A 68,661-nucleotide genomic window follows, 5' to 3' on the forward strand; every position below is an offset into this window, starting at 1 on the left:
CCGGTGGAGATGTCCGTGGGCGATGGCATGGGAGGCAGAGCCAGCCCTGCTGGGCCACCCTGGATCCCAGGGGTGACCCAGAATCCAGAGCTGGCTGGAGAGGTTCTCCTGGTGTTCCATGGCGGGGGAGAGGGAACGCTGTCCTCCCATGGAGGGAGGTGCTGGCAGGAAGTGGAGCCACGGCGCTTCGGAGAAACGGGGCCTTGGGAGCCTCTTCCACAAACCTTCCACCAGGAGCGGGTTCTGCAGAGCGGGGAGCAGCAGAGGCTCCCTGATGGCAGCTCCAGAGGGGACTGACACCAAGACAAGCCCTCTGGAAAATCCCAGGACTCCAACAGGGGTGGGTTAAGACCTCGGTTTCAGGCTCGGTGCAGCCAGCCTGGTGCTTGCTCTTGTCCCGTTTGTCCCTTTGAATGGAAGAATTTTTGGGACAAAACCAATGGGACATTTCCTAGGGCCATCAGAATGTCGTTGTAGAAAACCAGCTTTCCCATCTCACAGAAATTCCCTAACTTTTCATGCAATAATAGATTATTAAAAAAAAAAAAAAACAACCATAAACAGTCTTCCTGAAAAAAATTAAATTATAGGGGGAAGAAAGATCCAGGTGGGTTGAAATACTTTTCATTCCAATTTCACTTCTTTAAGCTACTTTAGCTGTCCATAAAATGGAAATTTCAAAAGAGCTACTTTTGAATTAAAAAAAAAAAAAAAGGGAACAGAGTGGCTGCTCTTTGGTGCCATCAAGATGTAACTGGTTTTGGAAAACCTCTCCATGTGGGAATGGGATCATCCATCCCCAGCCTGTGCAGGTGCCTGAGGCAGGTGGGAATTCACCCCCCAAACTCCGAGGCAGTGGCAAGGCTGGGACGCTGGTCCCTCCTCTGCTCCAGCTGTGTCACCCTGACCCGTGTTCCCAGCGCTGGGAGAGGGTTTGGGAGCAGCACCTGGGTGCTGGATTGGGTCCAGCCCCCTCACGGAGGTTTGGGGCCTCTCTGCAGATGTTTGGGTGCAATATCTGGGTGCTGGTTTGGGTGCAGCACCCTGACACAGCTCTGCTCCACCAGGGGCTCTGGGGACCCTGTCCCTGCTGTGGGACGGGATGTGGGGGTGTCACAGGGGGTATCACAGAGTGGAGTTGGAGGTGTTGGGGTCACCAGCTCAGCCTTTCGCTGTTCCCATCTATAAACGGGGCTCAGCGCCCCTGTCCTGGCTCTGCCCCGTGCCTTGAACGCGGTGTTTGGAACGTTCTTTCCCCACCCGGCCGATCCTGTGATCCCACGGAGCGCCCGGAGCCGTGTCCCCAATTCCCCCCCCCCCGTGCCTCAGTTTCCCCGCCGCTCCCCCCTTCCCCAAGCCCACGGCTTCGCTGCGCGCCGGGGACCGAACGCGGCAGAAACCAATTAGCGCAGGCATTAATGAGCAAAACGCGGGGGGGGACCAAGAACGGCGGCGTGAGGCGGGGGGAGGAGGAGGAGGCTCCATCCAGCGGGGTACTCCAACCAGCGGGGGGACCCCCCCCCAAAAAAAAAAAAAACAACTCCCCCGAGCGAGCGGGGGGCGGCGCGGGGTGGGGGGGGGATGCTCGGGCGGGGAAAGCGGCTGCACCTGCTTTAGAGGAACTATGGTAGGGCGGCCGGCGCCCGCCCCGCGCCGCCGCCGCGCCCGCGCCGCCGCCGCGCCGAGCCGGACCTGAGCGCGGCCACGGCCCGGCCGGCCCCGGCTGCCCGCGCCCCCCGCGCCCAGCCCCGCACGGCCCCGCTCCGCAGCGCGGCCCCGCCGCCGCCGCACGGAGCCCCCCCCCCACGGCCATGCCGCGCCGCCTCTGAGCTCCGGCCCCGCCGCGCCCGCCCCGTCGAAGTTTGGGGAAGGTGCCGGTGCGGGGAGGGCTGTGCAGGGGTGGGGGGGGAAGGAGCGGCGCGGCTCATGCCCGCCCCGGAGCCCGGCGATCGGCGCGACCAGGTGGGTGCGAGCGGCGCGGGAGGGTCCGCGGGCGTCCCCGGGGGAGGGGGGCGCGGGGCGGGATCCCCCGGCAGGTGCGGGGGGCGCCGGCCGTGTCCCCCCCCGGTGTCCCCTCCCTGCCCCCGGCGGGCCGTGCCCCGCGCTCGGCCGCGCCGCGCTCGGAAGTTTTGTTACGGCGCCCGGACAAAGGGAGCGGGGCCGGCGCTGGGGGAGCCGGGGGTGCGGGCGGGCCGGGGCTCGGCGGGGCGCGGGGGGCACCGAGGGCTCGGGGACCGGGGCGCTCCGTGGTGCGGGGTTCGCCGGGGGGGGCGCGGGGGGTCCCCGCGCTCGGTGCGCCCCGAGCAGCGCGGGGGTCCCGGTGCGTGCGGGCTGCCCGGCTCCGGGCGGGCGCGGGGGTCGCCGCCGCCCCCGAGGCGTTTGGGCGGCCGGTAAGCCGGGAGGGGGGGGTCGCAGCCCCCTCGGCGAGGGTGGGGTGTCGGGCCCCGGGAAAGTTGCGCTGCCGCCGGCACAGCCGCGCTGCCGGTGCCGGATCCGGACCCGCCTCCGCTCCGGCGTTTCGGGGGTCCCGCACCCCCCGAGGGGGCAGCGCGCCGAGGTAGGGGGGGGGGCCCGGCCGCCCCTGCCCTGCAGCCGCCCCAGCGCTCCCTTTGTTGGTGCTTCCCATTTCCTCCCCATCTTTTCCTTTCTCTCCGGCAGTTTTGGTTTAATTCCGGCTGCTGGAGGGCTCGGGTGGGTTTCCCCCCCCTTTTTTTCCCCTCGTCCATCACATTTTAACTCAGCCTCGACCCGCCGCTGCTTGGGCCCGGGGGTGTGATTCCCTCCTTGGAGAGAAATCCGTAAGTCTGCCCCAAGTTTTGCAATTCCTGGGAGAAGCAGCAGCCGCCGCCGTCCCCGACAACCTGCAGCCAGCCCGGCCGTCGCTCCCGCAGCGCCCTGGGAAAATCCAGCGCCGTGTCCAAAACCCCTAACCCAGACTGCAAGGTGAGGGAGAGGAGGACGAGGCACGGCTTCGGATGGAGCTGGAGAATATTCCCGAGAAACCCCCGCAGGTTTGGATTCCGGAGGGGCTGATGGCAGCCGGCTGCCCCGCGGCTCACCCGTGCCTGGGTTTCGCCCGGTTGTAAAGTTTGCGGGGCTTCCGTGCGCCTTTGTTTGGATGGGGAGAGAGGTTGGGGGGGCTTTTCCAAGGATTTTGGGGGGGTCTCTCTAACCCGGACACGATGCCCGGTGCCGGTGCCCGGTGCAGCTCAGCGGGGACGCTGCCGGCAGTGGTTGCTGATGGTACCGGCAGTGATAACGTGCTCGGGAAGAGTTTTTATTACGGAGCATCGTCTTCTGGGAGTTCCGAAATTCCCGGGCAGACAGCGCGTGCTGGCTCACCCGGAGCCCTGGATCAGCCTCCAGCAACATCCCCTTCCCACCGCCGTGTCCGCCGTCGTTGCGATGCTCTCCCGGCGCTGGCAAAGTTCAGGGATTTCTATTCTTCCCGGCTCCCTCTCCCCGCTCCGTGGGATAAACAAACGCTCCTCTGTCTGCTCTCCCCTCTCCCCCTCTCCGGGAGGAAAGGGCACTTCGGGAAGTGCCGCGGATGGCTCTGGATATTTCTCTGGGTGTAGGAAATCTGGTTTGAGTTGGCAGGCGCGTTCGGAGGTGTGGATGGGAGAGAACAAGTGGAGCGTAATTGGGTTTTCTTTTTCCATGTGGGAGCGATGCTGGTTTCTCTTTCCCCGTTTAAAACGCAAACAAGCCAAGGGCCGTGCGTCTCCCCCTCTCTCCCTCCTGTGCACTTTTTAATACAAATGAAAAATGTGCGGAGGAGAAAGTGGGAATAATTCACCAACCCCACTTTGCCGGGAGTCATGGTTGGGAAGCGCCCGCTCGGAAAACTTGTGCTGAGATTATTATTTTTTTTTTTTTCCTGCTGCTCTTAATATAGTCCTGGAGGAATTTGTGTCCGAATTCCTGCCTGGGATCGCTCCTCAGCTTCAGGCAGCTCTTCCCTCCCCATCACTTGATACCCCAAGATTTTCCTTTCCCCACCCTCCACCCCAACTTCCATCGGATTAAGACCTCACTTCTCCGTGAGTGTCGTAAAGCTGTGGGGCAGACAATAAAATTGTTATTAGTTTCTGTATTAAAAGGTTGGGTTGTTTTTAACCCAAACCAGAAGGAGGATTTACTTTTACAAATTTCTGCTGGTGTGTTAAAAATTTACACGGGGAATATGTTCCGTGGAGAGCAGGGATTTGATGTTAAATCAACCCAGCATGTGTCTCACGCAGGCGGCGTGACCCGGTCCCGGGTGTCGGCAGGGATGTGTTCCCTTTCATGCCTCTCCATATCCTCGATTAAAACACAGCAAAGTCTCAGGTTTTTCCAAAATCTTAACTCTAAATTAAGGATTTAAATTTTTTTTTAAATTGCCAGCCCACCTTAAAGTCCATCAAAAATAAATCTAACGAGCTCCAGGAGCGGGTGGGTGGAGGAAATACTCAGTGTTGGAAAAATTACTCTGCTCTCCCCCTTTTTATTTAATTTTTTTCTCCTTCAGGTCGCTTAAATCGAACCAGGAAAGGGGAAAATGTGGAGGAGAAGGGGCAGAATTCCCTGTGCCAAACCAGGGAGCTTTGTCAGAGATGTGGAGACCTGGGAGGCTCCGGCTTCTCCTGCCCTTTGTGGTGTGGGACTGGGGGCTGTGGTGAGGATCCCTGAGCCCTCTGCTCCTGGGATCTCCCAGAAATAATGCTGGCAGCTGCTGCTTTGAGCTGCTCCCCGTTTATTTTGATGTGGAATTTTAATTTATTATTTGTTGGGGGTGGGTTTTTTTTGTGGATCTCCCCCATCCCAATGCCCCTTTTTTAACGGGATTCTCAGTGTGGGGACAGGGGTGCGTCCGATCCCGGCCGGATCGAGCATCGCTGGCAGGTAAAATATAAAAATCCAAGGTGGCACCGTGGCAAGCAGCACAAAGTTGGATTTGATGGCAGGGGGAAAAGTGCAGGAGAACGGGATCGGTGTGGAAAATCCCCCTCCCAACCCCTGCACCCCGGGATGCGTCGCCCAGCGGGGTCAGGGAAGGAGGAGGCGAGGGGTGGGGAGGGGGGAAAGGCTGAGCAAACGGAGCGAGGTGGAATAAAACGGATTAAACTTGCTGCTGGGGGAGGTGGGGAAGGGGCTGGAGAAACAGATAATATCCAAAATATCTGTAAAATCCGTGTCCAGCCCCGCTGTCCTGCCTGGAAACCAGGCAGCCGTAGGTCTTTCACATCCCCTTTGGAGAGGGGAAGAGCAGGGAGCATTCGGAAAACAACAACAACAACAAAAAAAATCAGTGCAATGTATAAAAACAAGTGACACTAAAATATCTCCTCGGGCCCTCGGCCTTTCTCTCCTAATAACCCGGCAGGAATGCGAGTGCACTCAGTTGTGAAGTTGCTGCCCGGAGAGCCCGGCAGCTTTTCTTTTCCGCCGCTGGCTCGGGGGATGCTTTGAGTCTGCTGATGTTTGTGTCTCGCTGTGGGGCTGGGGAGGGGCCGGGGGGCTCTGGCTTTCAGGGTTTTCTCTCCTTTGATTTTTTTTTTTTTTTTTCTCCACTCCCCCTTCACCCTTTTTTCTCTTTTCTTGTCGGTCCGGCGGGGAGCGGGGCCGGAGGGGGAGAGTTGTGGGGCTGGGATTGCCTTTGTGGCAGCAAGGTGGGGGGCAACGGGAACGGGCTCATTCTTCCCACCGGGGAAAGGCGGGAGGAGAAGCCCGGAGGTCCCCGGGTTTATAACTCATACACATTTATGGCTCCTTGCCTTTCCCCTCAGTGCTGGGGTTTGGGAGCCTGAAGGATTTGGGGAAATTCTCTTATTTTGGGAAGGGAGGGCTGTGATGGTTTTCTTCTCCCCTTCATCCCTGTGGCTTTGAAGCCCAGCAGAGCGCTGGGATGGGGCTGGCAGGTGGGTTTGGGGTCTCCAGAGGTTGTTCCCCATTTCTGGGTGCAGGGGGGGATCCCACCTCCTCCTCCAGGGCCACCCTGGGTTTTTCCTCTGCTCCCGAAATGACCCCGCTGCTGCCTCAGCGTCACCTGCCACTTCTGGAAGTGGGAACTTGAAAATTTCCTGTCCCTTCCTCTTTGGTTTGCAGCTCCTGCAGCATGGACAGGGGGATTCTGCAGGGTGGAGAGCTCAGTCCTGCTCCATGGGCATCTCCCCCCAGAGGGACGAGCTCAGGCAGCAGGAGAGGGAAGGAAAAAGAGAGAAAATAAAACCACTCAGAGCTTGGAATTTCCATGTGTTTGCCTCGGAAGGTGTAAAAATCCTCCGTGAGCCACTCCTGGATGCACCTGATTGAAACTCAGGGGGAGCAGCTGGCTTGGAAATAACCCCAGGGGCTGGGACATGGCCCTGCATGGAGCTGGTGACACTCGGGGTGGCCCCAGAGCCCCCTGAGTGGCCGTGGGGCTGTGACCAGCAGCACTGGCTCCTGGGCCAGCTCAGGGCAGGGACTTGCACCCATTTTATCTCTTACAAAACCTCCTTGTGCTGCACCTTTTCAAGTCAAACAGAACTTGTAGATCAAGATGGGGCCGGGCACAGCTTGAAAAACTTCCTAATTTTTTTTTTTTTTTTTCTTCTCCCCCCTCTCCAAGTGTTTGGGAGATTAAATCCAGCCAAGACGCTGCTTCAGGGTTTGTTTTTGTTTTTTACAAACTTTTCCTAATTTAAACGGCTCTTGGCATGGCTCAGGCGAGGCTCCAGCACGGAACGCGTTGCGGTGATCCGGCTGCCTGTGACAAAAACGTGTTTGGAAGTGGAATGGCATCAGGGAAAAGGGGCAGGGGAGAGGCAGGAGAAGCAGAGGAGGAGGCGAGGAGAGATCCAAAGCCACGATTTATTTCGTAGGGATCCTGCTGGAGCAGGGATGAGCTGGAGGGAAGTCATTAAGGGATTCCTGCGCCACGGGCACGGGGTTGGCACCGGGATGCGCAGGGAAAGGAGCCTGGCGTGTGTCTGCATCCTTTCTCCCGGGGTTTATTTTATTTTGAGGGAAAAGCCAGGCTGTGTCTGCAGCCTGTTGTGCCGAGGTCTCTCTGGGGTGGAGCGATCTGGTGCCGGCGTTGCCAGCCCCGGTGACACTTCCCGGCGGCTCCGTGCCCTGGCGAGTTGGCAGCAGCTGTTGGCAGCGTGTTCCGGTGGAAGCTGTCCCTCCTCCTGGGCCGTAGAGCCAGGTTGGCAGCAAAACCAGGGTTTTTTCCTGGGAGAAGAAGGAGCAGAGGGTGGATGTGGAGGAAATCTCACCTTGCTCTGCTCAGGGCTCCGCACTGGGTTTATCAGAGGCGGAAGTCGGGGTAATAAAATGGTTTGATGGAAGAGTCCTTTCAAAACTGTGGGAAAGTGCACAAAAAAAAATTAAGGTGATAGAAGTGGAAAAAAAAATCCCATGAGGGGCGATGATTTGGATGTGGTTTTTTCTGCCTCTTTGGGAAAACTCCCCCGGAGCTGGAATGGGCAGATGGGGCTGGGGAGCACCAGGACGGCCCCGGCTGGAGCAGGAGGAGGAGGAGGAAAAGGAAGAGGAGGAAGCCCCAGTGGGATGGGTTTGTGCCCTGGGTGCTGTGCAGGTTGTGGTTGGCAGCTCGGGGAGCTCCCACAGCCATGGATCCGAGGCCGGGAGGAGCTGCTCGCCTGGAGCAGGTGCTCAGGAACGACTTCTTGGAACAGCCCTTGGCCAGAGCTGGGCTTATCCATGGGGATTTCACTGCTCCAAGGCTGATAAAGGCACAAAATCGGTGCCATTCCAGGTCCCTGCCTGAGCATCCCACTGCCAGCTTCCCTCAGGATCTGTCAGCTCTGATCCCAAACCCTTCTCTCGCTTTCTCCAGGTCCTGCTTTATTCCACAACCTGTAGATTTTAGGTGAGTGATTTTCTTTTTGCTGCTTATTGCGAGTCTGGGAGCTGGATGTGGATGGGACCACCTTGGAGGAGCTGTCACGGATTGGGAAAAGAGGGGACAGTGGAGGAGGGCTCTAGGTTGGAGGCTTGATGCAGAAGACAAGGCCAGGATTGTGCTGTGGAGTGAGGGATGAGCCGGGTTCCCAGCAGTTCCTTCCATCTGGAGGCCCCTTGGATTCAGATTCCTGCCTCTCCCGGGTGTCTGCCATGCCTGGGAGTGGGGATGTGCCCTCAGTGCCCTTCTGCTGGTGCTCCACGGCCCAGGGACAGCTCCTGGAGCTGGCGCTGGGCTCACGGCTCCAGTGGTGCCTCCCATCCCGTGCTGGGATCACGGCACTTCCCTTGGGATGGGGGTTCCAGCACGGGCCATCCCGCTTTGTCCCCACAGTCCTGGAGCTGCTGGGAGGGTGCTCCTGGAGCAGGAGTGACCCCACAGCCTGCAGGGACCTGGGGCTTCCTCAGCTCCTGGATTCTTCACCTCCAGCTCCTGGGGGACGGGAATGCCTGGCAGGGATGGCAGGGAATGGCAGGGGACATCCCAGGATGGGGGGAAGGAGCCCCACTGCAGCCTCAGGAAAAGCTTTTGGGGCTCAGGGTGGGCACAGCGGGGTTGGAGGAGCCACCCAGGGTGAGGGGACAACTTGTGGCAGGAAATACCTGGCAGAGCAGAAGGTCTTTGTTGAGGATCCAGAGTTTTGGGCTGGATCTGGGCAAGAACATTGGGCAGAGACCTTGTGCTGGACAGGGAGAAGAGCTCTCCTGTGTCCCCTCTGGGTGCCACCTGCCAGGCTGTGTCCCTTGTCCCAGCAGGGAGGGAGGTGCTGAGGAGCTCTGTGCCCCCAGGAGGGTTTCTGGCAAACCCCAGCAGGTTGCTCCTTCCTCCGGGATGCTGCCAGACCTGGCAGTGGGAGGGAAATTCCCTGGAGCGTGGGGTAACTTGGATGGGGAAGAGAAACACGGCGTTGCCGGGCCTGTTAAAAACAGAAGAATAGCAAATAAAGGCATGGGGAGAAGTGTCCCGTAAGTTTTGAGGCAGGAAATGTTAATTTTGGAAATGTGCTGGGCCAGGCAGAGCTGCAAACCCCTGGATTTTTATCGAGGTGGATTCAGGTGGGATTATAAAGTCTCCAGCTTTGCCTTTCTCTGGGATTATTTCCTAAGAATTTACATTTTTCCTTTACACCCCAACCTGCATTCCCTGCAGCTTCCTGGATGGATTTTTATCCTGCATTTCTGCAGCAGGGTCCTGCTGGGATGGGGTTGGGTTTGTGGGCAGGGCAGGGTCTCCCCATCCCCATCCCCTGCTGCCCTGCCCTGTGCTCGGCCTCAGCTCTGCCCAAGCGGGGTTTGGGGAGCCAGGCTGCCACAGATGTTCCCCATTAATAAATCAAACCCTCAAAATCAACAGGAATTCCTCATTTGGAAAACAAAAGGGGCCCTTGTCATCTGCTGGGTGGTAAAGCTGGGGCTGGGGGGTGAGGAGGAGGAGGGTGATGCTCCTGCTCCTTCTCCTGCTCATCCCATTGCTCCCAGCTTGTCTCAGCCTCTTGGAAGTCACAGTCTGGGGTTCTCATCCTCAGTCCCGCCTCTCTGGCAGGACCATTCCTTGTCCCTCTGACCCCAAAGCACTCGGGGTTTGTAGGGGGTCTGCAGGGGGTTTGGGCAGCAGAGCCCTTGTTCCCCCCATGGAGGTGAAGGGGAGGAAGAATTGGGGCAGATCTCTGTAATTTTGGCTTTTTGTGCATACTGGGGAAGGGAGATTCCTTCAACGTGCTCTCGAGAGAAAGAGGTGAAGGGAAATGTCCAAAAATCCATCCTGTGAGAGGTGGGAGCGCGAGCGTGCCGGAGAAACCCCGGGAAGGGATTTCTGGCTGAGCTCCGCTCCCGTGGCACGGCACAACCTTCACTCCATCCCCTTTTTCCAAAGTGACAGGAGTGGGATTTGGGCTGGAGCTGGGATTTGACTTTCCCAAAGTCAGTCCCAAAGGTGCCGGGGGCTGCAGGGTCCAGCTCGGCTCTTTCCCACGGGATGGGTCTCGGGGCTGGGCTCTGCATCCTGAGGGATGCTCGGGACCCTCCAGATGCAGCCCACAGCCCTGTCTGGGTTATTCCCCCTTCTCCTTTTCACCCAGGTTTTATTCATAAAAGGATACATGGCAGGGCCTCTTCCCAAATCCCTTGAAGTCTTTCCCTTGATTCTGGTGGGCTCCCACTGAACAAATTCCATTTTCCCTGGGAAGTGGAGCTGTGGCTCCGAATCTGGGTCAGACTTTGGAGCTGTCAGAGCAGCCTTGTCTGTGGATCAAACCCCTCCTCATCCCTGCATCCACAGGTTTTCCACCAGCTCCGACGCCGGCACTGTGGGCTGTGCCTGGAAAGGAAGAATGCTGGGGTGATCCCCCTGGTCTGTGGGGTTGGGGGTTTAAAATCCTCCCTGAGGAAGAGTCTGCTCCGTTTGGGAAGGCAGTGGGAGGGAGCTTGGCGGGTGAGGGGGTGGTTCGGGGGCTGCTGCTGGCTCTGGGCAGGGTCGGTGCTGGCTGGTCCCTCATGTCCCCACCGTGCCGGAGCAGGGGATGGGTCGGGAGCGCCGCTGCTGCTGAATTTCCAGCTGTAAATTTGGGATGGAGCTGTGGGAGGAGACAGGGCCGTGCCCATCCCTCTGGGAAAAGGATGGAGGGACACAGCCCTGTCCCCTCAGAGGGGGACACACAGCTCCTTCCACTGCAGCCTGGGTCCTTCCCAAGCGCTCTGGGAATCGTTGTGGGAATGAGCTCGAATTGCTGGGTTTATCTGGAGGTTTAGAATAAAAATAGGGGGTTGAAAACTCCTGGCAGTGGGCAGGACTGTGCTGGGGCTGGAGAGGACATGGGGGACACGGGCCAGGGATGTGGCTCATGTCCCTGAGGGATTTGGTGTCCCCAGCTGTGTCCTCTTCACAGCTTGTCTGATTCTGTATCCCGATGTTGTTGCCTTCCCTCACCGCGACGTGATGATTTTTGGTCTGGGGACAACAGGGGACATCCCCTGGCTTGGTACCCTGCCTGTGACAGCCCCTGTGACACCATGTCCTGCACTGGGTGATCTCGGCGCTCTCTGCCCACCCAGGGACAGCGTGGGGACAGTTTTGTGTGCCTCTCTCTCACAGGAGATGCGGGAAGAGGATGTGACTGGATTATGGAGGAGCAGTGCCAGCGGGGACTCAGGGGCTGAGCTGTGGCTGCCGTGGGACAAAGGTGACACCCAGAGGGTGGGCACCCAGCCCAATGAGGGGACCCTCACCTGTGACCCCATGCCAGAGCCCTCAGCTGGGGGTTTTGGGGATCTCCCCTAAAAAAGCAGCTTCCAGTTGTCCAGTGGCGAGTCCTGCTCAGGCAGGGGACACGTTAGGAGCCAGGTGGGCACGGGGGACCTCGAGCCCCTCCTTGACCCAGCACCCCGAGGTGCTCGCAGGACCCGGGACTGCAGGAGGGTGACAGCAGTTGGTGAATCATTAATGTTTTTAAAGGATGAGGGTTATTTTTAGGAGGGGTGGAGGGAGCCCAATTCCTGGGAGTAATCCCTGGGATTTGCACGGCGCTGTGTCCCACGGCACTGGGAAGGTGCCGGGGGGTTCCTTGGCCACCGAGCTGGAGCAGCAGCAGCCACCTGGGGGCCAGGACACCCTGAAGCTGGGCTTCAGGATCTCACCATTCCCAGGAGGAAGCGCTGCCTGGGACGAGCAGGGGTGCAGGACATGGATTCACTGTCCCCTTCCCCAGCTCTGTCCCAGTCCAGCCCGGATGTGCTGGTTTTGGGAAGACGCCGTGTCCCGCTGTCGCTGAGCTGTGGGGATGCCCGGGAGCCTGGATGGATCAGCACACCCTGGGAATGCCAAGCGTGACCCTGGAGCGGTGCTGTGGGACCAGATCCCGTCCCTGTGTGCCAGGCTGGCATCCAGAGGGACGCTGGAGCCGTGGCAGAGGTTTGCTGCCATCCCTGCAGGATCCATCCGCGCTGGGCCGGGCGGCGCCTCCCAGATTCCCCGTGGAAGAGCCACAGAGAGGGATGTTCCTGGGAAGAGGACGCTCCTGGGAAGAGGACATGGTGGTTGGACGTGGCTCATCCAGGTGACACCAAGAAGGAGAACCTGGTGACCTTCTGACCTCAGCACAGGATCCTGGTGGGAAGCACTTCCCGCAGCCAAGGGATGCTCCTGCCTCTCGTGCTCTCTTCCCAACACCTCCAATATTAAATGCAGCATCCCACTCCCCTCCGTGGGCACCAAGCAGCATTCCCAGAGCAGGATCCCAGCACAGCCCTGCTGAACATGCTGCCTCCCAGATTTTAGTGGAGAAATCTCCGGGGTTATTCCCAGCCGAGCTGTCGGGAGCCGTGCTTGTCCGCGGGGCTGGGTTTGCTCCGTGGGGGTGGCAGGTGCCCAGAGAAACCAGGAGATGCTGAGGCTGGCCGTGGAGAAGCCAAGCTGTGCAGGAATAAAATCAGGGAAGCTGTTTGGAAGCATGGAGCTGGGCTCTGGCAGGGCTGCGAGACGGAGCCGGCCTCGGGTCACGCTGCCTCGATCGGGATGCAAAGAAAAATGGACTTCCGACCAGGAGTTTGAAAATGCCCAAGGATAGTTCTCGCCCCCACTGCCTTTTTTCTTCTCCCTCCTCATGAGCAGCATAATTTCTGGATGGAAACCAGGCCTCTTCCTGCATAGAAATGGGATTTGCCGTGGAAAGCATCGGGGAGCGCATTAGCCAGAGCCTTTTCCGGATGAATTTTTGCACAGACACGACGGAGTCTGGGAAAACTTGTGGCATCCGTGTTCCTCCCTCCTGCTCCATAGGTACCGTGCCTGTTTTTTCTTGTCCTCTGGATTATTTGAAGGCCAGGAGAGACTTTTAGCAACTTCCAGTCTTGACTTCCCGTGGACTCAGCTGGAAAATTTCACTCGGGGTGGGACATGGGAGGCCGAGTCCCAGCCCTGGCGTCGCTGAGTGTCCCTCACCTGCTCCAGGGCGTTTCTCCCTCCCTGGCTCCATCCTTGCCCTTTGCAGCCTCTCCTGAGAGGATGGGGAGGGGGGAACTCCTGGAGTTTGGGGTTTATTTTGATTTAAGAGCTTCCCCCGTTGCTCTCCTTTTCTGGGAGCTTTCGCTTTCCCAGGGATTGAGCCGGGACATTTTCCCGTGTCCCTGCTCTTCCTCGCTCCCACAGGGCAGTGTCCTTGAGCCTCCATCCAAGAGGAAGATGCCTCCTGTTCCTCAGGTGTCCCAGGCTCAGGAAGGCGGGTGTGGGACCATCCTGGCTGGGAACGGGGGGCACGGAGGAGATTTTGGCCGGAGCATTCCGTGTGCTCCAGGTGGGATGAGGGCTCTGGTGCCAGTGGGAGCCTGCAGCAGGAATTCCAGGTGGGATTTACACCAGGGGGATGTGTCCCCAGTGTGTGAGTGTCAAAAACGGAGTGAGCCAGGCACTGGGTGTGTGGGAGAGGCTGGAACTGAGCTGGGATTTACGGGGAGATGCTGGAAAAACCTTTGGGAAACTGCTGTGGGTGATGCCGTGTTGGTTGGAGCTCTATCCCACACCAGCGATGGGAGCTGCTGGCAATTATTTTAATGGGATTTTGGGGGGGATTGTGCTGATAACCTCACCCTAAATCCTAAAAACCTCATCCCGTGTGGAAGCACAGAGCAATGGATGGGAGTTGTATGTGGTGGGAATCTCACCTTATCCCATGGGTTTGTTTGGTTTTTTTTCCCTGGGAGTTTGGAGGGTTTTTTTTTTTTTTTTAATTTTGTTCCCTCTGAAATTTTTTCCCCACCGTCTTCATTATCATTTTTGTTAATTAGATTGTGCTGGGAAACAGTCTCTATTGAAAAGCAAAAAGCTGTGAGATGGGTTTTTCCAAGTGCGGCTGCGTTCCGGGGCTGGGAGAAGGACGGGGAGAGGGAGAGCGAAGACGCTTGAAAGAAATATAATTTTTTAAAAAATAATTTCTTCATAAAGCTCTTTAAAAAGAAAACCCCGGGCCCCCTTCCCCCACCACGGCCACCTCCCCTCTTCCCCCCCCTCCCCAATTAAACGATTTGAATTTCCACGTTAACCGCTTGGTGCTTCCTCGGCGCCTCAGATGATTAGAAAGGGATATTCATTTATGCCTTTTAAACGCCGCCCCGATTAAAATCAGAGAGATTTTTTCCTTCATCAAAATCTAACATCCTTGAAAAATTAATTTGATGCCTCTTGTTATCAATTAATTGAATCTCGTTGGGAGAGAGGCTCGTGCGGCGGGTGGTTGGAGCCGGCCCTTCTGTTCTTAGTTGCTTTCCCCCCTCTCCGCTCCCTTCCGCTGCTTCCAAACACTGGGACATTATAAAACTCGCCCTTTTCTTTTTTATTTTAAATATATTATTTTTACTCATCTCATAAAATAAAATAAATGAATAAAACTCGCTCTCTCTCTCTCTCTCCCCGCCCTCATCCTCCATTCCCCCTGAGTTCCTCTCGGATGAAAGACCCTTTTTTCCCTTCCTTTCTCTCATCCCTCTTTCCTATAACTTCCGAGAAAGGGGGAGAGAAAGAAAAGTTGGGGCTTTTAGCAATTTCTCGGCGGCCAAGGTCCGTCTTTCTTCCTTTCTTTAACGGGGGATATTGGATATTTCATTTGAATCTCCTTTTTTTCAATTAAAAGTGCCCCGTTCCTTCTCTTCCAGCTGCTCCATTCTCCTGCCCTGGCTCGGCAGCCGGAGAAGTGATTTTCCTTTCTTTAATATTTCAGCTCTTCCCCTGAGACGGGCTGCCTGCCTTATTTTTTTTTTTTTAATAGACTTTTTCTCCCTCTATTAAACTTTTCCAATCTTCGTCCCTTTATTTTTTTTCCCTTCCCACCTCTTTAAACAAAAAAAAAAAAAAAAAAAAAAAAAAAAAAGAAAAAAAAAATCCAGGAAAAGTTATAAAATGGGAAGAACTGGGTCATTCAGGAAGTTATTGAAATAACTTCAAAATTAGGCTTCACTCTCACTCTCCTTGGAGTGGTTCTGCCTTTGGATCCAGTCTCTTCCCTTGTGGCTCCATTATTGATGCCCGGTTGGGAATTGGGATTGGAGGTGTTGGGGGATAACCCAGATGAGAGCAGAGAGGTGGTTTTGGGTTTCTTTCAGGGAAGGATCTGGCATGGGATTTGGTGGGGGTGTCCCATCCGAAGGCTCCGCAGGGATGGGGAGGGGATGTGTGCCCTCAGGGGTGATTTGGTGTCAGGACCCCGGTGTCACCTCCCCCTGTGCCCTGCAGTGTCCCCTCACTTCTTGTTTCCACCTGGGTTTGGGATCTGACAGGTGAGAGGCTCTTCCAGCCCTACCTGTCCTCACTGAGGGGCCTCTCCTGCTCCTGAGTGAGGCCACCAAGGATTTTGGGGGCTGGGGAGAGGGTGACCCTGATCCATGTGCACAGAGGGAGTGTTTTGGGATCTCTGAATTCCCATTTGGATTGTGTTTGGGCAGAAGGAAAGCAAGTTTTTAGGGGGATGAGAAATTAGGGGATGCAGGGCTGGACCTGGCACTGCGGTGGATGATGTGGCTCCATGGGGGCTTCCTGGATTTTGGGGAGTGCCCCCAGCCTTGTTCCCAGTGGGAATCCTGCAGGATTTGGGCACTGGGCCTGCATCCCAAACTGATGGGACAGAGGTGCCAGACCTGCATCCTGACATGATGGGACACCAGGCACTGGTCCTGCATCCCAACCTCATGGGTCACAGGTATTGGACCTTCAACCACACCTGATGGGGCACAGGTACCAAACCTGCACCCTGACATGATGGGACACAGGTTCTGGATCTGCATCCTGGCCTGATGGGACACAGCATTGGACCTACATCCCAGCCTAATGGGGCTTTGGTGCCAAACCTTCATCCTGACCCACCAGGACATGGATACCAGTCCTTCACCCCAGTCTAATGGGACACAGGTGCAGGATCTGCATCCCAACCCACCAGGACATGGATACCAGACCTGCATCCCAGTCTAATGGGACACGGCTACCAAACCTTCATCCTGCCTCAGTGGGACACAAGTACCAGACCTGCATCCCAGTCTAATGGGACACGGCTACCAAACCTTCATCCTGCCTCAGTGGGACACAAGTACCAGACCTGCATCCCAGTCTAATGGGACACGGCTACCAAACCTTCATCCTGCCTCAGTGGGACACAAGTACCAGACCTGCATCCCAGTCTAATGGGACACGGCTACCAAACCTTCATCCTGCCTCAGTGGGACACAAGTACCAGACCTGCATCCCCACCTGATGGGACACAGGTGGTGGACCTGCATCCTGGCCCACAGGATGCTCCATCACCCCAGCAGTGACCCATGGTGGGTGCAGAGACCACCAGCACCCACCGAAGGGCTGCCCCCGGGTCCCCACGTGTGGTGGCTCCTGAGCAGCGAGGTGGGAGCCCCGTGCTCCACGTCACTATTTAATTAGACGTCCCTGATTAACAAAACTTGGCGTTAGGCTTCCTCCTGCCCTCGTCTTTCCTGGCTCCGAATCAATGGCTTTGATATGCTAATTAGGGAGTAATTTAATTTCAAAAGGCCGCAATTAACAAGGGTGTTGTGGACATGCTGTAGTTAAGCGGCGTAATCTAATTTGCATTAGTAACAAGCAGGGACTAATTAGAAGCTTAATTAGACACTTAGACGGCTCTTGTGTTTACTTTCTTAATGAGATGGAGTGGGGTTCCTTTTTTTTTTAATCTTTTCAAGAGCACAGCGAGGGAAGCCAGGATGGAGCAGGATGGGGCAGCAGCCCCGGTGCCCGGCACGTGCTCCGGGATGGAGCAGCAGCCCCGCGGTCCCAACACCGGCCTGGCCACCTCCAGCCAGTCCCACAGCCACTCCGGGAGGCGTTTTGTATTCCTCGAAGCTTGGAAGGGAACGGGAGAGGTGCCAGGCGGGCATTGGTGTCTCTGGGAATGCCTTGTGTGGGGTGGGCACGGGATCTCCTGTGGGGCTGGCTGCACTTGGGGCAGCTCCGGAGAGCAAGGGATGCTCGGGGGTGACAGGCTTTGGAGAGGCAGGTGGGGCTTGCCAGGAGCACAGGAACAATCCCAGGGCTTCCCATGTTGGAGTCCTCGCACTTCCAGGTGCTCTCCAGCTCTCGGAGTGAGCTGATCCAAGGATCCCTGATTTTTGGGGGGAGGAGAACCTCGCTGTGGCCATCCCTGCCTGGTTTCCATAGAGTAGCAAAGGCTCCTCTGTGCCTACCTGTCCCTGGTGCCCACGAGTGTAGCTGGGCTGGGCTGGCACCAAGGCAGGTGAGGAGAGCCAGGGGGTGAAGGTGAAGCACCAGAGGTTGGCTCTTCCCAAAGAAGTTGCTGGGAGTGAGATGAAAGTGGGAGATGAAAGTGCCCAGAGGTGAGATCCCATTAAAGCAGTGCCTGGGCTTAGCCGGTCCCTGGTTCCTTAAATATCTTCTAATTTACAGTAATGCTCCGGATTCGTCTCAGCTCCCCCAGACTTTTATTTTAATCCCCTTTCCACATTTCCATGTGTTTATGTGTTAATTAAAGGGTAAAAAGCCACTCTTGGAGCAATCATGGGCTGCTGCTTCTCTTCCAGCGAAGCCTTTTAGGATTAGCAGCCGCTTCCTAAAGCCTCGCGGTGCCGGAGCAGGACGGGCAGGTTGCTCAACTTTCCGTAGCTGGGAGCAGATCCAGTGCCTGGGATCCAGCTTTCCTGAGTCCTCTTCTCCTTCCAGCTGTGCAGAGGAGCATCCTGCAGATTTCTGAGGGCTTTGTGGGGGCTTTGCTGGGTCTGTGCTCCTTTGGGATCCACCAGTACCCAGGGGAGAGGCCGCCTGCTCCCCTCCGTGTCCTGGCCAGGCTGGAGCTGGGAGGACGGCTCTGGAATACTGCTTTGGGACTGGGATGACTCTGGAATATTGCTTTGGAACTGGGATGTGGTGGGAGGGGTGGAAACAGCCTCTGGAACCTCTCAGTGTCAGTTTGTGTCGTGTCACCTGTGCTGTCCCAGCTCGTGGAGATGTGACGGGAGAGTTCTCCCAGTGGTGTTTCCCACTGTTATTCCTCATCCCTCCCTCCTGGGCGATGGTTTAGGAGCTCTTGGAGTTTGTGGCTGGGGACACTCAGGGCAGGGTAACCCACAGTGGTTGGGGATGGGGACTCGAGGACAGGGACAGCAGGGTCAAGGTGACCTGAGTCCATGCATGGCCCACGAAGAGCAGCCCAAAATTACAGAGCTGCCGAGGGTTGTGGTGCCGAGGATAATGAAAAACAGGGAAAGCTGCTGAAATTGGTGTTGGGGCAGTGGTTTCTGAGGAGCTCGTGGTGTGGCTGTGGCTGTTCCAGCAGGTCCTCGGGGCTGGGAAGTGCCATTGGATTTTCTTGTCCTTGGAATCAGGTGGAGCAGTGGCGGCATTGCTTCGGACAAGTCTGGATGGCCCAAAATTCCTTGGGAGCTTTTTTGTGGGGGGAGATCACTGCTTCATCTGCTCTTGCTGCTCCTAAAATCCCACATCCATTGCTTTGAGCCCATGGTTTTGGTCACCTCCGTGTTCATCCTTCCCTTCTGGAAGGCTCCGTGGCAGTGCCAGGTTCCCTGGCACAGCACACACGTGGAGTTCCCACGGGAATCGTGGCACGCGCGGTGGGAGCCGCGTCCCCAGCCCCTGCTCCAGCCCCTCCCTCCCAGGGAAGCTCCGGGCATCCATCAGCCTGTTAATTGCGCTAATTAGAGAGTGCGGAGGTGTTAATTGGAAAACCCTGGGATCGTGCCTGTTTGCGGGAGGGATGGATGTCAATAAACCGGGATTGATGACTGGGATGGCGTGTGCTCCGCGCAGGTTAGCGGCGAGTCGGGGGATGTCAAGGAAATGTTACTGCTCAGATGAAGCAATTGTTAATTAAAAGCCACGGTAATTAATACACCCTCGTTGCCATATGGTCCTGCCGAAGGCAGGGGGATTCGTTGCTCCGTTTGTAATTCTCCGTTTCCTTCCCTTTGTCCTGCGGAAGGTGCGTGGTTGGATAAAAGGGGGGAACAAAAAACGCAGAGCAGTGGTTCAGCGAGTCTGAAATGGTAATTAATGGTAATTAACGATCCATTTGTGCAGCTTCTGTTGCTGTTGCCGTTGGAGGGGGCTCCTCCCTCCCCTTTTAACCAAACCCACCCTTTCCCTCTGGATGTGGGTGTTGTTGGATCTTCCCGCTGACTGTCTGGGCACCGTCCCTGCCTCTCTGCCTGGGGGAAGGTCTGATCCTGCTGAGCCCCTCTGGATGCCGTGCAGGAGAATCCCTGGAATACTGGTTGTGTTTGAACTGCGAGGGATGAGCAGCAGGAGCTGGGATGCTGCAGATCCCTCCCGGCTCTGTGCAGGGCTGCACGTGTGCTCTGGCATCATTCAGCCGAGTTCTCCTCTTCCCACTCATCCCAGATCTGTCCTGGCTGGAAAAGTGCTTGTTCCTAATTTAAATCCACTTTATAACCTCGCAGACACCGGCTTCGTTTTTTTTTTTTTTTTTCTTTTTCTTTAAGGTTTTGTAAAACTTTTTATAGGAATGGAAATATTTCCATTATTATGATGATGACTTTCTTTTATGACTTCCCTCGCAGCGCTGTTGGGATCCCAGACACTCCAGCATCCCAGAGGGGTTTGGGAACGGGAAGTGGAGTTTTACAGGACTTGGAGAGGGAACTCAGCTGGCCTGGTGTCTCCAGCTCCGGGAATCACCCGGGCTGCAGGAATCTGCTCCAGCATCCCGCCTCTGGCAGGGGCTGGAACCACCAGAGCGAGCCCACGGCTCCTCCACCAGCAGAGATTTCCTCCTAATTCCCAACAGTTAAACTCCAGTTTATGCCCGAAGCCAGGAAAGTTTTATATCCTTTCCAAAACTGTCTTTTTTTCCTTTTCTTTTTTTTTTCCTCCTTTTTTAATACTTCCTGTTGTAACTCTGGATATTCCTGTTCTCCATGTAAAAGTTAAATCCCTGCTGGAATACTGATGAGTTTCTGACTCTGGTGATGCCGTTCGAGTGTCGGACACGAAGTGTTCCCCGTGGGGCCTCGTGGATTTCGGAGGGAAAATGGGAATAGGAACAGCAATAATTTCATATTTCTGAACTTGAAATCCTTGAAATTCAAAGTGGGGTGGGAAAAAATGTAGTTTTAAGGAAAAAGGTGGGGGGTTTATTCTGGATTTTTGCTCCTAACGCGGCATCCTGTAAGCATCCCATCCTTGGGAAGCTGCTCCAACCAAACCCAAATCCCAGTAATCCCCTTAACCTTGAGCTGTCCCACAGCCACCGGTGTGTCACCCCCAGAGCCCTGGGACAGTGGGAGGGAGCCAGGAGCTCCCCTTGGGAATGGATGTCACTCATATCCCCTGCGGAAATGACTTTTGAAATGCAGATAATCTCCAACATGCAAATGAGCAGCTTGCTGCTCCCTGTTTAATATGAATGATCAGCCCCTGAATAGCGATTATTACACGCCACATTTCAGCAATTATGTTGTTCCTGGTTTGTCTCGCTGCCTTTTGGGGTGTGGAGGGGGGAAATAGGGAAAAAAAGAGGGTGGAAAGAGAAAGGGGGGTGGTGTTTTTTTCATCCCATCCCTCTGGTTTTGTTCCCATCTTGTTACAAACTCCGCGAGCGGCGGTGGGTGAGCGCTGAGCCCGTGCTGGTGGGATGGAGGGGTGTGGAAGTAAAACTGCTTCTCCATGGAGGAAAATGTGTGTTGGGAAGGAGGGAGAGACCCTCACTCCTGGGTGGATTCCGTGCTGCTGCTTTTTTGTGTCAGGGCTGGATGTGGCTCCAGCTGGATGTGGCAGAGACCAGTGCTGGGTGTGCTGGTCCTGTTTCCTCCAGTGCCAGCCCAAATCCAGGAGTTTCTCCCAGAAAAAGGCACCCTCCGCTTCAGAACCACCAACCTGCCACTCATCCAAGCCCACTGAGCAGAAACTGGGAGAAGGGAAGGATTTTCCAACCCGTGTGCTGCTGGGCTCTCCTTCCCACATCCCAGCTCTGCCATTCCTTTGGGTTTCCTGAGCCTGGCATCTTCTGCCAGGTGGTTTCTCCTGCTGGGAGGAGGTGGTTTGCTGGGAGATGAAGCACTTGGAGGGAGTGTTTCGACTTTGTTAGGATTTTCAGGGTGGAATCTGAGGTGCGGGTTCTCTGTGGTTGGTGTCCATCCTCGCTCTCACCATGAAATACTTTGGGATTTGGAGAAAACAAACGGATTCCTGGAGCTCTGTGCCTTGCACCAGGCTCAGGGAAAGCTGGAATTGTGGGTTTTCCTAAGGAGTGGGTTGCACTTGCTTTGCCTAGGGACGTGCAGCGTGTTTGTAGCAGCTCCACATTTATTTTTTGGGGTGAACTGAACACAGCTAAAACCCAGCAGGGTTTGACATCTCATCCCACCGGAATCGGGGACAGCCAGCGATCTCAGGCCCCGTTCTCAGGCTCTTCTCTCCCCTCTTTAGGTCCTGCTAGCGAGTCATGATGGTTGAATCTGCCTCTGAGACGATCCGTTCCACGCCCTCGGCGCAGAACGGGGTGAGCAGCCTGAGCAACCAGCCCGATGGCGGCGGCGGAGGCAGCGGGGGCGGCCCCGGGGGCGGCGGCCGCGACGGAGCCGCCGGAGCCGAGGCCAACGGAGAGATGAGCCCCGTGGAGCTCCTGCACTTCCAGCAGCAGCAGGTAGGACGGGCAACCTATTCCTTCAAACGTGGCTTGCACAGGCAGCGGCGTCCTTCAAGGATGTGGTTTGGGGACAGCAGCAGGTTTTGACCCGCTTTGTCCTCGGGGTTGGGTTCCAGCAGGTTTGGCCATTCCTGGTTGAGCTGCCCCAAAAAACAGGGGTTTGTCCTTGTCCCACATCTCTTGGGAAGCAGAGCCCATCCATCCCTGGGGATGGAGTTGGCTGGTTTTGGGGGAAGGTCCTGCCTGCTCTGCCCCCCATCAGTCTGAGGGGCTGGGACACCAAAAACCTTGGCTGTAACACCAGGAGCAGGTCCCCCGAGAGGATTTTGGTTGTCCAGGAGCTGCTTTCTCATTCCTGGGGGCTCCTGGAGTTTGAACCTCACCCACATGGCCCAGGACGCGTGTGACAGTCACATGTGCATGGATGTGCCCCTGGGGTAGCCCCTGCCACACGTGTCCCCCGCCACACGCGTCCCCTCTCAGCCCTGGGGACGTGCCTGCAGCTTACCTTTCCAAACAAACTTTGGCAAAAAAACATCAATTTCCCTGCTCGGCTACTAAATAAGGCAATGATCCCTCGCCTCGTACGGAGATCGCCTCCCTGAGCCATAAATTCCAGCGTGAAAGCTGTAAAAAATTGCTGTGTCTGATACTTTAGTAGGGAGTGCTGTAAATCCATTACCTGGATAACAGGCGTTCCGCACGCCGCTAAGCCCCTGTTCCCCGCATCCAAAGGGTAATCATGCGTGTAATGCCGCTGCCAGTGCCCCTCCGAGGAGCTGCCTGCTCTCCCTCCCGGAATTCCACCGGATAACGGGAGATCCGTGCTCCTTCCCAGCCAAAAAGATGCGAATCGTGGCTGTGAAACGGGGGATCTCCTCCGGAAAACTGGGTTTTCCATCCCTGTGGATGCTGATGTTTAATTTCACCCCCTTGGCATTCCTCCTGGTGGGAAGCTGGCTGGCATGTGGAATTATTAAAGCAGAAGGTTTGGTGAACTTCCAGAAAAACCTCCAGCGACAGCACCTGGGGAAGGGGGAGAACCTATCCCGAGGATTATCCATCTTCCTGCTTCAGGGAGCAGGCTGAGCACCAGCTGGGGTCAGGAATAAATGTCCCCACAGCGGGAGTTTTGGACAATTAGGTGCTTGATGGGGGCTTTGCTCCATCCCCGGGAGCATGCAGCGTTCTCCCCGGGTTCTCGGACGGCTGGGCTCACTCCCTCATCCTGGAATGTCAGCACTCAATCCTGATTCTCGTTGAACTTTATGAAATTCCCCCCAAGAAACCTTGGGAAGCCTGCAGTGGTGGGAGCCCACGTCTCACCCTGGTGGGCCCAAAGCTCTGTGTCTGTGGGGATTTCTGTGGGAGCTGCAGCACCCAGGAGCTCGTGCTCCCATTTGTGCTTGGATTTGACCTTTTCCAATGCCTGTGACCTCGCTGCTTTTGCAAGTGTGAGGCCAAACAGGTCTTTGCGGGGAGTTTTTGGGTTAAAGCTCCTCTCCAAGGGTGCTGCCTCGAGGTGGGTGGGATACTGAGATCACGGGGGTGTTGTGGGGTGCTCAGGGACTTTGTGTTGGGGTGTCCCCGGAGCAAGGGGGACGTGTGGCAGCTCCAGCCTGGAGCTCAACATTCCCTCACCATCCTCATGCCACTTCCGAGCATCCCGGAGAGTCTGGAAGGGCAGATCCTGCAAGGGGAGAGCAGGCGGCCGGTGGGGTGTGGAAAGGGCATCCCCCTCCCCTTCCTCCCTCCTTCCTCCCCTCCCTCCCTCTCCCGCAGCCCGGGGGGCTGGCGCTGGGGTTAAATCCCTGGATTTCAATGCTCGGAATGGGGCTGAAAAGCCTCAATAGCCCGCGCCCGCTTTGTGCCGGGGCTGGCGGAGGGGAGAGGTCACCGGGGGGCAGCCCCCGGCCCGGGACCCCCCCTCTGTCCCCACCGTTGCTGTGGGAACGTGGAGGGACCTCCGGCACTGCCGGGCTCCAAAGGGATCCGCCAGGCTGGATCCCCCCGGAATTCCCGGTGGAGGAAGGAAAAGGGGGCATGGGGTGATGGGGGTGGCACATCCCTGTGCTGGGGCATCCTCTGGATTTTTAGGAGTGGGGATAAAGCGCTGCTCGGCCATGATTTGGGATTTTCCACGGTTGTTTTGTTTTGTTTTGTTTTGTTTTTTCTGAATTGCAGCAAAATATCCCAACTTTTAGCCAGCAGCTGCTGTTTAAATGCAAGGGGTGCAGAGAGATGGGGTCACTGCAGGTTTGGGGCGCAGGGAGAGGAGGAAAAGGATGGAAAAAGATCCTTGCAGACACGGCAGGAGCTGCACATGGAGAACCCAAATCGGTGCAAACCTCGCGGAGCAGGGATGCCCTGGGAGAAGCCAGGGGACAATCCCTGAGTCTGGCACCCCACGGGAGCTCCTTCCAGCTCTAAATCCATGGAAAAGGAGCCATCCGGAAAATCCAGCTGCTCTGGCGTTGTTTGGGGTCGTTTTATGGTGCAAAAAAATACCAAAAAAAAAAAAAAAAAATTGCAGCGTGCTGCAGACGGACGTCAGAGAAACGGGGGAGGAATAAACAAAAATAAGACTTGTTTTGGAGAAGGAGCAAACGGGACTTTTTTGGGAGTTGGGGAAGGGTGTGGAGGGGGAGGAGAGGCATTTTGCTGCCCTGAGAGAGATACCATTCCATAAAACATGTGATCACATCTCAAATATATTGTGTAATCCTCTATTATTAGGGTATTTAAGATAAAAACGAGGCTGGAGCACTTAAGTGAAACTCATCTCTCTCTTCACTTCCCTGATTCATATTTGATATTTCACTGAGGACAAATGCAGGAGCAGTTTTTCCTTTCTTTCCCTCTTTTTCCTCCCTTTTCCCCTTTTTTTTCCCCTTTTTTTTCCCCTTTTTTTTCCCCTTTTTTTTCCCCCTTTTTTTCCCCTTTTTTTTCCCCTTTTTTTTTCCCCCTTTTTTTCCCCCTTTTTTTCCCCCTTTTTCCCCCCTTTTTCCCCCTTTTTCCCCCCTTTTTTCCCCCTTTTTTCCCCCTTTTTCCCCCCTTTTTCCCCCTTTTTTCCCCCTTTTTTCCCTTTTTTTCCCATTTTTTCCCATTTTCCCCCCTTTTTTCCCCCCTTTTCCCCCCCCTTTTTCCCCCCTTCCCCCCCCCTTTTTCCCCCCCCTTTCCCCCCCTTTTTCTCCCCTTTTTCTCCCCTTTCCCCCCTTTTCCTCTCCTTTTCCTCCCTTTTTTCCCCTTTTCCCCCCCTTTTTTCCATTTTTTCCCCTTTTTCCCCTCTCCCCCCCTTTTTGCCCCTCTTCCCCCCCTTTTCCCTTATATTTCCCTCTTTTTTCCCCTTTTTTTCAGTGGGTTGGGACTGTCAGGAGCATGTTCCTTGTGCTCTTAATTAGTGGGGCTGGGTTTAACCCCTTCCCTGTGAGGACTGAGGAGTCAGGAGCAGAGGAATAAAATCCAGGAGCTCTGGAGCAGGGCAGAACAGTTGGGGCTGGGCCACAGACACAGAGCTGGGTGTAAAAAGGGCTTTTTTTTTTTTTTTTTCCTCATTTTCCTGTGAGGAATTGTGTCATTTTTTTTGTTCATTTGGATCTCTTGGAGCCATTTGGTTCTGGTTAAGCGAGGCCAGGGCTGGGCTGGTGGAAGTGCTCCTCAATATGGCATCATTTACTGTTAATATCCAGCTAAAAATATCCCTGTGTGTTGTTTTAATGGCTCTAATTCTGGAATGTGACGATGTCATTTTTATGAGGTTAGTGTAAAAAATCTTCCTTTTTTTTTATTTTTTTAACTTTTTTTTTTTTCCAGCCCTTCCCAACCCCTTTCCACCCTCCTAAAGGATCGGAGGGAAAAGGGAAGATAAAAATTCCCTTCCTCCCTCTTCCCATGCAAAGTTCTTGCTTTAATGGAATTTTTCAGGTGTTTTTTCTCTTTTTGGAAGGTAAAGTACCATATAGAGCTCTGATCCAGGTGGAAAATCCCTCAGCTGATTTTGGGCAGCTCTTCCCAGCTGGAGCATCCAGGCTGGAATTAAAAACTCCATCCTCATAAAGTGAGATATCTGGTAAATAAGGCACTTTCAATTACCCCAAGCAAGATTTTCCTTTGTCCTGGGATTATTTTGGGTTGATTTTTTTGGGGGGGAGGCTGTGGCTTCTCCCTTTCAGATGACCCATGGATGTCTCCATGCTCTCCAAACTTTTTTTTTTTGAGCTCTTGACCCATTTTTTCCCCAATCAGGAGGCCTTGGAGAGGCTCTGCTGGGGCAGGTTTTGAGGAGGAAAAGGCAGGGATGAGGATTAATCCCACATTAATCCAAGGTGTGGTGTGAGGCAGTTCTCCCTGGGCTCTTCCAGGGCTGCAGCCAGGTTTGGTTTTTTTATTCCTGGTGTTTCCCCGTGGCAGAAAGGGGAATTTTTGGTGTTTACCATGGAAAAGGCAGCCAAATTCTGCCCTTCCTGGGGTCTGGAGAAGTATCCAGCACATCCAGGGGGAAAAATCAGGATAATCCTCAGGTAGGCTGGGTGGAAGTTGGAAAGAAGAGGCTGCTCCCCTGCTGGAGGAGGATGAGATGTCTGGAGTTGGGGATGGATCAGAGAAGTGCGGGAATTTGGGGTCTGAGGGGAGGGATGAGCATCCCTGGGGGGATCCTGGGAGCGGGGAAACCTCCAGTGCTGTGGGAGCAGGTCCTGGCAGGGTGGGATTGATCCCAGCATGGCTGGGCTGTTCATTGACCCCTTCCCCATCCCAGCACACACCTTCCAGCATCTCCCACCTCTCCCTGCAATCCCAGGTGTGTTCCTCATCCCCAGGCAGTTCTGGGCTTCCCCCAGCAATGTCCAGGTCCCCATCCTCTTCCTCATCCTGGAGTGTGCTGCTCCCGGGGAGGGCAGAGCCGAACCACACCAGCCCTGGCCTTGTCTCAGACAAACTTTTCCTGGGATCATTTGCAAACTTTTCCTGGGATCATTTGCAAACTTTTCCTGGGATCATTTGCAAACTTTTCCCGGGATCATTTGGTGATCAGAGGGAGTTTGACACAAGGAATTAATTCCCAGTTCTGGGTGGTGTGCTGATGACTCCTGGATAACACCAGGCAGTGGGTTATGGGTTGATTTTTATTTTTAAGTAATTTTCCCTCTGGTTCACAGAGGTAAAACCCCATCTACTCCCACAGGGAAAACTCTTCCTTCTGCTTCCCACCTCCTCAGCCCCATGGAGAGGCTCTGAGTGACGCTTCCCTATGGAAAAGCCTATGGAAAAGCTTCATCCCCCCCACCACCACTGGGCTGCTCCTCCTGCCTTGTTCGGGCAACGAATGCATCTGACAGGTGGCTTTGCATCCCGAAATTCCATCCTGGGTGCTCCACATGCTCTGTCCAGCCTTGCAGCAGGCTTCCATCCCTGCCTGCAGGCTGAGCCCAGCTACGGACGGACGGAGAGGGCACAGAGGCAGGGAGGGAGGGGGCAGCTCCGGGCGCTGCCGGAGAGGCCCCTGTGTGCAATTGTGAGGCCACGTCGGGTTTTTTTCCCCCCTGTAAATCTTTGCAATTTCGTGCTTCAGAGCACACCAAAGTGAGGGAGCCAGCGGGGAGTGAATTAAATTCCCCCCTGAGAGGCGGCGGCGGTGGGGCCGAGCCGGGCGGGCGCTGGGGGCTCGCTGGCACCCCGGGCCGGCCAGGCCTTGGGTTTGGGAAGAGAAATTCCAGGAGAAGTCTTGCGCAGCACTTTTTATGTGCTGGAATTCTGTCTTCCTGGGGCTTTCGCCCTCCACCGTGTTTTCCATCCCTGCTGCGCTGATTTTGCCAGGCCGGGGCAGGGCCGTGCCCTCGCTGGGTCTCCTGTGTGAGGTGGTGCTTGCAAACATGGCAGGAATCGCACGTGGAGGAGCCAAATCCATGGGAAGCTCTGCTAAAAGACACTTGGGAAAGCAGCTAAAGCTCAGGGATTTGCTGTGGGGTGTGGGATGCAGCCCAGTGCTCCAGCACCCATCCTGGTGGGAGCCTGGGGCCTAGCACGGAGCTGCCGCCGAGTGGATTCCTCCACCTTGGCTTTTAACTGGAATTACTGTTTTCATGTCCAAAAGTAATTAAAATATCAGACCTTGAGCTGTCATAACTGTCACAGGGTTTTTGTGCTCGCATTACCGATGCACATCTATCCCTGGTAATAACAGGGAAAATAAAATGCCCGTGGAGAAACGTCGGGTAGCTTTGGGATCAGGATCGTGGGATTTTTTTCCATCAGTGATACCCAGCGGTGAATTGCGGTGTTTGTCCTCGAGGATCTGAGTTTTGAGTTGTTTGGATAAAGGAAGTTTGGGAGTTATTGGCTGGGGGTGCTCAGTGGCCATGGGGCAGCTCTGGGTGCACAATCCTGGGATGCAGCTCTGGTAATTCACCACAGGAATAGGAAATTAGGGTCCATTTCCTTATAAAATTCCTCAGGTTTTGATTTTCTTAGGGCTCTCTGGTTCATGTGACGGTGACAAACACAGCCAAGGCTGCCCAATGCTGTGCCTGGGGTGTTTGGTTTGGGCCTCCTGCTATGAAATTACAATTTTTTTATAAAGTAAGGCTGGATGTGTTAAACCCTTTGCTCTCAGCCTCCAAATGGAAATTCCCTCTCATTTTCCACATGTCCTTGTAGTGCCTGTCCAGCTGCACAGAGCAGGTCAGGTGGATTTTTCACCCAAACAAAGATGTAGCACAGCTACAATTTGCTCTTTATGTGCTCTTCCCAAGAGTTCCCTGTGCAGAGGAGCACAGGGAGGACATGAAATGGGATTTAAAATGCAGGGAATGACTTTTCATGGATGCTCCATTTGAGGAGGGGCTCTGGGTTAGGGTTTTGTGGGTGCTCCTTGTTTTGGATCGACAGGTGTGTGCTGAGCTGTGAGTGGATTTGGAGGGGCAGGGGGAAGGAGGTTGGAGATTTTTCAGAAATGTACCCAAAAAACCCCAGAAGGAAGGAAAAGAATCCTTGTAAAGCAGAAATAAGGAGCAAACAGGTCTGGGAGCACTGGGTTGTTTTCCTCAGAGCTTTACTCCTTTTCCTGGCTCCCAAGCTCTTTTTCTCAGCTCACACTCGCTCCTCTCTCCTCGTCTCTTCACAGGATTTTCCTTAATTTCCCATTTTCTCCAGCTGCCTGCAGTGCTGGGCATGGCTCTCTTGTACCTGTGCTTTTCACACGTGCATTCTATCAATTTCTATTGTTTTTTCCCTGTTTTTGTGGGATTCCCAATGAAACACCTTCATCCCTGTAAAAAACTTGAAGAAACTCATCACTTTTTCTAGGCAAACTCCCCTAAAACCAATCAGGTTTCATGGTGGTCACTTGTGTGGGTTGCTGAGCACCTCCTGGACCACCACCAAATCCACTCAGACACATTCCTGGATAGATTCAGGCTGGAATCCTGCACTTGGCTTCACCCAAACCTGGCTGGTGACTGGAACTTTCTGCTGCTCCAGTGCCACAATCCAATTAATAAAATTCAATACCCACAGTGGCTTTGGGCACAAGGGACAGCTGCAGGAAGGTGGTGGTGGGGGCTCTGGAATAAATCAACCCGGGGACAGATCTCTGAGCGGCTGTGCCAGGGCTGGGGTTTGGGAATGACCCTTGTGAGATGGGAATGCTGGACCTGGTGGGGATTTTTGGAAGAGGACAGGATTGTCCCCATGGGGGCTGGGATAGTGGTGGTCTCTAATGGGATGTACTGGTGTGGCAGGAGGGAGCATCGGGGAGCGCTGCCCTCTTTGTGCATCAAACCCATCCCATGAGGGAAATCCGTGGAGAAGCAGCCGGAGCTGGAGGAGGAGGAGGAGGAGGAGGAGGGAGCCTTCCTCATGCCCACCCCTGTGTCTCTCTTGCAGGCTCTGCAGGTGGCTCGGCAGTTCCTGCTGCAGCAGGCCACGGGGCTCAGCTCCCCCAGCAGCAACGAGGGCAAGCAGCCGGCGGTGCAGGTGAGCCCCGAGGACGTGCAAGTGTCCCTTCCATGGCTGGAGCACTCCAGGAGTTAAATCCTCTGGAAACCTCCAGAAGTTTCTTGGGAGGTTTTTTTTGTGTGTGGGAATGGGGAAGGGTTGCGGAGGGGAGGTCACTGTGTGTCACCACTTTTTGGGACAGTGGTGGGACACGGAGTTTCCCAGGGTTGGAGCATCCCAGGATTGATGCTGGGTGCTGTGAGGGTGGCACAGGGCTGGAAAAGGGAACAATCCTTTGGGCTGGAGCCAGGGCAGGTCCTCCAGGATGGGACAGAGGCCCAGCTGGGATGGGGATTTGTGACACTGGCAGGCAAATGGGCTTTGGGTGGGCACGTCCTGCTCCTGTAGGGATGGGAGACCTCCCCTTTGCTCCCCTTCTCTGCCAAAGCAAAAGGGCAGAAAATGGGCAGGAGAGGGGTGAAATCTGGAGAGAGCGGGAGGCAGGGAGAAGCAAAGCCCAGGCGATGGGAAGTGACAATTTAAATAGCTGTGCGGAGGGGCTCTCCCTTCAGGCTAATTAAATTTATCGGAGAACAGCAGGTTACCTTATTAGAGCCACGTGGGTTTAATTAACAAAGGAAAGTAATTAGCACAAGCGCTCTCAGAGCTGGAGGTCCTGCCTGTGCCAGGCTGAGCCGGGTGGCAGCAGGAGCTGGGCTGGGATGGGCAATCCTGGGATCCTCTCCTGGCTTGGAGTGCCAGGGCAGGGCTGAGCCATCCAGCAGCAAATCCCAGGGCTGCCGGGGGTCAGGAGAGCCCAGAACCCCCCGGGCTGGGAAACAGCAGCTGGGTGGGAGCAGTGGGAATTAGTCAGGGCTCCTACGGCACAAACAGGCGGCTTTTTCCAGCGGTGCCGGCAGGAAGGAAATGCAGTCACTGCATGGAAAATGTCTGCAGAGGACAAAGGCGGCGAGGGTGAAGTCAGATTCCGGTAACCGGCGCCTCGCTCCCCTCCGTGGGTGTGTGTCCCTGCACTCCTCCTCCTCCTGCTGCTGCTGCTTATCCCTCCTTGCTCGCCCTGGTATTCCCGGCTGGACGCAGCAGAACATCCCGTGCTGCTCCCCAGCCTCCCCTCCCTGCCTGCCCATCTGGCCAGCGCCTTTTGCCGGAGCGAACTGGATCTCCTTCCTCTCTCCCTCTCCCTCGCCCTCCCTCCCCTCCTCCCTTTTTTCTCTCTCCGTGTTGCAAAAAGGACTTGTGAAAGTTGTAGACGTGAGTCAGAAATAGCTCATAACTCAGCAGCGCCCGGCAATCCCTCCCCCCGCGGCCCCGCCGGCAGCTGGAGCGGGATCTGACCGAGGGGAGATAGGGGATTAAGCAGACTCCTTTGAAAGGAAGTTTATCTAAGGCACAGTGGTGTGGATGAGACTGGCCAGGACGGCTGCAAGAGGAGGAGGAGGAGGAAGGCTGGGTCCCAGCACAGCCCTCCTTGGCTCGGAGGCAGCAGGAAGCACGGCAGGGTGGGAATGTTTGGGAATTGGGGTGTCCTTGGGGCACCAGCCTGGGTCCCTCCTGCCTGTGGATGTGCAGCCCCACAAGTTTGGGAATGGATTTCCACATCCATGGGGAATTTTGTCTCCCCTCGGCTCTGTGCCAGCCAGCCCCTGGCCCCCAGTCCTGAGGGAATGAGCAGGAGGGTCTCAGTGCTGGCAGGGAGAGCAGGAGACCCCCGTGCTTGCCCACACTATGCACTCTCCTTGTCACCCTGCTGATGGGGACGGGACATTTTTGGGGCACCAAGCCAGCAGGATTAATGATATTCCTGACAGCCCATGCTTAAAAACAACCAGGGAGCTGCTGGGCTCAGCAGCATCTTGGATTGGGGTTTGCTTTTTGGAATAAGGACCCTCTTCCCACAGATGCCTGGAGGTGTGTGTGGACAGTCTCATGTTGTCGCTCCAGTTACAGCTGCAGGAAAGGAAAAAAAGCCCAAAACCCCATCTGTGGGCATTCTAAACCATTTTAAAATAGGTTTATTTCTTTACAACTTTAAAGCTCTTGGAAACTTGGTGGGCACTGACAAAATGTTGCTTTTGGGGGCTTTTGGTCTTGCAGGGCGTTGTCGTCCTGGGATGATGGGAGCAGCAGATCCCCCTGGGATCCTGCTGGGACCCAGCAAAGCCAATGGAAAGGGGTGCTGGAAAAGCAGCACCCCGAGTTGTCAATGCTGGCTTGGAGGCACCAGGGAATGACGGGGTGCCCTCTTGTTTGGGTGCCCTCAGAGCTGCCTCTGGTGGGATCAAGTGGCTGGAAGGGGAGAGGGGCTGGAGGGCACTCGGGGAAGGGAGGAGAGGAGTTTGGAGCAAACTGCGGGAAATTGCTTTTCTTTTGTCTGCTGCAGCGGGGAGGGCAGCAGAGCGGAAAAGTGTATTTTGTTGATTTGAAACTTGAGTGAAATGGGTAATGAAGACAGATCAATACCAGCCCTTCTGCGTTCCCTCTCTGGGAAAAGAAATCCAGCAGCAGCCCGTCTGTCTGGGCTCGCACCGAGGTTTTTCCATTTGAACTTGGAGCATCCCTGTCTGTCTCTGCTCCATCCCAAAGCCCCCCGCTCTGCCAGCCCGGTGCCACCGCCACCATCCCACTCTGGGATTGGTGTTTTGGGTTCACAGAGGAGCAAAGTCACTTTAATCCCTGTAGAATCATCGGTGTGAAAGCTGTGCCAGCACCCTGTGCTCACGGAGGGGATGTAGGGACCCTGCCCAGGTAGTGCTGGAGGGCTGAGGAGGGGGCTCAGTGCTGTCACCTCTGCTGCCACTGTCCCCACGTAGCAACTGGAGCCCAGCCAGGTGTGACTGGGGCCTCCCCAGCGGGAAGGCTGTGCTAACGAGGATGTGCTAATGAGGATGCTCTAACGAGGATACACATTGGGCTGAACATGCCGGGAATTGATTCCTCCTTTTCTTCACAGGAAGTTGAACATCAGGGCCTGGTGTCCTCCATGCTGGTGTCCCCTCACCTGCTCACCCTGCTGCCACCCCACCACGGGCACTCGAGCCTTTGGTGCTGGGGCTGTTCAGAGTGTTCCTAAAATTGTTCCTAAAACCACCCACAGCCTCAAAACCCAGCCTGGCACGTGGGGCTGAGCTTCATTTCTCCTCTGACCCTGGGCAGATTTTAGTGCATTGTCTCATCCCAGCCTGGTGAGGTCTAGAGGTGGCACAGCAGCGTTTGGGTGGCCCTGTGCCACCCCTCGGGGTTTATAAGCCATGGCTGGGGTCACCTCGGTGTCAGTGGCATCACTGCCTGGCCCTGGGCACTGGGAGCACTCCCAGACTGTCTGAGCCAGCTGGATCTTGGAGCTCACCCAGGGATACTGAGTGCAGGAAGGGAGGCCAGGATGTGCCAGGAGGGTTGGGGTTTCTCTTGTCCTGTGAGAATTGGGTGCTCTGGGGTGGGATTTGCTCATCCCCTGCCCTTAAAACAGCACAACTTGAAGCTGCTTTTGGTGGTTGTTTCCCCCCTTCTGTTCCCAGTCTCCTCGATTTGTTTTTGTTGGGTTTGGATTTGAAAAGAGTGGTTAAAATTAGGAAAAACAGCACAAACATGTTTTCTGCTGTTTCTAACTGGGAGTTAAACCCCAAGACTGGATCAGAGCAGGGATGTGCAGCTCTGAGCTCTGCGGGAAACCAGGAGCACCCTCTGGAGAGAGAGAGGAGTGCTCATCCCGATGGTCCCACAGCCAGCAGGGATGGGGGGAACGAGGTCTGGGCTGTGTGGTTGAGGCGTGGAGCAGCAGCTGCCCCTTCCTGTAGTGGCGGTGACGGTGACGTGCGGCCCTTGGGGACGCGGTGACTCCTGCGGTGACCTCCCGGCCCGGGTGACGGCAGAGCAGGGATGTTTGGAGGCTGATGGAGGATGTCCCCAGGCTGTGCCAAGCCAGCTGTCCCCGGGGTCAGGAGGGCACTGGCCCTCTGATGACAACCCTGCCAGTGAGCCAAGGCCGCCGGCCCGTGGCTTTCCCCGCTCTGCCTTGTGCCTGGGAGTTCAATCCGCTTCCCGTAAAAACAACCCAAAAAAATCTAGGAAATATTTCTCAAGAGCCTCGCTCCCCATCCTGCCTCGCTCCACACAGCCAAGTCCTGCTTCCCTCAGCTGGCTTTGGCTCAGGGAGGGAATATTCCCTGGAATACCTGCCTGCTTTTCCACCCACTGCCTGCTGCTCCCGCCCCGTACTCTGGCACGGGGATTACAGCCGGGCCCGCCTGGAAAAGCAGCCCCTGGAGATGCTGCTGGCCGGCCGGAGCAGCGCCGGGTGTTTCTGGGAGCAGCCAGAGCTGTTAGTAAGCAGTTTCTGTGGGGTGGCAGCCGGCCAAGGCGTGAGTCAAACCCTTCCTGACTCGGTGTCTGGCAGATGCCAGCTCGTGACGCGCCGGGCTGGTCCCCAGCCATTGCTGCTGCTGCTCCAGGGCTGCTGCCGGGACCTGCTTCCCCAGGGATGTGCCGGCTGCGAGGACACTTCCCGGCTGCTCCGGTGCCTGGGGATGGAGGCGGCTGGGTGACACTCACCCCTCAGCCGGGTGGCACTCACCCCTCACAGCCCCTGTGCTGCTCTGCCTGGCACCCTTCAGCTCTCACGTTGACCACCTGCATCCCAGATTTTGAGGCAGTTGCTGCCCAGATCCCGCTGTTATCCAGGGATGCCAGGCTGGTCTCATATCCTGCCACAGGGAATCTTGTCCCTGAGGGCCATGGCTGTAGGTGAAGGGGTGTCCCAGGGCCACCCCGGGGTGTGACCCTGTGGGGCTTTTGGCCAGGTTGGGATGGACATTTCCAACCCCATTTTCATCCCCGTCTCGTTTTGCCGGAGCTGCAGCTCTCCCTGTCCCCAACAGAGGCAGCTGGCACTGTCACCAGAGCTTGGGACAGAGAGCCCCCAGCTCTGGGGTTTCCTGGCCCACACTGGGGTCAAGGCAGTGCTGGAACATTCCCAGCACCAGGGCGTGGGATGAACGGGAGCAAAACCGCCTGTAAGTGGGAATTTCCTCTTTTACCAAAAGTTGCTGCTTTCCCTGGCAACCTTAACTGGGACAGGAGCGTTTTCCATGCTGTGGGGAAATTCTTCACGGGAACCAAGGTAGCAGCAGAGCTCAGATGCCCCTCTCAAGTTCACCCCGTTCCCACCTCACCCCCACACGGATCCGCCACCATTTCTCCGCATCAGCTCCGCATCCGAACGCGGGGGGGGAGGGGGGTAAGAAAAAAAAAAAAAAGCCATTTAATGCAGACAAAGGTTGTATGAAAATATAATTCTGCTTTTGTTAGCAGCCATCAAACTCTAAAAAGCGTCACTTTTGTTTTCTTGTAACATTGTGAAAACCTCGTGTCGGATCGAGAGCTGGGGCCCTCTCGACTAATCGCCTCTCCTTTGTGTTTTTAGATTATAGGGGCAATTAGTGTTGTCAAAACCTCTGGCAATTCTCTTTGCTCTTGACAGGGTGTCAGTCCGCTGGGCGAGAAATGGAAGGTGTTATAACTCTCCGGTAATTAGGATGCCTCCGATTTGAAAATGCCAGCAAACGTGTTCGAGGGGCCGCGGGAGGGGGCGGGGAGCCCGCCCGGGCTGGGGGGGATGTGGAGGAGCAATTAATTAGGGGCTCTCATTCCGAGCACGTTGCTGGCTGATGAATTGGCAGAGGGAAATTAGCGGCGCTCCCGGGCGCGCACCTCGCTCTCCTCGCCAGCTTCCCTCCTGCCCAGATGTTCGCCCAGGGCTTGGCACAGCTGGCTGGGAGCACCTGGGTGCCCAAACAGCAGCTCCTCACTGGGTGCTGGTGCCACGGGGGACTCGGGGCTCTCTGGAGCCTTGCAGGGTGCTGGGGCTCATCCCTGGGCTCCAGCCCTTGGGTGGGAAGTCAGAGGAGTTAATCAATAGGTCCGCCACGGAGGTGGCTGGAGGGGGAAACGCTGGCGACAAACAGAGCTCGCCCCGTGTCCGACGCCTCCCTGCAGCAGAATGCCTGAGCAAATAGATAAGGCTTTGCAATCTCCCTTGAAGGTCAGCTGGACACCCATCACAGATGGGAGGGACTGCACGGGGCCGCCCTGTGGTCCCATCCCCGCTGGAGTGGCTGGAAGGGGTCCAGGCTGGGCAGTCTGGGCATCACTGGGAGTCCTGGGCAGAGGGGGCTGGCAGGAACTAGGCTCTCAGGGGGACTTTGCTGGGTTTCTCTGCTCTTTGAGGTCCTGAGATCCTGGGCTGAGGGGCTGAGGAGCTGTTTAGTTTGGATCAGAACCGGGTCCTTGGCGTGCAGTTGGATCCTGGCTTGTGCTCTGCCCCATCCCACATGCCAAGGAGCTGCTGCCTCTTCCTGGGATCCCCTGGAAGAGCTCGTGGCTGCTGGTGGCTCCTGACCAGCAATTCTTACTTGATTTCCCAGGAATATGAGGCATCCAGGAGGGTCATTAAATTACAGCAAGGCCCTCACCCTGCCCAGAGCCTCGGGAAGGGCTTTGGGCTGGTGGGATGGTGGAAGGCCAGGACGAGGCAGCTCCTGATGGCTCCATCCAGGCATTGCTCCACCTGGGCAGGACCCAGCAGGGCTGGGATCCATCACTGACACCTTCCCAGGAGCTTTGCCCGGGGTGTGGACCCGTGTTTTGATAACCAAAGGCAGGGGCTGGCAGGTTCCCTTGGCCCTCCCTCCTCTTGGCACAGTAATTACAGGAGTTACTGGTGTCAGCTGGAGGTAAAGCTTTGATGTGTCTGGAGAACCCCGTAACCTCTTCCTCGGTGCTCTGCTCTGCAGAGTTATTTGGTGATCGGTATCTTCCCACTTCCCTGGCGTTTCCCTCCACCCTTCCCATGCTCCCAGCAGGGGAGGGAGCTGTGGTTTGATGCCCAGTTCCCCCAGCTAAATTGCATTTAAAGAAGAGCTCTCAGATTGCTGGGGGAGCTCGTGGTTCAGGATGCTTCATCCTGGTGCCAGCAGCACCATGGGACATCTCTCACTATTGCCATGTCCCAGGGGACAGACAGTGGCTTCACCCAGAGGTGACAGAGATGTGGGGGACATAGAGGATGCTCTGGGAGAGGCACTGTTGGTGTTTGGGGCGAGTTTCACAGGCCGGGGTTGGGAGTGGTGACGTGTCCTTGCTGTCACAGGTCCCCGTGTCCGTGGCCATGATGTCCCCGCAGATGATCACGCCGCAGCAGATGCAGCAGATCCTGTCCCCGCCCCAGCTCCAGGCCCTCCTGCAGCAGCAGCAGGCAATAATGCTGCAACAGGTAACGCTGCACCGGGGCTGAATCCAGCCAGGCAATTCTCACCGGGGTCTGGGAATGCTGGAGTATGTTGGAGGCAGAAAAAAGGGTCCTTTCCTCCTTCTGACTTTCACATATTTCTTTTGGGATTCCCAGCACGTCCAGGGATGAAAAGAGCTGCAGGTGCTGATAGTGCTGGTGCTGCCACCCTGAGCCAGGGTCTCAAAACTTGCAAAATTCCTGCTCAAGGGCTGATTTGGGGCTGCCCAGGTCCTGGGAAAAGCTGGGGTCTGGGTGGATGCTCTTGGTTCAGTGTGCCCCAAGCACAGCCCCGTGGCCACTGCTGGGCTTTTGGGCAGGTGCCTGTGGCCAGCTCCAGAGCTGAGGTTTGTTTCTCATGGCCCTGCTCAGCTTTTCCAGAGATTTTAGTCAGATGGGAAGGGAAGAAAAAGGAGGAGAAGGAAAAAAAAAAAAAGGCAGATTTCCACTCTGAAACAAAATAGGTCTGCTTGGGTAAACAGCTCCCGGCGGGGGGAAGGAGGGAGAGAGGGAGAAACCCCACAAGCATCCTCCACACCCTTCTTCCTGCCTCCAGTACCTGTTTACTCCAAACAGGCTGATAAGGATTCAAGGTTGGCCCCAGGGAAAGAACAAAGGGTAAACACTACCCTGGGTGGGTCCTTCCACAAGCCTCTTTGGAGCCGGATAAAGAAACACGTTTGACTGCAAATTAAACAACCCAGGCCGGAATAGCTCACATTCTCCACCGGCAGCAAACCAAACATCACACCTCTCACCCCTGACCCAATGTTCCTGCTCCCAGCCCGGCCACTCCGCAGCGCCCTGGCTGGGGCTGGCTCGGGGGTAAACACCCAGCCCCTGCAAACCTGTTCTCCGACACAAACAGCCACTGGCTGCTGGCAGCCCCGAGCTGATAAAGGCTTCCCGGCATCCCCAGGGACATTCCTGAGCCCCTGCGAGGGGGCTGGGGGGGTCTCGCTGACCTCCCCGTGCCTTTCTCCCCCTCCCTGCACGCAGCAAATCCATCACCCACAGTTTATTTAGGGGCCACGACTGGTGGCAACGCTGGCAGGTCCCAGGGCCGCCTGTGGACACTGGGACCCTCTCTGGTGGCTCCCTGTGGATCCAGGGGGTTTATTCCTGTTTTAATGGCCCAGCAAACACCTCTGCTTTGATTTGAAGAGCTGTTTTGACTGCAGGGCTGAACCCCCAGCTCTCACAGGCCAGGGGTTGTGGCTGCTCCTGGTCCTCCCCAGCTGGGACCCCACTGGTTCTCACAGCACTTGTCAGGGGTGTTTTGGGGTCCCACCATGCCAAAACTGGGGTTTCCCCACCCTGAAGTGCTTGTGATGTGCCAGAGCACCCCAGCCTGCTTTTCTCTCAAGGGACAGCGGGTTGGCATTAAAATAAACATCAGGGTGGGCATTGGGAGTGTTTGGGGGTTCAAGGGCCATGGGGATCCAGAGCCCGTGGCAATGTGTGCCCAGGATTCCTCTGCTGCCCTGACTCCCCTGGTGGGTGCTTTCCCTCCTGCCCTGCCCCAGGTGACACAGGGAGCCTGCCCTGGTGACAGTGCCAGGAGCTGGCGTGGCTGTGGCAAAGCCTCGGCGCTGGGCACGGGGCGGTGAGGAGGGCACGGGGTGGTGATGTGGGCACGGGGTGGTTCCATGGCTGATCCCGTTACTCTCTCCCCTTCCCAGCTGCAGGAATACTACAAGAAGCAGCAGGAGCAGCTTCACTTGCAGCTGTTGACCCAGCAGCAAGCCGGAAAGCAGCAACCCAAAGAGGTGAGCTCAGCTGGATGGCACCGGGCTGGCAGCAAATTAAAGGGGGACCAGCACAAAACAAGGTGTGGGACAACCCCCAGGGAGCCCATGGCAATGAGACATGGGACATCCTGCTCTGGAGGTGCCAGGGTAACCAGCCCAGTCACTGGGAGTTGTTGATCTTCCTCCTTTTTCTCCTCCTCTTCCTCCCTCTCTGTGATCTGGTGCATCCACAAGCTATGGGGGGTGTGGGGCAGCCCTGGAGGGGCCACTGGACCCTCCCTGGTGACAGGGACAGGTCCCATCCCCCCAGCACAGAGTGAGGGCTCCCCAAATCCCCCCGTGGTGGGATCAGAGAAGGTTCAGCCCGGTCCAGCCCTTGCCCTGCCAGGCTCAGCTTGGGCAGCCCAGTCCTGGCTGAGCTGGCACAGCAGCGCCCCGGTGAGTGGGCAGGGCTGGTCAGTGGCAACCAGAGCAGGGCTTTTCCTGCCAGGAAGGGTGGCTCTCCAAAGCCCAGGCAATGTGGGAAACAGCAGCGATCCCAGCAAAGGGCTTTTCCAGCCGGAGACTCTGAGGTGGGCAGGGCTCTCAGCCCCCAGGATCACGTTGGCAGTGCTGGGCAGGTCAGTGCCTGCTGGAGACTCATTTTGTGCCCCTGTGATTGCAGCGATCTTGCAGAACCCCCTGTACATAGCAGGTTTTGCCCCTGAGGGCACAGTGATGCCCCACAGGAGGTTGTGGCTGTGTTTTGGGGACCTGCTGGTCACACAGAGACTGGGGACAGAGCCCAACCAGCAGACAACACTGCTCCCTTCCTTTTCCTTGGGTATTTTTGCCTCTCTCTCTTGCCAAAATGCTTCACATGGGGTTTTTTTGCTGTGCAGTTTTGCAGAATTCATGTCTGGCCTTGCTGCCCCTCCCCTGAGTGTCCTTCCACGGGCTCCCAGTGACAAGGGACCTGTTCCTGAGCCACTCCCTCCACGTCCCTAGTGCAAGCAGGGGTACTGGAGCCGTTCGTGACCATCGCTCCTCCCAAAATCCAGCACCCTGATGGACACCCAGCACTTGAAACTCAGCTTTTTGGCAGGGAGGGGAGATTTTAAGCCCAGACTGTGTGTTGGGGTGGCCCAGGGGGGTCTCACTGGCAAAGCCACACTGGCATCAGTGGTCCAGGGTGGCTGCAGTGGCTCAGGGTCACCTGCTGCAGCCTCGGGCAGGCTCTCACTGTGGGGTGTTGGTGCATTTACAGGGTCAGGGTTATCAGAACCATCTCCAGGAGCTGCTGGTGCTCCGGGAGATGGGGGAGGTGTAAATGTGAGCTTCCTCAAGGACTTTCTTGCTGGCCCTGGCGATGTTCTCTTGCAGCACCGAGCAGGGATATAATTAAGCTCTAACAAAGCGCTTGCTTAGCGGGCTCCGCTTTAAAAAGCTCGTGTTAACTTTTAATTAAATGGTACAGAGGAGATGGGAAATTTATCCAACAAGAAAGGGTGTAGCAGGGGGGGAAGGGGTGTTGGATGCTGCTGGAGGGTGTGTGTCCAGCTTTCCTGCTGGGAAAAAAGCACTGAGGGGGTCTCAGCAAGGGGATGTCAGTGTTTCCTTCCTCAAAATCCTTGGATAAGCTTTGGTTTCACCCCAAAAATTTGGGCAGCTGGTGTTCCTAAAGTCTGTGTTCATGTTTGCCTGCTGGGAATGGTGATGCTGTGGCTTCCCTGAAATTCAGGGAAGAGCTGGAGTGTCTGGGATGCCTCTACAGAGCCATCCTTGGATCTTTCCTGGAAATCCATGGGCCGGATTTAATTCCAGCCCCCCTGCAGGATTTGTAAACCCAGCGCCTTCTGCTTCCCCTCTGTCTGATTCCAAGGGCTGACTCCTGCGAGTCAGCAGCTCAGAGTGGGATCTGCAGGTGGGAAGGTCACCAGGAAGGAGCCGGGAGCAGGGGCAGCATCTCCAGGAGGAGCAGCTCTGATCTCCCTGGGATGGGGAGTGCCCCAGAGAAGGGAAGGACAGACAAGAGGATGGAAATGTGTGGGAAGAGCCTGTCAGCAGCATCCTGTCCCTAAGGATGTGGGGATCCTCCATGTCCATGAGTGCTGTGCCACACTGAGGGCATGAGGAAGGGGCAGAGCAAGGCAGCTGATCCATGAATCCATGCATCCCGCCAGGATGGGGCTGAGCTGTGGCACATCCCAGCCCTTCCTGCAGCATTTTCCTGTGCTGGGGTGTGAGGGCCACCCCCCAGCCTCCAGCAGCATCCTGGGTGTGGGGGAAACAAGGAGCTGTGCTGCAGCCCCTCACCCTCATGTCTCCCATCCTGCTCCTCCCAGGATGCTTGTCTCCTCCAAGCAGCAACGGGGTGCAGGCACCCCAAAATCCCCTGGGAAGGTCTCCGTGTGTCCCCAAAGCTGCCGAGGGCAGGGGTTGTCCCTCTGCTGAGGCAGGCAGGGTGGAGAGGGGGGTGCTGCTGGCGCCTAACCCCGGTGTCAGCTTAATGAAGTGCTGCTGTCAGTCCCGCGTGTCACGGCGCAAACTCCTCCTGATGTGCTCATAAATCAAAGTGACGGCGCCTCTTGCCCCGGTGGCTGCACCCACTCAGCTGCGTCTAATGCACGGTGATGCTGCAGACCCCCAGCCCCAAGCCGGGAATGGTTGGAGAATGGGCTGGGAACGAGCTGGGAAGGAGCTGGGGGAGCCAAGCATCGGTGGTGCTGCAGACACCCAGCCCCAAACTAGGAATGGGCTGGGAATGAGCTGGGGGAGCCAAGCCCAGGATTCAGCCCCAACACAGAGCCAGCTCCTCTGGGAGTGACTTTTCCAACAGGAATGGGGGTCTGGAGGATCAGTGGGGTGTGAGATTTTTGGGAAAGCTGGGGCTGTCATCCACGCTCTCCCCAGGCTGGTTTCTCCAGGGAAAGCTTGGCTCGGAGCCCACGGGCTGGTGGATGGCTCTGCATCTCTTCACCCATCACTCAGGGGTTTAGAGGTCTGTGGTGCCACAGGTGTTCCCTAGGGGTGGCAGATTGGTTTCCCCATAGGGTCAGGCCTCGGTTTGGCTTGAATTTGTGTTCCTGGGGCTGTTCCTCCTGTTCCTGGTCTGTGGAAGCTGGAGCGACATGGATTTGAGGCACATGAAAGTTCAACCTTCACATCACCAGGTTCAACAGCGTCCCTGCCAGAGCCACGAGTGGGTCAGGGCTGCCCGGGGGGCTCAGGGGGTCTGAATGCAGCCAGGCCAGGTCAGGAGAGCCTGGCTGGGCTGTGGGATGCAGGCAACGTGCCCAGGGATCCTCCTGACCTCATCCACTCCCAGCAGCTCAGCCTGGAAGTGACGTGGACGAGGCTGTGCTGGAGCAGAGCTCGGGCTTGCCCCGGGGCCCTCGGGGAGGGCGGTGGTGGAGCCGGGAAGAGGAGGAGAATCCCATCCTGTCCCATCCCATCCCTTCCCATCCCAGCTGCTGTTTCTAAGCAAGGCAGGGACAGTGTGTCCATCCCACACGGTGGCAGAGCTTCCCCTCGCCAGGAGGGGACACCCTGGGGGACAGAGAAGCTGCTGTTAAATCTCTCAGGCTGCAGTCTGGTCCTGCCCTTTTCCCTCCATCCTGCTGATCCCATGGCCTGGAGCCCTCATGGCTCAGGAGTCAGGGATTTCTCTTCTCTGAGCAGGAATTGCTTTGATTTGTGCCTTGATCTTTAAGCCTCGGAGGTGCAGGGCTGAGACAGAGCCAGGGAGGATCCAGGTCTGACTCTGTGGAGGCAATTCCACTGCGGCCAGGAGGTGGAGAGGACAGAGAGAGTCCACACATCTTTCTGAGGCTGAAAAGCTGGAATTAAACTCCATCTGTACCCTAGACAGGACTCGTGGTAGTGCCTGAGAGAGGGGTTTGGAGCTCATCCACACCCTCTGAGTCACAAAGCCAAGGCTGAGCATCAACAACATCCACAGGGATCACCAGCATCCAGTGAGAACCTGGGTGTGACACCAAACTCCGTCATGGACTGGGATTCTGTCTGCTGCTCCCTGTTGATGCAGCCTCAGGGATCACCAGTTCCCTGGAATTCCCAGTGCCTGGCGGGGCCTGAATCCCCACGACGCTCGCAAAACAAGGACATCCTGACTGCAGAGCTCTTGTGCTCCTCAGTCAGAACACGAACATGGAAATACTCCTCTGGGGGGGCTGCCGAGTGCAGTGATGGGGGGGATGTGCCCCAGCCCGGCTCCCCGCCAGCACCGTCTGCCCAAACAGGGGGGGTTTGGGGAGGTTCACGGGGTCATGGAGCCGCCTGCCCCACTAATGAGGCCGGGCAGCCCTGGGGCAGCTCCCCTCTCCCGGGCAGCTCGGATTAGCAGCTGCCTGTCCCCAGCCCTAATTGAATTCTCTCCCCTTCACTTAATTCTCATGGATTTCTCGGTGCCTCCCCAGGGACCCATCCTGCCTAACTAGTTTAGGGCCAGCGATGCTGGTCAGAGCCTGGCCAGCTCCAGGAGGTGAGGGAGAGTCACCTACTCGGGGGGGACACCAGTGGCCAGGGTGGGGACACCAGTACTGGCACTAGGCACCCCCCTCCCTGCGCCAGTTTCACCCCCTCACGAACATAACAGTCATTTTTGACAAACAGGGATAAATTCCTGCCTTACAGGAGGGTTCTGTGCCTGTTGCCTGCTGGGACCCCCCTTTTTTTACACCAGCCCCACAGCTGAGCCTCCCCCGTGGGACCCCCCAGCCGGGCTTTGCGGGTTCCTCCCTGCACTGCTCCGAGCAAGCCCCCAGCTCCTCTCTCTCCCTTTCTTTCCAGCGCTTTATTTTTCCCTTCCCCTTTTCCCTTTCCTTCCCCTCCTCTTCCGATAGATCAAAGCCTCCGTCCGGCTCAGCCGGGAGCTGAGCAGGCCCCGCAGCAGGATGGAGGCACCGCCGAGCGCGGTGTCCCCGCCGCCGCTGCCACCCCTCGCCGCCAGCGCCCCTCGCCGCGGCCTCCAACCCCCGCCTGCCCTGCCAGGCCGGGAATAAGGCTTGGATCTGTCCCTCCTTTTGTCTCGGCAGCCGTTGGGGAACAAGCAGCTGGCCTTCCAGCAGCAGCTCCTGCAGATGCAGCAGCTCCAGCAGCAGCACCTGTTAAACCTGCAGCGCCAGGGCCTGGTGAGCCTCCCGCCGGGGCAGGGCACGGTGCCCCTGCAGACCCTGCCCCAAGGTAAGGACCACGGCCTGGGGGGGCTCCTGGGCTGTAGCCTGCCCAGCTCTGGGTGAGGGGGGCTGGGGAGGGGCTGTGGTGTTGGGTTTTGTGATGCCCCCAAAGTTTGGGGGGTGATGGTGTCAGCAGTTGGAGCTGTGCAGGGTTGGGGTCCGGGTTCCAGAGGGGTGCAGGGTTGGAGCACCTCTTCCTCTGGCAGGGGAGTGTCAGGATTTGGGGCACCTCTTCCTCTGGCAGCGGAGTGTCAGGATTTGGGGCACCTCTTCCTCTGGCAGAGGAGTGTCAGGATTTGGGGCACCTCTTCCTCTGGCAGCGGAGTGTCAGGATTTGGGGCACCTCTTCCTCTGGCAGAGGAGTCTCAGGATTTGGGGCACCTCTTCCTCTGGCAGGGGAGTGTCAGGATTTGGGGCACCTCTTCCTCTGGCAGAGGAGTGTCAGGATTTGGGGCACCTCTTCCTCTGGCAGCGGAGTGTCAGGATTTGGGGCACCTCTTCCTCTGGCAGAGGAGTCTCAGGATTTGGGGCACCTCTTCCTCTGGCAGGGGAGTGTCAGGATTTGGGGCACCTCTTCCTCTGGCAGAGGAGTGTCAGGATTTGGGGCACCTCTTCCTCTGGCAGAGGAGTGTCAGGATTTGGGGCACCTCTTCCTGTGGCAGAGGAGTGTCAGGATTTGGGGCACCTCTTCCTCTGGCAGAGGAGTCTCAGGATTTGGGGCACCTCTTCCTCTGGCAGGGGAGTGTCAGGATTTGGGGCATCTCTTTCTCTGGCAGAAGGGTGCTAGGATTTGGGAAGCCAGGCTCTTCTCCCTTCTGGGAACAGCTTTCTGGCTGCTGCAGGTACCTTGGTCTGGGTTTCCCAACGGGGCTGTGCAGCCTTCCCTTGCTGTGCCCAGCTCCAGGTGATGCTCTCCCAGAGCTGGGTGAGATGTGGGGAGTGAGGGAGCAGGGAGGAAGCTCTGGGTGCTGCCTCGTGTCCCTGCTGACACTGGCCACTCCTGTGCCACAGCTGTTTGCCCCTCAGACCTCCAGCAGCTCTGGAAGGAGGTCACGGCCACCCAGCCCGTCGAGGACAGCATTAAGCAGGAAGGTCTTGACCTCACCACCAACACCTCCAACTCTACCTCGTTTTCGGCCGCCAAGGTCTCGCCTCCCATTTCCCACCACCCTCTGCCCAATGGACAGAGCACCATGCACACGCCGAGAAGGGACAGGTAGAGCCGGGTCGGGCCCTGGCACTTTGTGTTTTTATTCCTGGAGAGGCGGAAGGGGCTGGGATCCACCACCCACAGGGCTGGGAGGGGCAGGGGGTTTCTGCCCACCCCATAAAAGAGGCCTGGCACTGTTTTGCTGCACCCACAGAGGACAGGGAGCTGTCGCTGTGGGGTCTCCCATGGGTGCCCCAGGGCTGTCCCCATGCCTGGGAGTGCTGGAGCATCCCAACTGCCCCAGCTGAAGGCCCCGTTCCCTCCTGTGCAGCTCTTCCCACGAAGAGACCTCCGGTTCCCACCCGCTCTACGGCCACGGAGAGTGCAAGTGGCCTGGCTGCGAAACCCTCTGTGAGGACTTGGGGCAGTTTGTCAAGTAAGTGTCACCTTTTTGGGGGAGGTTTTTCTGTCTCAGGCTGGGACAGAGTGGAGCTGGTGGAGGGGAAGATCCTGGGCGTTGATTCAGACATCCCAAAGTGTGTACCCTGAGCTAGGTGACCACATGGAGAAGGAGAAAACACAGCAGGGGAGGTTCCTGGGCATTGATTCAGACATCCCAAAGTGTGTACCCTGAGCTAGGTGACCACATGGAGAAGGAGAAAACACAGCAGGGGAGGTTCCTGGGAGATGGTTCAGACATCCCAAAGTGTGTACCCTGAGCTAGGTGACCACATGGAGAAGGAGAAAACACAGCACGGGTTGCTGCTGGTGTTGTCCCATCCTTGGAAATGTCCAAGGCTGGGCTGGCTTGGAGTGGAAGGTGACCCTGCCCATGGCAAAGGTGGAATGGGATGAGCTTTATGAGCACTTCCAAGCCAAACTATGGGATGAGTGAATGATGTGGAGGAGGCCAGAGCCCGGGCAGGCGGCGGCAGCAGGCGAGGGGGGCTGGCAGCCCTGCTGGGGGCGCGGGGGGAGGCAGCAGATGGCAGATGGCACCGCTGACACCGCTTGTGGGCTCGGCGCTGACTGATTAACTCTGCTGTCGGAGAGCCCTCTGCTAGCGTCAGGGTCAAACAAATTGTTTTCACGCTTCGTCAGAGGTTTACTTAATTAGTTCATTTGCAATTAGATCTCTTTGTAGCCAGGATTTTTAGCAAAGACATCAGAAGGAGCTGACGGGCTGGTGGGCTCCTTCCCCCGCCTCCCGGGCTGTCTGCTCAGCGAGCACCGCGCTCCACAGCGGGCGGGTTTTGGGGTTTTCCAAACTCATCCTCTGTCCTCTGCCACCCTCTCAAGGGCTGGCACTGGTGGGAACACCCCATGGACTGTGCCAAGCCTTGGAGGCCTTGCCCGGGAGGATGAGGAGGTGTGAAGGCAGCCAGGGGATGAGTGAAGGATGATTCAGCCTCCTGTGTCTTCCTTCCTCTGCCTCTGAGTCATGGGGTGAACCAGATAAGGCATCTCCTCCTGCCTGGCAGGGCATGTTCGAGTGGCACAGGGCAGATGAGCAAGCTCCAGCTTGGGAACTGGATCTGGAGTTGGCAGGGAATGCTCAGAGCTGGGTCAGGGGGCTGGCAGAGCTGTGCTGTGCCAGCCGGGGTCCCTGTGTCCCACCTTCCTGCCCCCTGGGCACGAGGGCAGCCTCCCAGCAGCACTGGGGAAGGGTTTCTGTCCCCTCCTTGCCAACATGTGCACGTGTTGGCGTGCGGGACAGACAGACAGAAAACTTGCACCTCCCGAAGGCCAAGCCCAGCTGGAGCCTGGAACCTGCCTTGGGTGTGGGCAGCAGCTTGGAGCCTCCTCTGGGCATTCCCTCCGTGGGGCAGCTCGGGTGGGCTGGGCTGGGCAGGGGCAGCGTGGCCTTGGAGCCGTGGCTGCTAAGGGTGAGGGTCAGTGGGGAATGGCTCTGTTCCCACTTGGCTCCCATAGCTTTTTTCCCCTGGAGAAGCAGCCGTGCCCTGGCTGTGCCATGCAGGGAGAGGAGCAGGGCTGGGGCTCTGGGGGCTTTGCTCACGGATGGGTTTGGCAGCAGGGCCTGGCTCCCTGACTTGTCTGTGCACGCCGGGGCTGGAAGGTTCTCACAGGCAGCAGGGTGAGACTCCTGCCGTCCTCCAGAGCCAGCCTGGAGGCGCCTTCTCCTGGGGTGTCTCAGCCTTAGTCCTGGGGAACATCTGGCACACGGCCCCTGGGACCCCCCAGCATCACCTGTGGGGTGTTCCAAGGGTGGAGTTTGCCCAGAATCCCTCTCCAAACCATCCTGCTCCTCCAGTGAGGGCCCCCCAGGTTTGTGCCCACCCCAGCAAGGACATGGCCTGGTCTTGTGGCATCCTTGGGGCTGGCTGTGTCCCCAGGCTGGTGCTTTGCTAGGTTTGGGGGCGAGGTGATGCCAGGATGTCCCTGGCTCTGCAGCAAGTGACAACTCTGTCACCAGGAGCCCTTCCCCTCCCTGAGGAGGAGGGAGGGCAGCGAGAACCAAAGGTCCTGGTGCTTCCTAAAGAAAGCACCTCATAAACACGAGGCAGGATGGGGAACAGCCTGGAAATGCCACCCTCTGCCCTCAGGGCTTTCCTCAGAGCGTGGAAGGCAACCTCCCATGGCTTCCTTTGTCCTGGGAACCTGCTCCTCAGGTCCTCCTGGCACCTCCTGCCAGCAGCCCCTTCAGGAAGATCCATGGGCTTTCCCCTCTGCCAGAGGCTGCTCCTAAACACCCTGGGGCTGCCTCGGGTAGGGCTGAGTGTCCTCCAGCCTGGGTTTGGGGTGGTGCCACAGCCTGGTCAGCTCAGTCACCTCCGTGCCTCAGTTTCTCTCATGCTCACCCCGCTTTGGGCAGCGGTGCCGGAGCATCCCTGAGCAATTTGCAGGTCAGGGCCGATCCCAGGTGTGGCCCCAGATGCTGAGTTTTGGGCATGGTCATGCCTAACCGAACCTCCGTGTTCTCCTCCCCAGACACCTCAACACAGAACATGCACTTGATGACCGAAGCACGGCCCAGTGTCGAGTCCAGATGCAAGTGGTACAGCAGCTGGAGATACAGGTGGGTGTCCCACCCCAGCCCCCATGGACACAGGGACAAAAAGCCACCTCTTTGTCACCCTGTGCTTCGGCTGCTCCCCTCAGGAGAGGGTGACAGGGTTGGGAACTGTAACCACCCATGTGGGGACTCGTTTTAAACACCCTTCCCAAACAGGAATCCTGCATCCAGGTGGAAATCAAGCCCTCAGACCAGTTCCCCTCTCATCCCAAAGTGTCCCCGTGGGTAAAAGGAGATGCTACAGATGTGGAAAGAAGGAGGGTTTGTCCCTACATGGTCTGTGCCACCTCCCTGGGAGCCACGGGGCTGCTTGAAAAACCAGGCCACTTATTTTGGTGGCTGAGCGTGGTCTTTGGAGCCCAACTTTGGGGCTCTATTTTTGGCAAGGCAGTTCTTTAAATAGTGCTTTTCCCAGCCTCTCCGAGCCCCTAGCGCGCTCTGCATAATTCGGTTAATGGAGAAGGGAGGGGGGGAAAAGGGGGAGGAAATGTGGGGGCTGGAAAATGGGATGGGGCAGGGGGTGACCCCCATGGTGGGACAGTGCCTGGGGCTGGCAGGGGCTCAGCGTGGTGTGTGGCTGTGGCTGTGTGTCACACCACAGGGGACACTGGCCCAGCGGGACGAGATGTGCAGCACCCTTGGGACCACCCCCACCCAGAATTTGGGGCCTGACAGGGGCTGTGGGATGGGGGGGACACAGCCAAACCCGGGTGGCTGTGGAGGCTGCGTCCTCCTGGGCCATCCCTGCCATCCATCCCGCTCCCCACGCCTCGCCAGAGCCAGAGGTTGAAAGCAATTACTGGGGCTTAAAGAGGGGAGGGAAAGGAAAAGGGGAGGAGGGAAAAAATAATAATAATAAAAAAAAAAAAAGCTGAAGGGCGAGAGCAGAGCTGTGTGTGCAGAGAGGAACCTGCCACGGAGCCACCAATTAGAAAGTTTGGAGCGCGGAGCTCCCGCTGTGCCGGCTGCATCACGAGGGGAGAGCTGTCAGCTCTAATGAGCGCCTCGGCAGCAGAAAGCAGCCGAGCTGCTCCAAACTTGCTGCAAACTCCGCTCTGCCTCCCGCTTTTAACCCCTTCCTCACCTAGCTCCGCGAGGGGGCTTGGCTGGAGCGCGGGGGACTCCCCGAGCTTGAGGGGTCCCGGTGGAAAGGGAAGGTGACGGGAAGGGAGTGGGGTGTCAGATCCCATCGGCTCTGCCGGGCTCAAAATCTCTCCTGGTGCCACAGTGAATATTTCAGCCTTGTGCTCACTGCGGGGAGTAAACAGGCAGGGAGCAATTACAGCGGGGGGATGGATGGACCGATGGACAGGGAGCTGCTGGGGAGCAGCAGGAGGGCAAAGGGGACAGGACAGGGACAGCAGGCACTGGCCACCACGGGGATGAGAGCACCCAGGGCTGTTGTGGGTGGCCCTGCTGGTGGGTGGCAGCCTGGGGGTTCTGGGAATGGCTCTGTGGATCTTTCCCCCAGTGCACACACGGAGCTGGAGCGGCCCCTGTGCCCTCCATGGTGGGTGCAGCAGCCCCCACAGGCCACAGCCCCACTGGGGCTCTCAGGAGCCAGCATCGGGCAGGAGGTGGCACTTGGAGGGACACCCTGGGGGTTGCTGCCTGTCCAGACCAGGTCTGGGGGCTCGTGGAGCTCCTCCAAGCCGTGGGCACCTCCGTGGTGACTTTGGCACTGTGTGACCGTCCCTGTCCTGCTTCCTACCTCCCCCAGCTGGCCAAGGAGAGCGAGCGTCTCCAAGCAATGATGGCCCATCTTCACATGAGACCTTCAGAGCCAAAGCCTTTCAGCCAGCCTGTAAGCGTGAGTCCCTTCCTGCCCTCTACGTCCCCTCCCTGATGGCTGCTGTCCCCTCCCTGCCCTGTGCACGGCCACCTGGGTGGGCTCTGTGGGATGGATGTGCCCTGGCCACCCTCTGGCAAATGCAGCTGCTCCACCAGTTCTGACAGGGAGTGGGTTCATCCCCATCCCATGGGTTCATCCCCACCCCATGGGTTCATCCACACCCCATGGGTTCATCCCCATCCCATGGGTTAATTCCCATCCCATGGGTTCATCCCACAGATTCATCCCCATGCCATGGGTTCATGAGTGGGTGCATCCCCATCCCATGGGTTTATTCCCATCCCGTGAGTTAATTCCCATCCCATGAGTTAATTCCCATCCCATGAGTTAATTCCCATCCCATGGGTTAATTCCCATCCCAGGGAGTCATCCCCATTCCACAGGTTCATCTCATCCCACTCTTGCACCCCCATCACACAAATTCATCCCCATCCCACAGATTCACCCTCCTACCATGGGTCCATCCCCATCCCATGGGTCCATCCCCATCCCATGGGTCCATCCCCATCCCATGGATTCATCTCCATCCCACATATTCACCCCTGTCCCATGAGTTAATTCCCATCCCACAGATTCCTCCCCATCCTTTGGGTCCATCCCCACCCCCTGACTGCATCCCACCCTTTCCAAGCCCATCAAGTGCCCCCCTGCCATCCCCTCCCTGCCTCCCTTCGGAGCCGCCGGTGTTCCTGGGGCTCTCCCAGCCTTCCCAACCCCGTCCCTCCCTGCCTGTCCGTGCAGCTGAACCTGGTCTCCAGTGCCACCCTCTCCAAGAGCACTTCCGACACGTTTCCCGACGGTTTACCTCATCCCCCCACCTCGGCCACGGCGCCCATCACCCCCCTGCGGCAGGGCCCCTCCGTCATCAGCTCTTCCACTTTACACAACGTGGGGCCCATCCGCAGGAGGAACTCGGAGAAGTTCTGCACCCCAATCTCTTCAGGTGAGCTCCGGGCTGGGGCTCAGTGCCCTCGTGAGGGGCTCAGTGGGTCCTTTCACTCCAGCCCCCCCTCCCCGTTTGTTGTCCCCCTGCAGAGCTTGCACAGAACCACGAGTTTTACAAAAACGCCGACGTCCGGCCGCCCTTCACGTACGCCTCGCTCATCCGGCAGGTGAGAGCCGTGGGGTCCAGCTGTGCGCCCCAAAACCCTCCCTCATCCCCCCCTCCACCTGCTGAACCCCATCTCTGCCCCTTGGGATGGGTGTCAAGCCCCACGAGTGACAGCCTTGTCCCTTCTCTGGCTGCCCAGGCCATCCTGGAGACCCCCGACAGGCAGCTAACGTTGAATGAAATCTATAACTGGTTCACGCGGATGTTCGCCTACTTCCGGAGGAACACGGCCACCTGGAAGGTGAGAGCAGCCCTGTCTGGCACCCTGGGCTCTCCCCGACCCAGCCTGGGCTCACCCCATTTCCCCCAGGCTCACCCCATTTCCCCCAGGGTCATCCCATCCCAATCCAAGCTCACCCCAACCCACTCTGGGCTCAGCCCATCCCAGCTCAGGCTCACTCCATCCTATCCTGGCTCACCCCAGCCCAACCAGGCCTCACCTCATCCCACCTGGGCTCACCCCATTCCTCCCATGCCAATCTCCCCATGTCTCACCCCATTCCCCCCATGTCTCACCCCTATCTCCCCATGTCTCACCCCTATCTCCCCATGTCTCACCCCATTCCCCCTTGTCTCACCCCAATCTCCCCATGTCTCACCCCACTCTCCCCATGTCTCACCCCAATCACCCCATGTCTCACCCCATTCCCCCCATGTCTCACCCCAGTCCCCCCTTGTCTCACCCCAATCTCCCCATGTCTCACCCCAATCCCCCCTTGTCTCACCCCAATCTCCCCATGTCTCACCCCATTCCCCCCATGTCTCACCCCATTCCCCCCATGTCTCACCCCATTCCCCCCATGTCTCACCCCTATCTCCCCATGTCTCACCCCTATCTCCCCATGTCTCACCCCATTCCCCCTTGTCTCACCCCAATCTCCCCATGTCTCACCCCACTCTCCCCATGTCTCACCCCATTCCCCCCTTGTCTCACCCCATTCCCCCCATGTCTCACCCCATTCCCCCTTGTCTCACCCCAATCTCCCCATGTCTCACCCCAATCTCCCCATGTCTCACCCCAATCACCCCATGTCTCACCCCATTCCCCCCATGTCTCACCCCAGTCCCCCCTTGTCTCACCCCAATCTCCCCATGTCTCACCCCAATCCCCCCTTGTCTCACCCCAATCTCCCCATGTCTCACCCCAATCCCCCCTTGTCTCACCCCAATCTCCCCATGTCTCACCCCATTCCCCCTTGTCTCACCCCAATCTCCCCATGTCTCACCCCATTCCCCCCATGTCTCACCCCAGTCCCCCCTTGTCTCACCCCATTCCCCCCATGTCTCACCCCAATCTCCCCAGGTCTCACCCCAATCTCCCCATGTCTCACCCCATTCCCCCCTTGTCTCACCCCATTCCCCCCATGTCTCACCCCAATCTCCCCATGTCTCACCCCATTCCCCCCATGCCTCACCCCAATCCCCCCAGGTCTCACCCCAATCTCCCCATGTCTCACCCCATTCCCCCCAGGTCTCACCCCAATCCCCCCAGGTCTCACCCCAATCCCCCCAGGTCTCACCCCTATCTCCCCATGTCTCACCCCAATCTCCCCATGTCTCACCCCAATCTCCCCATGTCTCACCCCAATCACCCCATGTCTCACCCCATTCCCCCCATGTCTCACCCCAGTCCCCCCTTGTCTCACCCCAATCTCCCCATGTCTCACCCCATTCCCCCCAGGTCTCACCCCATTCCCCCCATGTCTCACCCCAATCCCCCCAGGTCTCACCCCAATCCCCCCTTGTCTCACCCCAATCTCCCCATGTCTCACCCCAGTCCTCCCTTGTCTCACCCCATTCCCCCCATGTCTCACCCCAATCTCCCCATGTCTCACCCCAATCTCCCCATGTCTCACCCCAATCTCCCCATGTCTCACCCCAGTCCCCCCATGTCTCACCCATCCCACCCAGGCCTGGCTGCTGCAGGAGATGCTCCTGTGCTGTAGCACCAGTTCATTGCCCAGCTCTAAAATGGTGCAGGAAGTGATTTTAGGACCAAACCCCACTTTTCTGCCCCCCAGAACGCCTCACTGGCCTGTAGGGATGCATCATCCCCTGCAGTGGGATACAGCAAAGGGCTGTGGGGTAAAATCCAGGGATTTTCTGTGGAGAGCAAGGGCAGAGGCAGGAGTGAGAGCCTGGAAATAGCAAATAAGGTTAATGATAACCTGGGGGCAGGTGACAGGGCTGGTGGCTGGGAATGCAGGGAGGGATGAGAGGGGGTGGCAGGGGGACCATCAGCAGGGAAACCCCTCTGCCACCCCCCAAGCAGCCCATCAGGTGCCCCCCACCCCTCTCACAGGCAAAAGGTTTTGTCACTGAGGAGGTTTTTTCACCAGCCTGGGCTGCTGGAGTGAATTTTGGGGCAGCACATGAGTGCTGGGGCTGCTCCCCCTTTGCTTTTTTTAGAAATCAGAGCTGAGAAAAGCCATCTCAGAGGAGCAGGGGGGTGTGGAAGGAGCAGTTCTGTGATTCTGTGATTCACTTCTTGCCTCAACCAGGGAAGATTTATTTATTTGTTGTTTCCTGCTGCACATATTTACTGAGAGGCAGCTCAGCTCCCTCCTGCTCAGGGCAGCAAGGAGTGAAGTGGCAGAGGGAAACCTGCTAGTTTAAATAAAAATAATTAAAATCAGCAAGGTGCAAGTGAGATGGAGCTTTTGGAGAGGCTTGAGGAGGAGGAATCCATTCTCCAGGAGCTCAGGGCCCCCCAGTGTCGCTGCTGCAGATCCAGGCTTTGCTTCCATGGGAAACTTTTGGGTGGATATCAGGCATTTTCGCAAACCCCTGGAATGGGGACAGGGTGGCAGCAATGGGGCAGAGCCCTCTGTGGCCATCATTGCTCCTGAGGCCTCAGTTTCCCCCTCTGCAATGAGATAATGGCAGGTGAAAATGCCTTTTTCCTGCCATTTTACTGCTGAAATAAAAAAATATTTTGGGGTTTTTTTTGCAGTTTCCACATACCTCGTGTTAGCAGGGGCATCCCTCAATTTTCTGCCTCCCTTTTTTTATTCTTTATTTTTTCCTGTTCTACCACCAAAAAGGGATGGCAGGGGATTAAAAAGAGCTGGTAGGGGGAGGCTAATTCCCTTCACAACTTGCAGTGCCCAAGGCCTGGCTTCTTTCCTCTCCTTCAAAACCACTTTTCTGGGGTTTTTCCCTCATTTCCTGTAGCTTCCCCCTGGGATGGGACAGGAGTGCTAGGGACTGAGGTGGGGAAGCCACGGGGAGACCCCAGCAGGGCCCAGGGAGTGGGTGGAGGGTGCAGAGCAAACATCATTAGAGGAGAGAGATGAGAAGCAAACAGAGCAGCTGGGCCTGGCTCTGAGCAAACACTGCCTGGAAACACAAAAGCCACCTCAGGCTGAGGCAGGGGACACATCCCCTCTGCCCCCAAATCAGAGGCTGGCCTGGGACCTCCTCTGTGACCTGGGAGCAGCACAGGGATGGGGCATGCCAGGCTCCAGGGATGCAGGATCACATCCTGCCCGCTGCCAGGGTTTGGTTTATTTTATTTTATTTTATTTTATTTTATTTTATTTTATTTTATTTTATTTTATTTTATTTTATTTTAAAATATTTTATTATTTTATTTTATTTTATTTTATTTTATTTTATTATTATTTTATTTTATTCTATTCTATTTTATTTTATTTTATTTTATTCTATTCTATTCTATTCTATTCTATTCTATTCTATTCTATTCTATTCTATTTTATCCCCACCTGGGCCTTTCCAGGCCCATCCCCGCCAGTGACTCAGAGCAGGGAATGTCACCAGGGCGAAAAGGGGACACTGTGGGCAGGGCAGGTTGTGGCTTTGCCACGCTCCTGGCTGCAGCCAGGGCTTTGTTTGGACAAAAGGAAGGAGGGAGTGGGGGCAGGACCTGGCCTGGCAGGGAGGGACATCCTGTGTGTGCTCACAGGGGACAGGGGCTCAGGGACAGTGACAGGACCTGCCCTGGGGTGAGGACAGAGTGGGGGACGAGGGCTTGTCCTGCTCCCGGGGGGTCCCTTGTGGAATTCCAGGTCCCTGGGATGTCTCTCTGCATCCCGACCCCCCTGTCTGGGTGATGCCACTGCAGAGTTTGGGGGCAAGCGGTGCCACAGGGCCTGTGCCAGGGCGTGGCCCAAATGGAGCGTGTCCCTCTGGGTGACAGTGGCACAAGGATGGGACACAGGGCCCGGCTTCAACCACACCAAGTGTCCCCCGAGGAGCTGGGTCAGCTGAATCAGGGTCCTGCTGTGGCCCAGGGGTTCCCCCCAGAATCCCATCAAGCAGCACTGGCTGGGCCTGGATCTCCCTCCCCAGGGACACCGAGAGATGCTTACAAAGTGTCCCCAAAGGGTGAGAGGAGCCTGTCCCTGCTGCTTGACACCCTGGCACCATGACATGGCTGGATGGAGGGATGGATGATGGATGATGGATGGATGGATGGATGGATGGATGGATGGATGGATGGATGGATGGATGGATGATGGATGGATGATGGATGGATGGATGATGGATGGATGATGGATGGATGATGGATGGATGATGGATGGATAGATGATGGATGGACGGACGGACGGACGGACGGATGATGGACGGACGGATGGATGGACGGATGATGGATGGACGGATGGTGGATGGATGGAGGGATGGATGGATGATGGAGGATGGATGGATGATGCATGGATGATGGATAGATGATGGATGGAGGGTGGAGGGATGGATGATGGATGGATGATGGATGGATGATGGATGGATGATGGATGATGGATGGATGATAGATGATGGATGGATGATAGATGATGGATGGATGATGGATGGATGGATGCAGGGATGGATGGATGAATGGAACCATGGAGGGATGGCTGGAGGGATAGATGGAGGGATGGATTCATGGAGGGATGGATGGATGGATGGATGGATGGATGGATGGATGGATGATGGATGGATGGATGATGGATGGATGATGGATGGACGGATGGATGGATGATGGATGATGGATTCATGAATGGATGGAGGAGTGGGTGGATGAACGAATGGATGACAAGGGAAGAGCCCAGCTTTGTTTTTCTCCCCAAATTCCAAGCCAAAGGGCCGATGCTGGTGCCATTTGCTGAGCTCTGGGCACTCTGGCACTCGAAGGTGGGGGGGGGGCTCAGTCCTTGTGTCTCCTTTTGCCTTGTTGTGCTGGCCAGGCTCCTTTGTTTATACAGCCCCCGTTCGACCTTTTAAATTGCTGTTAATGTTTTAGCGTAACGAATTAGTCTCTCATCACGAATCAGGACTCGAAATAAAAAAAAAAAGGAGAGAAAAAAAAACCCTCCGAGGCCAACTTCCTGAAATTGGGGTCATTCTCATTTGCAAGGCAGAGAATCTGAGAACCTTAATGCAAGGAAATTTATTCAAAGGCAGAGCCCCGGCGTGATTAGGCCCTTTGTAATTATAGCTCGGAGAGATTCCACTCCAGCCTCCTGCCTCCCTCATGGATTAGCAAGTGAGTCGGAAAAATACACAGGATTTAATTAGAGGCAAATTAAAATTGGTAATGAAATAGGGGCAGTAGCAAATGGCAGGGAGTTGGAAGGGGAAAAGGGAGCTGGTATCTCTCGGGGCTGCGCTGTCTGCCTACGTGTGTGTCTCTTTATTTTACATTTAGAAATGTAAAGATGGTCGATGTAAAGAAGAAAGGGAGGGAAAGGACCAAAACGGGAGGGGAGGGGTGGGGGGAGAGAGAAAGGAAGGGGAAAAGGAGCTGGCTCTGCTGAGCATCACCAGAGCTGCAGTGGAGCTGGTGTCCCTTGTCCCACCCCATCCCCACCTTCCTCAGCATCAGGCCGGGGTCCTCCAAGTGGGGCCGTGCCCCATGTGCACTTTGGGGTCGTGACCACGCAGTGCCAGTGGGGTGAGGGAGCACCCAGGGGGGCTGTGGGGAGCGTTTGGGTGGCAGGACACCCCCAGGAGCTGTGGGGCCGGGCAGGGAGGAGGATGGTGAGGAAGAGGAGGGTCTGGCACTGAGAGCCGTGTGCCCGCAGAACGCCGTCCGCCACAACCTGAGCCTGCACAAGTGCTTCGTGCGCGTGGAGAACGTCAAGGGCGCCGTGTGGACCGTGGACGAGCATGAGTACCAAAAGCGAAGGCCACCAAAGATGACAGGGTGGGTGCTCCTTCCCCGCGGGACACAGCCCCAGAGCTGCCACCACCCCGGTCCCCAGGCCGGGAATGCTCAGCCCTGCATCCCTCTGCTTTCTCTCTTCCTGCAGGAGTCCCACCTTAGTCAAAAATATGATTTCAGGACTCGGTTATGGAGCACTTAATGCAAGTTACCAGGTAGGGACCCAGCCCTGGCCCTGACAGGGACATGGGGACACTCAACCCTCCACAGTCCTGTTCTCCACTGGGGTCTTGCTTCTCATCATGAAATGAGGGACAAGGAGGATGGTTTCAAGTCGAAAGAGGGGAAATTCAGGTTTGATATATGAAGATCATTCCCTGTGAGGGTGGGGAGGCGCTGGCACAGACTCCCAGAGCAGCTGTGGCTGCTCTGTCCCTGGGAGTGTCCAAGGCCAGGCTGGACAGGGCTTGGAACAACCTGGGATAGTGGAAGGTGTCCCTGCCCACGACAGGGGGGTGGGATGAGATGGGATTTAAGGACCTTCCAACCCCAATTCCATACCAATCCGTGCTCCCTGTCGCAGGCTGCGCTGGCAGAGAGCAGCTTCCCCCTGCTCAACAGCCCCACCATGATCAACACCAGCTCGGCCAGTGCCATGCTGCACGTGGGCCACGACGACGTCAGCAGCACCGTGGAGCAGGTCAACAGCAATGGCAGCAACAGCCCCCGGCTGTCCCCACAGCAGTACAGGTCAGCCTGGCCCTGGCAGGGGCACAGGGGTGCTCAGGGAGGCTGCCACATCGGGCACCGGCAGCTGTGTGGGTTCCTGTCACCACGGTGAGGGGGTTTGGGCTCCCGTCCCCAGGGTGATGGGGGTTCTGGACCAAGAATTTCAGGGAGTTTTGGGTGGTGGCACGCACTCCCCGAGGCTGAAAGCCTCTCCCTCCCCACATCCACCAGGAGCTGCTTGTGGGCTCTCATCCTCAGGTTAGGGGGTTCTGGACCAAAAAATTTGGGGAGTTTTGGGTTATGAGATCAGCTCCCCGAGGCTGAAGGCTCCCTCTCCCCACAGCCACCAGGAGCTGCTTGTTTTCTCAGAGCAAAGGTGGTTTTGGCTCCTGTTCCCAGGGTGAGGGGGGCTCTGGACCAAAAAACTCGGGGAGTTTTGAGTGGTGGCACCCACTCCCCAAGACTGAAGGCTCCCCCTCCCCACAGCCACAGTCACCCAGAGCTGCTTGTGGGCTCCCACTCTCAGGGCAAAGGGGGTTTTGGCTCCTGTCCCCACGCAAGGGGGCTCTGGACCAAAAAATTCAGGGAGTTTGGGTGATGGGATCAGCTCCCCGAGGCTGGAGGCTCCCTCTTCCCACAGCCACTGGGAGCTGCTTGTGGGCTCCTGTTCTGGGGTGAGGGGGGTTTTGGCTCCCGTTCTCAGAGCTAGGAGAGTTTTGGCTCCCATCCCCAGGGTGAGTGGGCTTCTGGACCAGAAACTTGGAGGGGTTTTGGGTGGTGGGACCCACTCCCCGAGGCTGAAGGCTCCCCTTCCCCACAGCCACCCCGTGCACGTGAAGGAGGAGCCAGCCGAGGCGGAGGATGACAGCAGACCCGTGTCGCTGATGGCCACCACCAACCAGAATGTGACGATCCCCGACGACAGGGATCTGGAGGAGGAGCTGCCGGTGGAAGACTTGTCCTAAGGACTCCTTCCTCCTCCCCCACCGAGGGGCAAACCCTTCCCACCCTCCTGGATGGAGACCAAGCGACGCTCCCACCTCCCCAAGGTGACCTTGGCGTTATCCTGGTTCTTTCAAGGCACTTCCACAAAGCAAAAGGTTTTCCTTGGGACAACGACAATGACAATGACAACGACACCAACCTGTTGCTGCTGGCGTGTCCCTCATGCTGCCACTGCCCGGGGACGGACTGGCCCCGCCACGACACGAGAAGCAAAACCCCAAGAGCTGGACTTTTCCTGCCCTCCTCCCTCGGTTAGTGACTGGTGGACGAGGATGGTAGGTTGGTTGTTCCTGTCTGAAATGGTCCCTCCTTCCTTCCTGCAGGGAAGGCACCTCCGTCCCCTCTTCCCCCGCGGTGCCCGAGCCCTGGGGAGCGATGGCGGGAATCCGCTGTCACCTCTGCGTCCCCCGGTGGGTTTTGCACTACGGAGGGATCGTGGACCCTGCCCACGTGCTGCCTCCACCCAGCTTTGGGGGAAGAAACAGCAGAAATGGGGCTGAATCCTCTGCCAGATGTGGGGTTTGTCACGGAGCTGGGATGGACGCAAACCAGCGCGGTGGTGGGACAGTGTCCTCTTGTCACCTCTGCCTGCAAGCAGAGTGGCCTCCCAGCTTGCCCACCTTCCCTGAGCCCCAGCTGGTGGGGGGCTGCTGGCCCCAGCAGTGCTGACCATTAATGCTGACCATCCCCAGCAGTTCTGACCATTAGTGCTGACCATCCCCAGCAGTGCTGACCATTAATGCTGACCATCCCCAGCAGTTCTGACCATTAATGCTGACCATCCCCAGCAGTTCTGACCACCCCAGCAGTGCTGACCATCCGTGCTGACCACCCCCAGCAGTGCTGGCAGCCAGGACACAGCTCCCTCCTTCCTGCTGGACATTGGCCACAGCGGTGCCGCCTCCCAGCCAGCAGGGATGGCCGCTGCTCCCATTTCACTTCAGGGAAAAGCTCCCTGTGCCTCCCATTCCACCCCCAAAGCTGGGCCAGGGGCTTGGTGGAGCAGAGGGGCAAGATCCCCATGGCTGAGCACCTGCAGGGGACCTGGGTGTCAAAGCTGGCCCTGGAGGATCCCTGTGGTGGCCAAATCTGGCTGTGGCCCCCAAGCCGAGCCTGCTGCTGGTGCGGGGGGAGGAAATTCTGCTTTTCATCTTTTCTTTTCCTCATCCTTTTGTTTGCGTCCAGATGGGAAGATACCAAAAGATTTCTAGAGACAGAAGGTCCGTAGTTCAGGTGAACAGATGGTATTCATGCCAAAAAAAAAAAAAAAAACCCACAAAAAAATTAATAATAATGAGAACAACACAACCAAACACCCCTCTTCTCCCTGCTCTTTCTTTCTGGGGTGGTGATGTGGGTACCCAGTGCCAGGCTCCTCCTGGGAAGCAGCGTGGCATTCCTAGTGTCCCATGGTGGCTTTGAGGGGCATCACCTTTCCTCAGGAGCATCCCCTTCCCTGGAATCATCCCCTTCCCTGGAATCATCCCCTTCCTGGGAATCATCCCCTTCCCTGGCACAGCCAGGCTGGCTCTGGCTGTCCTGGCACCCACTGGGTCGTGGGGGATTTGCTGTGATGGACCTGGAGCTGCTCTGGTGTTTAAGGCCAGCTCTGGGCTCTCCAAAGTGACCCCGAGGTCTCCTCTGTCCCTCTCTGTCCCCGTTATCCTGGAATGTGACATTCCCGGGGGGTTGTGTCACCGTTGGCATCACGGGAGCCGCGTTTTGGGCTGAAAGGGCCACACCCAGAGCCGTGGGTCAGGAGACGGTGTCACCTGTCCCCGTGTGTCACCTCTGTGACCCCCCCGAGGGGCCCCTGGCGCTGTGGGGTGAGCCTGGACTCCCCTCATCCTTTTCCTTGCCCAGCGCATCCTCCATGCCCAGCTGCCTGCAGGGACTGGGGGGTCCCTGTGCCACCCCCGTGCCACCCCCGTGTCCCCGGGGGTGGCCCGGCTCGGTGGGGCGGTGCCCGGGGGTCTCCGGGCTGCAGCGGGGCCTCTCCCGTGCCCGGATCCCGGCATTTCCCTGCTCCCCCCGACACCCCTCTAGGTGTCACCCGCGCCCGCGGCTCGCGGTGCCGAGCGCCGGGACAGCCCTTCCTTCGCGGTGCGTTCCCGGCGCGTTACCGGTGCGTTCCCGGCGCGTTACCGGTGCATTCCCGGCTCGTCACCGGTGCATTCCCGGCGCATTCCCGGTGCATTCCCGGCTCGTTATCGGTGCATTCCCGGCTCGTCACCGGTGCATTCCCGGCGCATTCCCGGTGCATTCCCGGCTCGTTATCGGTGCATTCCCGGCGCATTCCCGGCGCATTCCCGGTGCATTCCCGGCGCGTTCCCGGTGCGTTCCCGGCTCATTCCCGGCTCGTTACCGGTGCATTCCCGGCTCGTTACCGGTGCATTCCCGGTGCATTCCCGGCGCGTTCCCGGTGCGTTCCCGGCTCGTTCCCGGCTCATTCCCGGCGCATTCCCGGTGCATTCCCGGTGCGTTCCCGGCTCGTTCCCGGCTCGTTCCCGGCGCATTCCCGGTGCATTCCCGGTGCATTCCCGGTGCGTTCCCGGTGCATTCCCGGCTCGTTCCCGGCTCATTCCCGGCTCGTTCCCGGTGCATTCCCGGCTCATTCCCGGTGCATTCCCGGCTCATTCCAGGCTCATTCCTGGTTCATTCCCGGCTCATTCCCGGTGCGTTCCCGGCTCATTCCCGGCTCATTCCCGGCTCGTTCCCGGTGCATTCCCGGCTCATGCCCGCCGCATTCCCGGCTCATTCCAGGCTCATTCCTGGTTCATTCCCGGCTCGTTCCCGCCGTATTCCAGGCTCATTCCCGGCGCATTCCCCGTGCCCGGCCCCTTCCCGGGCTCTGCCGGGCACCAAAGACCCTGCCCGGCCTGGGGGGCACATTTTGCTGCGCACATCCCAGTCCATCCCAGTCCATCCCAGTCCATCCCAGTCCATCCCAATCCCCCCCCCCCCTTCCTTCCCAAGGACCTGTGAGGTACCGTGGATTTTCCCCATCTACTTTATTTTTTCATCTTTTTTTCTTTTTTTCCCCCTCTTTTCTCTCCCTTTTCCCATTTCCCCCTTTTTCTCTTCTCCTTTTTTCTTCCATTTTCTTTATTCTCATTATTCCCTCTTTTTCTTATCTTCTTTTTCTATTTTTTCTTCATTCCCCTTATTTCCTTGTTTCTTTTTGCCCTCATTTTTCTTTGTTCCCCTTTCTCCCTCTTTTCTTTTTTCTTTTTCTTTCTATACTTTTTTCTTTTTTCTTTTTCTTCTATTTTCTTTTTTTCTTCTTCCACCTATTTTTTTTTCCATTTTCCCCTTTTCCCTTCATTTTTCTTTCTACTTTCCCCCTCTTTCCTTTCTGTTTTCTTTTCTCTTTTTTTCTATTTTTCTTTTTTCCCTTTTTTCCTCCCTTTTATTTTTCCTTTCCCCCCTCTGTTCCCCCACTCTTTAATTTAAGTCATTGTTGGAACAAGTTTACACCTGCCATGGGGGTTTTATCACCTTTTGCTGCTTTATTCCCGGGAAGGAGCAAGAAGGACTGGACCTTCCAGACTTTGGGATGCTCTGCCACCCCTCACCCTCCACAGGGAATCTCTGCCCCCATCCAGGCTTTTGGCATTTTGGGAATTACTGTCTCTCTTTGCCAGCCCCCGCTGTTCAGCCCCCTCCTTGATTTTTTTTTCAGTAGCTGCTCCCCTTTTTTCCCATTCCTGACCCTTTTCCTTCACCTTCCTCCTCTCCCCCTTTTTTTTTTCCCCCACCTCCTCGGGGTGTGATTATTTTTTTTAACTTTTCCACAGGTACAAACACCCCCAAATCGCATCCCAAGGCCTGCAGAACCCCATGGATTCAGCCAAAATCCCCCAACACCACCATCACCCCCAAACCCACGGGGACCCACCCAGCTCCTTCCCCTCTGCTCCGAGAATTCCCGATGCTCCTTGGCCCCACCCCGGCTCCCAAGAGCACTCCCTATATATTATATATATAAAAATAAATATATCAATAAAAAAGAGGATTTTTTTTCCCCTTGAAACACAATGCACAGGTTTGGAAAAGCCCAGTGGCTCCAGGTGATGCCTTTCCCCCCGGGAATTCCACGATTCCAAAGGGAAACGTGCCCGGTTTGATACTCAGGGGTAAATTTAATTCCTTCTCTTACCCCCACCCGGCCTGGCCACCTCTGCAGGCTCCCAGCTGAGCCCAGGTACTGCGTGTCCCCTCCTGCCTCGCTGCCTCCTCCCTTCCCACCCCTCTGGTTGATTTTTGGTTGGAATTTTCCAGAATTCTGCGAGTTTTACCTCAAACGCCGCGGGAGGGAGGATCAAGGACCAAACACGTGGCAGAATTGTGTGTCTGTATATATTGAGATAGAGCTATTCTGGCTTTCAACCTACCAACACAAATTGTACTTTTTTTTTCTTTTTTTGGGGGGGTGGGGTGGTTATTCCGTATTTTTGCGATTTATTTCCTGTTTCTCTCCACCCTTGGGGCACTTCTGTGAGGAGCAACTGTGGGCACCTCCCTGGACCTTAAAGGCATTTTTCTGGTATCTCCCAGTGAAGGAATTACTCACTTTTCCATGTTGTTTTTGTTTGTTTGTTTGTTTGTTTTTGTTAATTAATTCCTCAATGATTTCTTTTCCCCAAACCTGGGGTAGGGGGTCAGACCCCAGTGCTGGGAGGGAGGGGCTGCTGGAGAGGGGACGGGAGAGGAGCAGCAGCTGAACCTGCATCAAACCAAAGGGTTTCTTTGCTTTGTTTACACCCCTGGCCAACCTCACGCCCCGCAGCATCTCCCTGGATCTAGGTTTTTGTCCTGGAAGCGTTGGGGAAGGTCGGGACAGTCCAGAGCCAGGGGCTGGGCGGGATGGAGCCGCGACAGATTGGGGACATCCCTCGCAGGGAAGCGCCAGCCCTGCCACGACCTTTCTTTTATTTTTATTATTTTTTTTTTTTGGTTTTTGTTTTTTTTTCCCTGTTTTATTCCCATCCCACGCGGCGCTGGGTGGGAAGGTGATGCTGGGGAGGTGGGGTGAGCTCCGGGGAGGGCGGATGTGTAAAAAGTGACCCCTTCCCTCCCTCCCCGCCTGCCCTGGCTGCCTCCCTCCTCGTGCTGTATAAAGGAAATCGCCTGGCTGTGTATTTGTACTCCGAGCTCCGTGTGTCTGCGTGGGCAGACGGTAAACCCTTGTACAGTAGGTCTAGCTGCATGTAATCTGTATGGACAATGGCATTATAAAATGCAATAAAAGAAATTACCTATCGTGCTGCTGGCCTGCTTTGCTTAAGGTTGTTGAGGGGGGAAAAAAACACCCACCAAAAAAAAAAACCAAAAAGAAAACCCAGAGTTTTGACAGAATTCACGGATTTATTGAGCTCTGAGTTCTGTTCGTGATCACCACCTTGAAAACCTGCAGGGATGGGGACTCCACCGTCTCTCTGGGCACCTCCTTCCCAATCCCTGAGCCCCTTTGCAGTGAGGAAATTCTCCCAGAAAATCCTTCCAGGAGCAATGGCCAGCCTGGGAAGGAGTAGGGCGAAAAGTGGCTTCATCTGCTCGGTGAGTGTTGGGGTGAGCTGGGGGCTGCAGCAGCTCTGGGGGTTTGGGCTCCCATCTCCCCCTCCCCAGCTCTGGGAGCTTGGATTCCCATCTTCCCCCCCGGCTCTGATGGATTTAACACTTGGAGATTTTAACTTTTAAACTAGAAACTTTTTTATCCCTTTTTTTTTGTTGTTGTGGGGTTTTTTTTTGTTTAATTTTTTTGGTGTTTTTTGGTTTTTTTGTTTTTTTTTTTCCCTTGGCACGGACATGAAAGCTCTCCCAGTCTGATTGCAAAACCAGTCTGTGGATGGGAGGGGACACTGGGACAGGTCACTCTTGCCTAGTGCACAACTTCCTGCACCCCAAAAAACGCTGGCAGGAGGCACCCACCCCTCTCCTGCTCTTCCCTCCGGGTGCTCCAGACCTGTGTCCACATGGATCCCTCCCTTCTCTCCAGCTGGGCCCTAAATCCATGGGATTTTTGCCCACTCTGATGCTTTGCCCCAAATCTCTGGGATTTTTGCCCACCCCAATGCTTTGCCCCAAATCTTTGGGATTTTTGCCACCCCAATGCTTTACCCCAAATCTCTGGGATTTTTGCCCACCCCAATGCTTTGCCCCAAATCCTTGGGATTTTTGCCCACCCCAATGCTTTGCTCCAAATCTTTGGGATTTTTGCCCACTCTGATGCTTTGCCCCAAATCCCTGGGATTTTTGCTCACCTCAATGCTTTGCCCCAAATCCTTGGGATTTTTGCCCACCCCAATGCTTTGCTCCAAATCTTTGGGATTTTTGCCCACTCTGATGCTTTGCCCCAAATCTCTGGGATTTTTGCCCACCCCAATGCTTTGCCCCAAATCTTTGGGATTTTTGCTCACCTCAATGCTTTGCCCCAAATCTTTGGGATTTTTGCCCACCCCAATGCTTTACCCCAAATCTCTGGGATTTTTGCCCACCCCAATGCTTTGCTCCAAATCTTTGGGATTTTTGCCCACCCAAATGCTTTGCCCCAAATCTCTGGGATTTTTGCCCACTCTGATGCTTTGCCCCAAATCTTTGGGATTTTTGCTCACCTCAATGCTTTGCCCCAAATCTTTGGGATTTTTGCTCACCTCAATGCTTTGCCCCAAATCTTTGGGATTTTTGCCCACCCCAATGCTTTACCCCAAATCTTTGGGATTTTTGCCCACCCCTGAAGCACAACTGGGGGAAGTCACTGCCTTGGATAACCCAGAGCCAGCACAGCTTCCAAAGAGCTCCAAAGAACCCAAAAAAGGAGGGAGAACCCCTGGGGGTTTTGGGTTTGGTTTTTTCTTAAATGAGCATTAAGAAATTGGAATGTCAAGGTCAGGAAAGGAAATGTCCAAAGGGTTCTTGCTTCGAGATCTGGGCCTTCCCTGAGCCTCTGCTGTCTTGGGGGTCTCTGTGGCTGCATCCCCTGGGATCGGGGCTGAGAAGGGACCCCAAAACACCCAGGCCACTCATTCCTGGGCCACCAGTGGGGTTGCTGTGAGCCCCCTGCTCTGGGGGCTCAAAAAAAATGGGGAGAAGAATAATTGTGGGAAGGAAAAGCCCAGGAATGGTGGGAGCAGGCCCTGGATGGGTGTCAGCTCCCTCTTCTGCCACCCCAACCTCTCCAAAAGCTTCAGCTCATCCCCATCTGTGCAGAAACCTAGGATGGAGCACAGAGTGAAGAGAAGTTTTGGGGAAGTTTTTAATTTTTCCGTCTTCCAAAGATGAACGTTCACGGGGCCCCATTTTTCTTTTTTCTTTTTTTTTTTTTTTTTTTTTTTTTTAATTATTTACAGAAATAGCTCGTGACTCATCAAAATCTTTCAGCAGCACATGTAGAACAGTGGGGTCATTCACTGCAGACCCGGCCAGGCAGGGGCAGAGCCTCCTCCCCCCAGCAGAAGGGTTTGAGGAGGTTATTTTGTTTAGAGACTTTGTGTGTGCGCAGGGACAGGGGAATTCTGCTCCACGGATCAGGGGGTGATGGCTCAGACCCCAAAAAAAACACGGCTGGGGCTGTGCAGCCCAGCCCCGTCCCAGGACCCAGCCCCATCCCACCACACTCTGCGGCTCCAGGGCTGTTTCATTCCTTGTTTTCCAGGATCACACGCATTTTCTCTTATTTATTTATTTTATTTTCCAAGCCTCTGCCGAGGGATAGATGCCGGGAATGTTGCAAAATCCTCTTTGAACCGAAAAGTCGAGGCTTTAGTGCTAAATCCTCGCCAGAGACGGGAAGGTCAAGGAGGTTTAAATCTCCAACGCCTCCAGTCTGGGGCACGGGGAGCTGTGGGGAACCCACAGGATTTGGGGTGCAGATCCGGGGTTTTGGAGGGTGTAGATCCAGGGGGGTTTAGGGTGCAGATCTGGAGGGTTAGGGGTGCAGATTTTGGGGTTTTGGGGGTGTAGATTGGGGGGTTTAGGGTGCAGATCTGGAGGGTTTGGGCCCTGGGGGTTTTGGGGTACAGATCCAGGAGCTATGGGGTGCAGATCTGGGGGTGATGGGGTGCACATCTGGGACTTTTGGGGTGTAGATCCGGGAGGGTTTGGGGTGCAGATCTGGGAGTTTTGGGGTGTAGATTCTGGAGTTTGGGGTGTAGATCCGGGGGTTATAGAGTGCAGATCCAGGGGAGTTTTGGGGTGTAGATTCTGGGGTTTGGGGTGTAGATCCGGGGGCTATAGAGTGCAGATCTGGGGGTGATGGGGTGCAGATCTGGGAGTTCTGGGGCACAGATCCAGAGGTTTTGGGGTGTAGATCCGGGGGTTATAGAGTGCAGATCTGGGGGTGATGGGGTGCAGATCTGGGGGTTTTGGGGTGCAGATCCAGGGGAGGTGGAGCCCAGCCCCTGCTCCCCCCGAGGAGCAGCCGGGAGCTGCGAGAGCTGGGCTGGGTTTACTTTGGCGGCGGCGGCGGAGCCGGGAGCGGTGCAGGGTGCCAGGGTTTGTGAATGTGGGTCAGTGCAGTCACACACCGACAGGAACGGCCTTGTTTTCCCAAACCCAGCCAGATCCCGCAGCCTTCCTCGGAGCGCAGCCGGCCGGGGGGAGCGCAGGATGAGGCTGGGTGTGATCGCTGCGGGATTCACTCGGACACTGCGGGTCCCCCAGGCCCTGCTCAGACTGCTCCTTTCTATCCTCCTTTCTTTATAGAGAACAATATTTTGGGGAAAAAAAAATCCTTTTTTTTATGGGCCACACTCCTTTCTGTGTGCTGATCAAGCCGTGACTGCCTTGACACAGCTAGTGTTTTCCTGCTCTCCTCCATCCCTGGAGATTTCCAGTGCCAGGACAGGTCCAGATTTCCCCCCAGACCTCCCTGCCCAGGGCCCAGCAGCCCCAGCGAGGGCGGGCAGTGGTTGCCGGTCCATCACTGTCCATGCCAAGCAGCAGCACGGATTTTTCCAGGCTGTCCCAGTGCTCATGGCACAGGTGGCACCCCAGGCTGCTGTGGGTAAAGCCCTCCTGCTCTCCGGCCCCAAAACCCCTGTAGAACACTTCCCTGCATGGCACAGCTGGGGCTGCCAGCTTGGGGAGCCCTGTTCCCCCCGAAGCCGGGGCTGCACAGATCCTGGACCCCCAAAATTGTGATTAAGCTTCCCCACTAGCCTTTAATTTTTTTTTTTTTTTTTAGTTTATTAAGTCGGTTCAGGGGAAGAGGGATGCTCACCCCACCCATCCCTGAGCCGAGCACCAGCACCTGCACTCCTGCCTCCCTTCTCCCCTTAGCAGAGCATGCCCTGCCCGGGGAAGCCGCGCTCCACCTGCCTCCAGCTCCATCCCAGCGCTCCTGGGCTCCCTTTGCCCGCACCCCCTGGGGCTGCCCGGGGCCGAGGGTGCGTCTGTCCCGGCAGGGCCGGGCCCGCAGGTGTGCGGGCAGGTGAGCAGGGAGGAATGTGCAGCAGCAGCGCGTGGGGCTGGCACGGTGCCGCTGACTCAGCGACGCCGGCACCGCCCGCAGCCCCGGTCCAGCTCCGTGCCTGGATGCTGCCCTAAAAATCGCTGCGGAGAGCTGGCAGAGCCCTGCTGGAAGCACGAGGGGCTGGAGGCTGCTCTGGGTGGGTTACAGGGATCAGGCCGTGCAGAAGCGGATGGAAAAGTTTGGGGAATCCTCACAGCTGAGACCCCCGGAGCCCCTCTGGGTTGGTGGGCCCTGCTGCTGCTCCCCCAAGCTTCACGTGCAGAAACTGCATTAAAAACCCCACTGAGAGCCTAAAATCCACCCGAGCAGTAGGATGGAGGAGCACACCGCGCTGTGTCTGCCAGGCCAGACACAAAAGAGGCCAAATCCACGCCGGGAGCAGCTCCCAAAATCTCCAAAAATCGGCGGCCGGGCTGAGCGGAGCCGCGGGAGCTCCCGCTGGG

At 56.7% G+C, this 68,661-nt stretch overlaps 1 protein-coding gene across 13 annotated transcripts; it reads left to right on the forward strand.

Moving 5' to 3' along the window:
- The first annotated feature begins 1,773 nt into the window (after nt 1–1,773).
- FOXP4 (forkhead box P4) lies at nt 1,774–60,078 on the forward strand. Of its 13 annotated transcripts, XR_010993785.1 has the most exons (18): nt 1,774–1,962; nt 21,380–21,596; nt 29,481–29,570; nt 36,697–36,819; nt 38,517–38,602; nt 43,618–43,769; nt 44,774–44,978; nt 45,244–45,348; nt 47,862–47,949; nt 49,667–49,756; nt 50,540–50,741; nt 50,834–50,910; nt 51,049–51,150; nt 56,933–57,054; nt 57,161–57,227; nt 57,596–57,762; nt 58,562–59,472; nt 59,538–60,078. XR_010993785.1 is itself a non-coding variant. In XM_068173560.1 (17 exons), the coding sequence occupies exons 2-17, from the start codon at nt 21,396–21,398 to the stop codon at nt 58,704–58,706; spliced, it is 2,022 nt and encodes a 673-aa protein (XP_068029661.1). In that variant the 5' UTR covers nt 1,774–1,962; nt 21,380–21,395; the 3' UTR covers nt 58,707–59,516. The 13 variants fall into 13 exon arrangements, 12 of the variants coding, with proteins under 12 accessions (XP_068029661.1, XP_068029667.1, XP_068029663.1 ...); XM_068173560.1 differs by lacking the exon at nt 59,538–60,078 and having other exon boundaries at nt 58,562–59,516; XM_068173562.1 differs by lacking the exon at nt 59,538–60,078 and having other exon boundaries at nt 1,775–1,962; nt 38,517–38,603; nt 43,622–43,769; nt 58,562–59,516.
- The last annotated feature ends 8,583 nt before the right edge of the window (nt 60,079–68,661 follow it).

This window comes from Anomalospiza imberbis, chromosome 26, assembly GCF_031753505.1.
Source record: "Anomalospiza imberbis isolate Cuckoo-Finch-1a 21T00152 chromosome 26, ASM3175350v1, whole genome shotgun sequence".
In the NCBI taxonomy this organism is placed as follows: Eukaryota; Metazoa; Chordata; class Aves; order Passeriformes; family Viduidae; genus Anomalospiza; species Anomalospiza imberbis.

Excerpts from the sequence above, each read along its gene's own strand:
- FOXP4 (XM_068173560.1), top strand. The coding sequence starts at position 21,396 with ATGATGGTTGAATCTGCCTCTGAGACGATCCGTTCCACGCCCTCGGCG. Across the intron at positions 44,979-45,243 it reads CACACGCCGAGAAGGGACAG|CTCTTCCCACGAAGAGACCT; the intron begins GTAGAGCCGGGT and ends CCTCCTGTGCAG. Across the intron at positions 47,950-49,666 it reads TACAGCAGCTGGAGATACAG|CTGGCCAAGGAGAGCGAGCG; the intron begins GTGGGTGTCCCA and ends TACCTCCCCCAG.